The 72,089-nt window shown below is 38.0% G+C and overlaps 2 protein-coding genes and 3 long non-coding RNA genes across 11 annotated transcripts in view; 2 read left to right on the top strand and 3 right to left on the bottom strand.

The window, feature by feature from the left end:
* Nucleotides 1-1,983, top strand: part of LOC146449080 (putative skeletal organic matrix protein 5) — a 3,544-nt gene extending 1,561 nt beyond the window's left edge. For both annotated transcript variants that reach the window (XM_085102029.1, XM_085102030.1), the window contains 3 exons: nt 844-880; nt 1,079-1,205; nt 1,294-1,983. In XM_085102029.1, coding sequence (XP_084958155.1) covers nt 844-880; nt 1,079-1,205; nt 1,294-1,827 — 698 coding nt within the window. In that variant the 3' untranslated portion in view covers nt 1,828-1,983. The remainder of the gene's footprint in view (nt 1-843; nt 881-1,078; nt 1,206-1,293) is intronic.
* Nucleotides 1,984-18,074: 16,091 nt separating this feature from the next.
* Nucleotides 18,075-32,614, top strand: LOC146449079 (uncharacterized). 6 transcript variants are annotated; one of them, XR_014860780.1, is made up of 9 exons: nt 18,075-18,539; nt 19,903-19,981; nt 21,027-21,243; nt 21,424-21,497; nt 26,432-26,498; nt 28,437-28,525; nt 29,344-29,413; nt 29,714-29,795; nt 30,059-32,614. It is a non-coding gene; the product is annotated as an uncharacterized LOC146449079 (long non-coding RNA). The 6 variants fall into 6 exon arrangements; XR_014860779.1 differs by having other exon boundaries at nt 28,437-28,675; XR_014860776.1 differs by lacking the exon at nt 28,437-28,525.
* Nucleotides 32,615-35,131: 2,517 nt separating this feature from the next.
* On the bottom strand, nt 35,132-62,708 carry LOC146449077 (uncharacterized). The gene is made up of 6 exons (XR_014860775.1): nt 59,985-62,708; nt 59,107-59,170; nt 42,860-43,042; nt 42,442-42,516; nt 41,734-41,830; nt 35,132-38,437 (listed from the first exon to the last, which is right to left on the bottom strand). It is a non-coding gene; the product is annotated as an uncharacterized LOC146449077 (long non-coding RNA).
* Nucleotides 56,180-56,904, bottom strand: LOC146449078 (uncharacterized). Its single transcript, XR_014860773.1, has 2 exons — nt 56,660-56,904; nt 56,180-56,332 (listed from the first exon to the last, which is right to left on the bottom strand). It is a non-coding gene; the product is annotated as an uncharacterized LOC146449078 (long non-coding RNA).
* A 145-nt stretch (nt 62,709-62,853) lies between the features above and the next one.
* On the bottom strand, nt 62,854-64,140 carry LOC146449076 (putative skeletal organic matrix protein 5). The gene is made up of 2 exons (XM_085102026.1): nt 63,622-64,140; nt 62,854-63,543 (listed from the first exon to the last, which is right to left on the bottom strand). Exons 1-2 carry the CDS (start codon nt 63,685-63,687, stop codon nt 63,010-63,012), a joined length of 600 nt encoding a protein of 199 aa, XP_084958152.1. The 5' UTR covers nt 63,688-64,140; the 3' UTR covers nt 62,854-63,009.
* Between the last annotated feature and the right edge of the window lie 7,949 nt (nt 64,141-72,089).

Genomic DNA, 72,089 nt, shown 5'->3' with positions numbered 1-72,089 from the left:
ATTATGCATTTTAAAACCTTTTTAAAACTAGTGTTTCGGCAAAAAGTGGGAATCATCATTCCACTTATACTACCAAGTAACACCTGTACAGTTGTAGCAAATTATTAATATAGCCCATGAAAGTAATTTGATGTGTGATTTTCTTCCTACTGCATATTCTTTCATTAGCCATAGAAACGTTGAGACCACGCTGAAAAGCCTCAACTCTATCTAGAGATGAACGGGGAGGGGGACTGATTGTGCCCGCGGCGAATTTGAACCTGAATAACATTTTAAATATTTGAGCAAACGGCCTGAAGCTTCAGGACTTTTTCAGAAATTTATCTGGGAAAATTTTAAAGTAGTCGGTTAGTGATGATTGCCTTGAGTTCAGAAAATAACTTTTGAAGCAAAGTCACTTTTTCCCAAAACGTTGATGTTTTCAGCTCATATTAGTGTTCCTTTATTGGTTTTGGTTACTTGTCGTTCAATTTTGGCGCTTTCCTGAAGTTTTGGGAAAATCCAGAAATCCAAGATGACGGATCCAAGATGGCCGCCATTTGGCAATCATGACCGAATAACCACCTTAAATGACGTCATCACTTCACGATGCGGACGTACTATCTATCCTCTAAGTGTCATTGACATAAATTTTATACTTCTAAAGTTATGGAGGGGGTCATAATCCCCCCTTTTCCCCGGCCCCGTGCAGAAGACCGAAAAAAGCCCGATCTAGATAGTTTTAAGGCGGAAACGGCAGAATTTGGCCAGGTAAACAGAATTCATCTCGATACTTTTTCCTATAAATTGAATTTTGTAATATCTCTGAATTTCAAACTGGCACTAACACAACTTTTTTTTCAGATCCCTCTTCTTGCAACGAACTGTACGAGAGATATCCGTAAGTTGACAAGCACAGCTGACGTAGTTAATTTGAGCTAAAACAAGTAACAATTATTGGCGTGATTTCGGAGGTAATCGTTGTAGGCAGTCAGATAGCGAACGAAAGCAACACACTCAGTAGAAAACAGGGTTGGCCTAGTTTGGATCCGGATCCACAATGAAGCAGTTATAGATTCTTTCGTGTTTGTATTTACAGGTCACTTCCGAGTGGCGTGTACGACCTGAGGGTTGGCTCGGAAGTGGTTGCTGTTTACTGTGAAATGGGAAACTCTGAGTGTGGGAGTGGAGCATGGACGCTGGCCATGAAGATTGATGGTGCAAAGGTTCATTTCTTTCTAGATTCTGCCACATTTTTGCTTCTTCATTTTCTTCTTGCTAATAAGAGGAGATTTTTTCTGTCTTTAATTTCAGAACACCTTCATTTACGCTTCCCCTCGTTGGAGTACCAAAGAAAGCTATAACCCTCAAGGAGGACAGACTGGGCTTGACAATACCGAAACCAAGCTGCCGACCTACTGGAACACGCCTTTTACCAAGCTCTGTCTTGGGATGATGGTCGACAACAAGATCAACTTTGCTGTTATCAACCAGCAGGCCAGCTCCCTGTACTCACTGATTGCTGACGGTCAATACAGAGCCACCACGCTGGGCCGTGACACGTGGAAGTCACTGATTGGTCCTGCAGCTTCTCTACAGACCGGATGTTCCAGGGAGGGGTTCAACGTCAAGCAGGTTGGCAATAACGAACAGGTCCTTGCCAGAGCAAGAATCGGTTACATTGCTGACAACAACATCGACTGCGTTACACCAGACTCCAGAATTGGGTTTGGTACCGGAGGAAATCATGATACGTCCAACTCGTGTGGAAACGATGCTCCTGCCGGGTTTTTTCCAGATAATGGCGAAGTGCATATCAAAGCAATGGGGTATATTTTGGTGCAGTGAGCCAGCTGGAACCTGCAGCAATAAAGTCACGATGGCAACAGCAATGGCCTTAAAAAACGCAACAACGGTTAATTAGTGTTATAAGGGGCTTAAAACAGTGGGTTTAAGATATTTGTAAAACTGAGAATAAATAAAGACATGCGTGCAAAGTGAAAATGATGTTTTATCTCATTGATAATGTTTTTTGGTTATTGTTCTTTGTTTAATTCCGGCTTGGGTGAAGGCACTCCGTCTTGGATCAGAATCAGGCCCTTTGAGTTGTGTTCAAACACTCTCCAGCTTGAGTGTCAGAGCTGAGGGAATATTTCTAAAAAATTATTTTCGAAAAAATTAAGGCGTTAGCAGCATCACCAGAAAGTACTGGCAAGTGGCATTCATTCGAATGGTTAATACTCTTTGAAAATTAGCATGGTATCTGCTGATTGTAAAGTCTGTGCTACAGACCTGTATTAAACAGTAAACAATAGCACCAGAGAGAAACGCTGTTCAATAGCTTGAATAGTCAAAGCTTGTGGATTTGATCTAGACGGGCCGATTGAAAGGGTGGCTGAGTAGCAACACAGCCTGAAAGGACTGTTAAACAGATCTTTTGAATGGTCTAGCACTTCATCCACAGACTCAAAATATCGACCAACCTTGCAATTTAGAGCGTTAAAAAATATCCACAGGGATCAAGGGTACGGTTGAATAGAGACAAGAGACTCAAAAGCTACAATAGAACCACCTTGCACACCACATAATAAACTGTATCACAGGACATTACTGCTTATTAGGAGTAGCTTTCATCTGAATGGTCGCATTTTAGGATTACATCCACAGACTCAAAGTTAGAACCACCTTGTACAGCGTAATAAACAGCACTACAAGAAAGTACTACTCAGTAGCTTTCATTTGAATATGAATGCACACACTGTAGGATTTCATCCACATACTCAAAAGTTGGAACCACCTCGTACAGCATAATAAAAAGCACTACAGGAAAGTACTACTCAGTAGCTTTCATTTGAATGGTTACACTGTAGGATTTCATCTACAGACTCAAAAGTTACAACCACCCTGAACGGTATATAAATAAACAGCACTACAGGAAAGTACTACCCAGTAGCTTTCATTTGAATGGTCACACTGTAGGATTTCATCTACAGACTCAAAAGGTAGAACCACCTTGCACAGCATAATAAACAGCACCACAGGAAAGTACTGGTCAGTAGCTTTCATTTGAATGATCACACTTTGAGATTTCAGTCTCAAATGCTAGAACTACCTTGATGATGATGAGGATGATGATGATGATGATGATGATGATCACGATCATGACGACGGTGATGATAATAATGATAATGATTAATATTTAATAAATAAGAATAATAAATTATTGCTTCTATTGCCCAAATTTCGCAAAAATGTTATCAAATTTGTGTAACAAATTAAAAGGATAAATGAAACCTATGCGGTGATTTTGGACTTTGCAGTCTTTGGACTTCTCATCGTCTAAAACCTATGTTCAAACTTTGATAAAATGACGAAATTTAAACGGCATTGAAAATGAAAATAAATATCAAAGTTGACATGCGACTTGCATTAAAAATGTTTGAATAATCCCAATTTAGAAAATGATCAAAAAATTCAAAGGCCAGAACCACTCTGTATAACGAAATAAACTGGACCACTTGAAAGTACTTCGGCAGTAGGCTTTCATTTGTGTGGTTCCACTTCAGGCATGGATTCTTCCCGTCTCGCTCAAAAGTTAAAATCACATTCGAAAGCATAATAAAACAAAGAATACTAACCAAGAATTTTTCTCTGAAGGATTTAGAAAGCTATAACCGACGTTAATTAGCTGATTCATGATTCTGAAACTGGAGGTTCAAGGGAAAATTTAAGTCGCTGAGTATGAAAGGAGCTATGAGCTTAGTAGATATCAGGATAAACCACTATTCATAGAACATTTTAGTGGGATAACAGATAGCGTCCCTTGCTCCTTTTTGTCATGCTCTTTGACATTTCTGCACAACTTTTCAAAACTCGCTTTCCTTATTTTTCTGGTTCAATCCAGTGAACAATCGAAGCCCATATGATATAAACCTCAGGTTTTGGGGCCTTACCAGTTCCGCCAATAATGCAAGTAAGGCACCTTTACCCATTAGTAGAAAAGAAACAACAAACAAAACAGGGTGGAGTGAGCCTTTGCCACGATTTTGCCATGCCTTGATACTCAGGTCACCGTGGTGGTCGCGACTCTTCCGATACAAACAGTTCCGGTAGAAAAAAAGGTCTCAGCAAAGTTTCTGGTTCTGATGGCCATATGAAACAAAAATGGCAGTTCGGCTAAAAAGAAATTGATCAAGTGATTCAAACTAATCAAGAATTTCAAGAAAAACTCAGAGAGACAAAACGTGATAAAAATTGCTTATTTGTTGGAAATATAACGATATAACTGGACGAGAAAGAGAACGATGATCAGTGTAGACTGTGCCGCGGCTGGAGGTATCGTCCGCGCACGGTTATAAAGTTATGGCGGCAGAGCTGTCATGAGCGGTGTAAGCTGCGAGAAAATACTAGATTTCAAGTCGCCTTTTCCCTATTCCCCTCGCTGATTATTAGGATAATTACGCTTGATGACGTAGTCAGCCAGCGTCTTAAATTCGGGACCGCATTCCTTTCGTCGTCTTGGGAGTCAAAAATTGCCTTGTTTTTTTTACTTTCCCGTATCCCGTGCCCGTCCCGAAAGAATTGCGTGGTTTTTATTGGCTGCAACTTCGAATCACGTGCAAGTCAGGTTGGATTGCATCATATATGTTTATTTCACCACAAATTTGCATAATTTTGTTTACGACGTGACATGGCACTTTCCGCGGTAAAAGCGGTAAATCGAAAGAATAAGTTCCAAGAAGCACTCGACATTTAACACAGTGGAAATTGGAGAGTTCCTGGCGAAGGAATCATGCTTTGTTTGACATTTGTAGAACCACGATGAGACTAAGAAGAGGTCATTTATAAGCTTACGTTATCGTAAATCGTAATCACTAATGGATTTCCAGTACAAATACAAAGGAAACAACATGACGCGGTCATCGTGACTGAAACTATTCCATTAGCAAGGATAGTTTTATCAATCTGCGAAGCATACAATTGGAATAAATGAATCTGCATCACGCGTAAATGCCCGTATAGGCATCTTGTTTAGCAAGAGAAGGGGAACGTCAGTTGACAAGGGAGTGTGCATCAAGATTACTGATAAGATAATCGAAATAGACTTGCGTTCAGACTATTCCGCGCGCTCTCGCGTCCTCAAATGACGTTCCCGTTCTGTTGCTATATCTCCCTATTGTTCGTTATGAAGTGTTGACTGTTCATACAGGATTTACAATCCTCCAACAGGCTATACGGACAAGGGGTGACATGTACTATCTTCAATTGTCTATTGAAATTTTAATTGGAACCGTCACAAGTCACATTTCTACTGAAAGTTTTCCTAGTCAAGAGGTCGAACAATTTTTTTTAACATTACCTGATTACAGGAATTATTAATGCACGTTGACAACGCGAAGAAAATTTACGTTGCACTAAATTAACGCGAATATTTCAAAAGTTAGGTTTACATGCATTAAATTAACGCGAATTTTTCGATAAGCATCTTGCTTTATTTACTGCGATTTTCATAGTTCTGCAAACTCGCACTTTGCATTTCTGGATGCCTAACTGCGTTTTGGCTTCCGTCAATAAAACCTTCCACGGCAAGTGCACGGATGTTTCTAAGTTTTTTTTGAAGCCGCAAATTTGGTTTTGAAGCCTAAATAAACCCTATCAGTTCAAAAGATAGTGACTCTGAAGAGCCAATAGAGGAGTCATGTAATGAAATAAAGGTGCTTTAAAATAACAATGTTGTAAAATAGCGTGCATTATAGCAGATTTACATCGACATTAATTAAGATACATTAAATTAACGCGAATTTTGTAAAATCGCGTTTATAAAGTGCATTGTTAATTTCCTATAATAAGGTACGTTCCCTTGTCTTGAAGTCCCTTCTCAAAAAGGAATAAAACAAGGAAAATAAATACGTGGAAGAGGTTTGGAAATGTCAGTGATCTCGATTGTCATAAAATTTAAAAATTTAAAACTTTTACTTTGAATTTACCCAAGAATTATTGATGGTGTGAGTAGCTATATAAACCAGTCGAAAAAGTGCTTAATCCGATTTTCAAACACCCGTTCGTAGTTGGTTAAATACAAAAAAAAAAAAAAACAAAAACAAAAAAGGAAAACTCAGCTGCGCTAAGTTCAACAGTCCTGTTGCCACAGCTCGGATCGATTTTCTTTTCCGAGTATATTTGTGTCACTGACTGAAAAATACATCCACAATTTATTCACCAGTTAAAACAGAACATCACATTTCTTTCACACACTTCCTCGAGCATGAAATATTACTTCAAATTTGCAATGCTTTAAGCAAGTTATCCGCTTTAATTGAAGCCTAAAAAAAATTAACTTAGTGTGCAAGTTTTCGTTCAGACTTGCTGTCAAGAGAAGGCTACTTAATGTGGAAAAGAAATGCAAAGTTCTCTTACAATTTTATTACATCAAGTTTACAGGACTTTTATTAATTATAAAGCGCAAAATTCGTCTGTTTTTGCATTAGTCTGCCATGCTTGCTTTGCTGCGAAGAACCATGCCGACTTTTCTATATTTTGTTCCGTTGGTAAAGATTGTTTACTCAGTTCTCTGCTTACCGCACTGTTCTCATTTTTTCGTTTCGATAACCTATGCTGCTTGAAACGATTTGCAAATATGGAGACTGAAACCACGTCTAGCCTTGTTCCGATTGCTGAGCACAACGGAAACTTACGGCGGTATTTTGCAATGATTTTCAGTTCGCCCATGCTTGGCTCTTTGATGCGTAAATGATAGGCTTTACAATGCAATGACACCACATGACCCATTTGAGGCCAGTTTCCAGACCATGTGGAATGTATCCGACTTGAAGTCCGTCCAAAAGCATCGCAAAACACGCCGGAAAAACTTGAATCAAACTTGTCCCTATTACGATTTTCGACATTGATGCAGAACTCGCGTACACATTGATCACTAGCTTCTGCGTGTTGGAAAGAGCCATCGGGTAAACGCTCTGATTTTTTCGGCGAATAACCCTGCGGATTTAATAATAGCAGAACGATATGACAAACAATGACAGAAGTGCAAAAACAAGTATTGTAACAATGACCGTGAATAAGGCTAACCCTCCAAGAGGATGTAGGTAGTGCCGTCCGCAAACGTAGAATCCAGGAAACTAATCCACCTTCAGGTTATTGGTTAGTAAGGCTAGCCATGGAAACGCTTCAAGGAAGCTTACATCCCAAGCTGACAACAAAAAAATGCCCCAACAAAACAACTATTTAGACGGTCTCTCTTCCAGTATTATTTTGCTCAGTATCAATCACTGCCACACGACCTTGTAAAACTCTTTATGTACTGTCTCTCTTCTCCTCTATTTACAATTACTTTTCCTTTTCTTCTTCTTCTTTTTTTTTTTTCTATCTTAACAAATACTGTAACGTAATTTTAAAGGGTATACAATTAGCTAACTTTATCATGCCCTGCTTGGTCTCCACTCCTTTCACATGACGTCATAAAAACTGAAATTCATAACTAAACACAATTTTAGATTTTTATCTTCATCTCATGTAAGAAAATCTAAATTTCCATCAGCTTGCTTGTTTTCAGCGGGATAGCATTCTTTGTTTTGAAAATAGAGCAGTTTGAATTTTAGATTTTTGCGCAGTGCGTGACAGAAGGATTGCTGCTCTAAACATGTCACGTACATGAAAACATCGATCCGTCTCGTGTTTTTTTTAGGTCTGATAAGCTAACATGTAATAGAAGCGTTAATGTCAATGTGTGAAAGTTCAGAAGAAGAGAGAGAAGAAAGGCTTTGAAATAGCCAAGGTAAACTCCAGATGTTTTTGCTGGTTTCCCGCCGCCATGTTGGTGCCCATCAAACGGGGCACCAACATGGCGTCCCATACTAAACTCGAATAACATTTTCCCGAATAACTTGATTAGGAGATATCGCACAGCCCTGTGGCTTTCACACGTTGTTTATGTATCACTCTTCTACAACATATCAATTTCTTGACTTAATCTATTGAATGGTTGAGGATTTTATTTTTTCCCTTGCATGACGTTGTGTGAGGTGAAAACCACCTATTACCTGCTGTAATATGATCATGTGTAGTAAATAAAAAATACAAAATACAAATGCAAATCAAGCTTTTCAACACATTGTTTGTAAGATTTTTTATTCCTCTGACGAGGATATAATTATCTTGTAGATTTAAAAACCGAATATGACACCATCTGAAGCATTCATTGTAAGAGTTATTGTTTTTTCATATTTTTATTTAGCTAAGCTACGGAGGTAATTGTATATGTATGAATTTCCTTTGAAAGACTGATATGTAGCTATTAATACATAATGATTATCAACTGATTCCATGCCACGGTCCATCCTAATGCTTCAATTATCCACTGGAGAATTTGATTTAATATCAGTTGTTTTGGATTTTTATGAGCTTTCATTAACTGATCATTTTTATTAACAATATTTGACTTCTACTGGTAAAATACGCTGTATTGATTGCTATTATACCTTCATCTAGCTGTTTCTCAATATTTTATTTAATATTTCAAAAAATCTTGACAACAATTTGACGGGTTATCCAAACAATTCCAATTGATCGAAATATTGAATGTGAACGAATAACAGAACTGAACAAAACGAAAGTATATTGAACTTCTGAGCTCATAATTGAAAAGAGTGAAAAGGTTAAGATGTCGTAGCGCGAGATGATCATGAATAACTATGCTAAGGTAGACTGCTGCACAATCCAAACTTTAAGCTACTTTTGAGTCTACATGTGTAATGTCGGCTGGCTCATTAAACTTCGAGCCTCATCGGCATTCGTTTAATTCAACTGCGCTTTAATTATCACCTACACTCCGATATTATTTTGGACTCAACTCCCTAAACTGAGATGTACTGTTTGTACTGTGGGTATGTGAAAGGAGCCCCATTTTCTAAGGAAGGAATATGATAGAGTTATACCTTTACTGTCAAAAATGGTAAATAAAATGGTAAGTGCCTTGAGCTCAGGGCAGAGCCTCCCCGTACAAGGAGTTCGGTGAGCACCCTTTCCAGGTCCACCTGACTACCAACACTACTCATATTTCACAAACTCCACTCCCCACTCCTAGTATTCCACCCAAGCCAAATACCAGCTAACGAAAATATTAAAATCACACTGGAGACTTTGCTTTAAGACACGTTTCTTGCAAAATTACGACACTATTATGAAAATGCACTCATGCCTAAATCTCATCTAATGGAGACTGAATAAAACCACACAGGATGTTTGTTTTCAAAGACGTTTCCAGCAAAGCTGTAAGACTATTACCACGGCCTAATATAATGCCGTCATCTGAAACCACAAAACGTTTGATGATGTAAAAAAAAAAAAAAGTTTCTAACAAATTGCGGGAATATAATGAAAATGCACTCGCCCCTAAATCTTATTAACCTGCTTTATGCGGATCACTTCGACAATATTTTCTTAATTCAAATGGTGGCTTTTTACTAATCGATAAAGTCGAACTAAGAATAGTGTCAAAAGAATGTGTGAAAAAAGCCGTTGTTAATTAATTATGCGAATCACAAACTTTCTCGAATGTTCTCTCTAAATGCTGCGTGCATCATAGTGATCGCTAATTTGTAGTGAAAGCTTATACACAATCTAACGGATGAATTACAAAACAACAAGACGTTTGTTTGTCAGTGACCTTCCGCTTGTACGCCTCTGCTGCCGTTGATAGTGTCACTAACACTACTCTTTTTTGAGAGAACGACTCTCTCTGACTCACATGCCTTAGCTAAAAAGGCAAGCACTCTTCGAACTAATTTATTGTTTGTTTAGTTGTTTTTTTAGAAGTCGTGGTGTACTTTGATTCCTCCCCGCTCGGCGAGTCGAAATAGTAATAAACAGCGAGTAAAAATATACAGGGTTAGTATGCACTTTTGAACTCATCGTGCAAAGAGAACTCATGATCGTAGTCTCAGTCACAGACTAACTCAACATTTGAACTCATGATCACTCATAGACTATCCTTCTATTTTCCGATCTTAAAGCACTCCTTCTGTAACTGTTCGTAATAGGATTCTTAGCTCCGAGAGAAAACAATTAGTTCACGATTCCCGATCTTGACTTGCTTGCAAATTTAGCGACGTTCACTGATTCGAGCAGGTCAATGCAACTTACACAGTGATACACGGGAAAAAAATGTGTCTTCAAATTATTCCGGGCGGCTTGTCAGCAGGTACGCAGTTTCCAGTAAAAGCTCTGTTTTGTAAGAAGTTTGCAGAATAAAGTGTCTGTCTTGAAGAGTCGACTTTATGGTTGCAGGTTAAGGTATTTCGATGATCATTAAACTGACGTGGGGAAACTGAGAATGAAAATTAACGTTTATCGTTTTGCATTCAGAACATCAGTACGGTTATTGTGCCTTTCTTTGGAATGAAGGGTATGTGGCGAAAAACAAACTTAAAACAAAAGCCAGTGCTACTAATAAACATTGTTCACGATAAAAGGTTAGTTTGAGTTGGTGAGAAATGCTCAGGCTAAATAAACGGGAGAGCATTTACGTGATTCTTAATATCGTACACATGACTTCTTTAAAAGAGTATGTTGATCTGACATTTATTTTTACTCTGTTTTTGCAATCCATATTACGCCGGTCGAAGCCAGTTCTTCTGAATTTAACAGAAGACATTAAGTTTTTATCTAGCTAACGTTTTTACGTCTTGCGTCCTTTCAATTGATTAAAGTGAGCGTTTCCTGTCGGCACGTCTTAAGTATCCAGTGTAGAGAGCTTTGCTTGACAACAATTTGCCGCGATATCCAAACAATTCCGACTGAAATATTTATTGTGAACGGCAAACAGAACTGAACAAAACAAAAGTATATTGGACTTCTTTAACTCTGATTGACAAATATGTAACTAATACTCCTCGAGAAAAATTGTTTTGTTGTTTTGTAGACTTTAAGAAAGCTTTTGATTCTATTTGACATCCTGGCTTGCTAAAGCGTTTACTCGATTATGGAATAGGTGGAAAATTTTTCAACCTTATTGCTAACATGTATTCCAAGTCGGACTGCTGTGTCAAAGCTGATATTATGAGATCTGAATATTTTAATTATAACAGAGGGGTACGCCAAGGTTGTATCTAATCACCCCTTTTATTCAACCTCTATTTAAACAATATTCCTTCGAGATTAGAAAATACCCAGGGTTTAGACCCCATCACCTTGCCTAACGGCTCACGGCTAAATTTGCTTTTATATGCAGATGACTTAGTACTAATCTCTACTAGTGCCGTTGGTTTGCAAAGAAGCATTAGCTCCCAACATCAATTTTGTAAAGAATCCTTGATGTCTGTCAACACTCAAAAATCCAAAGTAATGATCTTTCAGAAAAAATGTAGAATGTCTATTTTAGAAAAAAACATTCTTTCTTCTTAGACGACTTACAAATTGACAATGTCCGTAGTTATTCGTATCTAGGATCTACGATATCTAGTAATGGTATAGCTTCATAATTGCTAAACAAAAATCTGTTGAAAACAAGACGTTCTATGTTTGCGACTAAGCGTTTTTTGGTTTATTGTAAGTTTCCGCTCAAGATTTGTAGCAAATTATTCGATAGCCTTCTTTTACCTATCTTACTTTATATTTCAGAAGTCTGGTGAGCCTATGATAATATGAATCTTCAAATATGGAAAAAAGATTCAGTTGAACGAGTCCATACACAATTTTTCAAATATTATCTTGGGCTTAACAAACGGGCACCCAATGTGGCGGCACGAAATGAAGTAGGAAGGTTATCTCTGAAATCGCGTATTTATCGTAATGTAGTACATTTTTGGTTACACCTTAAAGCCTGGCCCGATGACAATATAGCTACGCAATGCCTATATATCTCGGAAAATCTTCCCCTGTCAAACGATCAAAGCTTCATCAACTTAATAAATACGCTATTGATAAAATATAATCATACAACAAGTACTAGTTTTTCTATTACTAAAAAAAATCCCAACTCACTTAAACAATATGTATCCACTCTTTCTTCGAATATAGAGAAAGACTCTAAAGCGCATCAAATGAAACTTATTAAGATGAATACTAAACTTAATTTTTCATTCCAAATTTATAAATAATACCAACATTTCTGATTGCTATGATCTGGTCAAGAATATGAGACACAGCAGAATTCTTGCCAAATTTAGAGTTGGAAACCACAACCTTCAAATTGAAAAAGGTAAACATACAAAGCCTTTAACACCAAGAGAGCTAAGGAGCTGTGAATGCTGCCATTCAAAAAATATAGAAGATGAGTGTCATTTCTTTTTCGATTGCGTCTCATGTGCTGATTTACGGAACAACTTATTTTACGACATTAGAAAATATTGTGAAAGTTTTAAGAATTGATCAGACGAAGATTTAATTTCATTTTTCCTTCAATAGCGACCCCGTGATTTGTAAAAAATGAGCCATTTTATATTTGAAGCGTCCTTGAGGCGTGATGATTTGTTAATCCGTAACTTGTAATTATTATATTTATCATTGTTCTTGCAATACCATTAATGTTATATGGGAATGCCAATAAAATATGCTACTTGTTAAAAAAACACTCCTTTAAAGAAAGGGTTACTTATACTGTAAAAAAAACTAGTAAATACGTTAAGTGTCTGGAGATCAGGCATAGTGGAGCCTGCCCTTTAAAACTTTTGCCACTCCTAGTTTTCCACCCAAGCCAAATATCAGCTAACGAAAAATTAAAATCACACTGAAAACTTTGCTTGGAGACAAGTTTCTTGCAAAATTGCGACGCTATTATGAAAATGCACTCATGCCTAAATCTCATCTAATGGAAACTGAATAAAACCACACAAGATGTTTGTTTTCAAAGACGTTTCCAGCAAAGCTGCAAGACCATTATAAAAATGCATTCATGCCCAAATCTCATCTAATGGAAACTGAATAAAACCACACAGGATGTTTGTTTTCAAAGACGTTTCCAGATATGCTGTGAGAGTAAATATTATAAAAATGCACTCATGCCTAAATCTCACGGCCTAATGCTGTCATCTGAAACCACAAAACGTTTGATGATTATATGTAAAAAAAAAAAAGTTTTAAACAAATTGCGGGTCTATTATGGAAATGCACTCACGCCTAAATCTTAATTACCTGCTTAAAACAAACCACAAGAGGTTTGTTTTCATAAAAGTTTTTTCATCTTCCGCTTGAATTATAGTCTGCTGCTTATATTGTTTTCCCAAGCTACAAGGTCCTAACATAAAGTCTTTGTTCAAATGAATGTGAGAACTTTAATTGCTGCATGGTGGCAAATTGGTATTCGTTATTGACTGCGGTTTAATGATCTGACCGACGCTCCAATTTAATTTCGGACTAAATGTTTAAATTCATTTAAAGAGATGTAGTGTTTCTACTGTATGAGTGTGAAAGGGACACCATTTTCTACGGTATATGAAAGGTTCGCTTTCCTGTCAAAAATGGTAAATAAGTGATGGTACGTGTATGGAGCTTATAATGGCGGTGCCTTCTCGCAAGCTCATACTTTGAGATCTACGACAGAGATCTGGCGAAAGCGACTTCAATTTAAATTCAGATTCTTTTGAGGTGGGCGCAAAGGTTTATGGCAGGAATCTCCCACAGGGCCGGAGCCCTGCCGGCTACTATACTGAGCTGCGTAGCAGTCGTTTTCTTTCCTTCTCACCGTAAGCTTTCTTTCGCTTCGCGCGTTCACCTGCCGTCCGCCGGCACGCTCCTATCTAGAAATGGTGTCAAAAATATGCAAGCATCAGAGTAAGCGTACCGCCCAATGCTTGCATCTGGCTGCAGCTTTCATGCAATAACGCACAGGGCACACGAGTTCCGGTGACATAAGCTGTATATATCTCTTGTTCGGACGCTACCTGAAAAGGTACGCATGGTATCAAAAGCTTCTGATGGTATCGAATACTCTGATGTCAATATCTAGCTCACCAATTACACCGTACCGCGGCGCGAAAAAAAAAATCCAGTTCAAAATTTTCGCCGCTGATCAAGAAAATTATGCATTGTTTGACCGTCGTTGGGGACTCATGCAGAATGTTTTTCTGTGTTCCGCGCTCATGGTAATTTATATCTAACTGATAGTTGACTGCAGACGTTCAAGTTGCGTGGAGTAAAGTAAAAATGGCGCGCGCGACCAAACGAATTTTCCTGCAGCAACGCGAGCAAGATTTTTTTCTTCGTGTGCAACGTCTTTCTCTCTCCACGATATGAACAGATATGAACATCTGAGATTGGCCACCTGACTTCTTAATTGGGCCGAATTTAAGTGTGAATGGGATAAAATAAGGGGAAAAGAGACAAAACTTTAGATAATTGAAAAAGATGACGTGATTGTCGCCGTGACGCGTCACATCTTCCGTTGCCAAGGTTCCGCGCTCGTGCCGCGAAACAAACAAACACTTTCAACTGCAACTCATTTTGAAAAGCTCTTTTCGCACTTTTACTTCCATTACTTTACACTTAGTTCGAAAAACACCCACTCGACTGGTCTTGGTTTACAAATTTTGTGATTTAAGTATAGTTGTAATGAGAAAAATTTCTAATTTTCTCCAAGGAACTTTTTCAGTAGTTGAAATTCTTTTTCAGCGCGAATCCTCGAGTTTGCAAAATTCTGGCAGTATACATTTTAATCTTAAATATAGATCTCGCGAACTTATGAATATGACTCATTAAGTAAAATACACTAACCAACCTTCTGTGTAGCTTCTTTCCAATTCTTTCCACTTTGTCTTGCTTTTTCTTGGAAAATACTTGCGCACCGTTCGGACAGCACCACGTTGCGATGATGAGTTCTGTGAAGTAAATTTTCTTTTATGACGCAAGGATAACGTCAATTAGAATAATCTGCGCGCCCGTGGTGAGGCAGTCAGATTTTAATTTGTGATTTTTATTTTATTAGCTTCGCCTATTACATGACAGAAAAATAAAGGAATAAGTATAATAAATGCTAAATTAGACAGGGATACGACAACAGCAGTAAGCCAATCACAGTGGTCCCAGAGTTTAAAAACATTAAAAAAACAAACAAACAAACAAACAAACAAAGAAAACAGATGAAGGGGTATCGAATGGTCTCATTCAATTTAAAAGTGCTCGCAAAATATGGCCTCTGCTCGAATTGCTCGCAAAAATTACACGGGTGCTCGCTTGCTCGTGCTCGCAAAGTTTTTGCAACTGCTCGCATGCTCGCATACTCGTTAACATGTGCTCGATTGCTCGAAATTTCGTTAATCCTCCTTTGAAGTTATTTTTTATACATATATAAACGATAAATCAGTTATGATATGGTTAAAACAAAAAGATTGAAACATCCTTGCCTCTGGCTTCAGTCTTTCTTCAACTGAGTTCAGCCCGTAACTATTGTTCTGTTTTGGAGGTGTCAGCCTGATTATTAGCTATTACTTGGCGCAAAATTAACAACGTATACTATTCGCCAGCTGTATTTTTCTAAAGACGCTCGCCATCTGTATTTTCTAAAGTTCTCGTTGCTCGCAAGAAAAATTTGTCTACTGCTCGTGCTCGCAAAAACAAAAACCACACTGCTCGCATGCTCACAAATGTTCGCAACTACCATTCGATATCCCTAGATGAGGCTACATATGGCGACTAAACACAACAATGAAGATGGACAGACACATTATGTGAAATGTTACATGACGGACAGATAGTTTTCCGGGATCGTGGGTCCTCTGGGTCGTAGTTATGTTTTAAAGCGTCTACATAATACTTGTATAAGATGGATTTAAATTGACTGATCTGAAGGTTGCATGAAAGTAGGAGGTCATTCGCTAAGGTATTCCAGATTCTAATGGTTTAAGAAAAGGTCTCTGAAAAGTGACAGTATGACATTTCTTTGAAATAAAGTGAGTAACATTACCGTTGCTGCTACATCTGGTAGTGTGAGTGACTAAGACTTGAGGAAGAACAGAAGGAATAACTTTAACTTTGCCAATTACAACTTTGAAAAAGAAAATCATGTCTAAAAACTTGTGCCAATAAGAGATAGGTAATAACTTAAGTTTCGTTATCCTGTCCCTGTATGTTTGGTCACAAATAAATGGAAGATTTGATTAGAGTGCTCGTCTTACTGCTAGGAATGTGCTCTTATCCACTCATGGGCGAGTCTCCTGTAGCTCAGTGGTAGAGCATCCGAACTAGTAATCGGAAGGTCTTTGGTTCGACTCTTGATAGGAGCACTCGGATTTCTTTTTTCCGAGTATGCCTGTGTCACTTTCTAGAATAATACATCATTCTCTTTCTAGTTTGAATCTAGTTGAATATTCATGATTGAAATTCTCGCCCTCATTTTTCTTCTAAATTGTGATGCGCTCTCGTATTCAAAACTCACGCTATGTGACTCCTGGTGAATAACAACCACTATAGGGCGACCGAGAAACCTCTGTTAACGTTCCTGGGTTGGCATTGCTTGTTTTCCATCAAAGTTGAAGCAAAAGTAAGCTCGCATTCTAAGACAAAGTAAAAGTGCTCACACGGCCACACGTCCAGGGTTTAACCCGGAAGGAAGTAACTAGGACTCGCTATTGAATGGGATGCTGGTTAATCGCAGGGTTACCCCCAGTAGTGTGTCACTGGTACCCGTTTACATGCCTGGGTGAAGACAGACAATGGGGAGCGAAGTTTCTTGTCTACGAAACAAAATGACAATGAAGAAACCAACCTAGCCTCAAGGAAACTTGCACGCACGTGTTAGATAGATCGACTTTAATCACAATAATTAACACTCTAGTGTTTAGTAAATTGTTTTATTGCTCTTCCGTCTGGTCCAATGCAGCGGACACTAATTTCCTCAAACTCCAAGCGGTCCAGAACTTTGCAGCTCGGATTATCTGCGGTACCAGAAAATTTGACCACGTTACTTCGCTGCTAAAGGAACTGCGCTGGCTCCCTGTTAAATCACAGCTATATCACCATGACGTCGTGCTTGCTTTCAAGTGTATGACTGGCTCCGCTCCCACTTACATCTCATCGAAGTTTCTAACACGTGGTGAAGTAAGCAGTCGCACGACTAGAAGCTCTCAACTTTTGCAAATCCCCCTATTTAAATCTAGATCTGGACAAAGGATGCCCTATTACCATATAGTAAGTCTGTGGAACAGTTTGGACAATTCCTTTAAACTCTGCAACTCTGTTCTTATTTTTAAGCGTAAACTTCGAGCCAACTTATTCGCCGCTTTCCTTACTACTCTGTCTTAGCTTTTACATAAAGATTTTATCTTGTTATTTTTAGCGACCATTCTTTTGCTTAATTTTTACTCTTCTTGTATAAATCATTGCATCATTGTAACTTTTAGAATTACTATCGTTTTGACGTATAATGTTGTAAATTAATTATTGTTGTCACTGAAAAGCGCTTTTCAGGGAGTGTCATTAAAGTGTGTCTTTATATTTGTATTTGCAAGCTACTGATCCAATCTTCCGGCGCAAAGTCCATTCATAGACTGACGCGCCAACCACTCTTCAACCTCGTCTCTTTTGTCAACAACCTTTTGGCTAGTGACTCGTCCGCACAACAAATTCAAGTTTGGCATCACGAATTCGCAATTTATTATATCTCTCAGTTAGTACGCGCGGCGTGATTGGTCAATTTTGCGGGCAGTATTTCACTGTACGGCCCGCTAAATTTGAAAGTTTCCTTTCCCGCGCGCCCGATTAACTTCAGAGATATAATAAATATCTGTACTAACCACGTTTTCTCAGTCCGTACTGTAAGTTACGGATCCTATTTTTACCTGTTGATTTATGGCCCAAGCGCGCTTCAACAGGAAAAAGATGCGGTCCGTAACTTACAGTAACGACTGAGAAAACGAGGTTCGTAAGAGGTATTAATTTTATTATCAGACGCGTTTTGTTAGACTACGGTAACTTCATCAGGGATTTGTTTTACAAGTGATAGTTACATGCTTGTATAAATATACACAAAATGTAAACCATACAACACGTTTACGGATTTACGTTAGGAAACAAGTTACATGCTTTAGCAAGGAGTGACTAGGGCGTGAAGCATGTGCGTGACGTTTTAAATTTGGGGGACACAGATTTAGTACAAAAATCGCCATAGACTGTCGGCGACCACTGGGCTACTCTGTAATCTTGCCATTCTTTTCAACAACCTTTTGGCTAATAACCATTCAAGTTCCGCGAGGGAATTTTTCACGAAAACCGGACGACAAACCGGGAGGCTTGGGTCGAGGCTTGGTAACCACCAGCTGTCATGCGCATTAGACCAACGCGGGAAAGACCGCGGGAAACAAGGAGCACAAACGAAATTGACACATTTTTAATACGTTCTCTTTGTATAAGAGATTAATTCCGGATAGAATGAGTCAGAGGAAGAGGATTCCAAGGGCATTATCGCGAATTGGTTATCCCAAAGCGAATGAGTTTGAAAGGGAGAATTTCGAATGGTTATTCGACTGCGATCGCTCGTTCCTTTCTTGGAGTGGTTTTGCGCTGTATCCATGAAATGATGAAAGGAATGTTCTTTCACCGGAGGAGTTAAAGAGGTTGGTTCATTTATTCGTTAATATGGTCTTACCTTCATTCCAAGGAAAATTAATTTCAATAGGCCTAATTAAGTCTCAGGTAAGCTCTTATTTCTCAGTCGGTGGTCTGCGACAATGACAGCCGTTCTTTTTGTGGATCCAACTCATTTTTGTGCTCCTTAGACATAGTCAACTGTAGATTAACTGTTAATCATGTATTTATCGTCTTTTCCAGTGAGCTTATCAAACATTGATCGTTTTCAGCTAGCGTTCTCGCTTTTTGTGACCACGTCTTTGTTTTCAGATGATCTGGGGCTTCCTGTGCCACATGGTGTCACAGGCCTTCTCCTCTGACCACCCGAAAGTTTGAAACTGCGATGACAGTAGACAGAAAAAGGGTGAGACTGAGGTCTGCGTCAAACGTTTTTTTGCTTTGACCATGGTGTGACTGTAATGCGACTTGGTTTCATACATCGAATTAAATTCAGTTGAACTTAAAACAGAAAAAACTAACAAGTGGTTGTACAAATAAATCCAAGATACACAAGTAACCAAATTAACCAAGTTTTGTATTGTAGTTACACGGTATTCATAATTTATTTAAATTGAGTTTGGCATGACAGTAGCACAATGTTTGAAAGCAAGTCATAAGCACCACAGAGCTTGCCTTGCTTCACGCCAGGGTGTATCGTGTATATTCCATGCCAGGGATATGCCAAGAGTTTTGAAGTTCCATGCCAAGCGCCCACCAAAGCACCTACACCAGTGAAATGTCCAGGCTCCCTACTCTTTATGCTAATGCCTAGGAGGTAATCTTACTACCTTTGCCTTTAATACCACTTTATGTCAAAGACCAACTATCGTGTGTTAGTAAGTCAACCAATTTGGACACCCACACTGAAGATCTTTGTGTAACCTACAAAAAATGCAGCCTGGGCTACACGTGCGGCATTGACTTGATTTGGGTTCAAATGTCATGCTACTGCTAAATGCGATCAATTTTGTTTGGCAGAGCAGCAGCATAACGTTTGAAAAGGAGCTGTTATTTCTTTCCTTCCTAATGTATGACTCGACCTTGTTAATTTTTTGGTACAAGGTAGGTTTAAAGATCTGCTGGTTGATCAGGAGCGTACATTCTTGGTATAACTAGAGTTGATAAACAGTGATGAAGGGTTGCAAATAAGATAATTATTTTCCTGTTCAGTTTTAGCAGGGTGTTTTTCCAATTGACTTGACTTTCAGAAATTCAGAAATTTTTCCTGGGCTTGTTACACTGTAATCATTTGGGCTTTGAAATTTATACACGTTTGTCATACAAGTGTCTTTAAAAATCATTCAAACTCCCCATGTCAATAACTTCCTCACATTAATGCGATTTCTGTAGAATGATCAAGTTGTCAAGACGCTATATCAGTGTTGATGCAAGACGAGGAGCAGTTCTCCATGGCCAGTGAAACTTCAAGGTAAAAGTACACAAATAAAGACAAAGATGACATACATTTTCCCCCCATTTTTTTGTGAGAAACATCTGTAATTACCTAGTTCTAAAAGACTTTGTTATTGAAGAAGTGCATAAGTGTTACTTCCTGCCTTCTGTGGAAGGGGACAAGGGAAAGAGCCAGAGGGAGGGCAGGGTGGAGGCTTCATGTATAACACCAGAAAAAATGAATTAAGTTTTAGTTTTGTCTACTTACTTAAGTAAATTTTCTTCATTTTCTTGATAATGATGACAGGATGTCATCGAAACGTCGAAATCTCTCCGCGTTAGTTTTTCTGCTAAAGTCAAGGAAGGTCATGTTTTATATCATTGTTCTGAATTCAAACCTGCAGATTTACATTGTAAGATAGACTTTCAGCATTAGACTTCACATTCTTTTTGAAAGCACACTTAGTATATTTAAACAAAAAAAGAAATGTTATGGTGTGGCATTACGTGGTAACGACTCTTGATGGGCCCAAATTCAGATGTTTGCCAACGTCATAGCATGCATGACTACAAACAATGAACAAAGAATCTGAAATATTATGATGCTCTCACAATAAGCTAAGTGAGGATAGACAAAACCATCCTTCACTGAATACATGGACAAAACCATGTTATTGTTCTCAAACAAGTTCTTTCAGAAATGTGTACTATTGACCTCAGTCGGTGGGGGAATTGTCACAAGGACCTGCTTAGCTTATAAACTTGCAAGTCAACAGCTTTACTTTATAAAAAGGTAGTTTCCCCCGAAAAGGGGTCAGTCCTCTTTGTACTGCTGGGTGAACCATGAGAGTCTTTATTAAATCAGCCACAACAATTACGTGCGACTTTACAATCAATAATCAATCACATCCAGAGGCTGAGATCGGATGTCAGCCTATATACAAGGCACCTCTGGCTGCCACCTCAGTCCATATGTGATCTCACCCCACCCTCCCCAACACACACAGAGACCAGACCACAACACCGAGAACTACGTCCCCTACTCTTTACGAACAGTGAGTGGGTTCTTTAACGTCCCACAGAGTTATTACGAACAAGGGTTGTGAGACGGGACCTACGGTTTATTGTCCTTATCCGAGAAGACTAGAAAGTCTAACCGTTTGCAGATGTCATTACAAGGGCAGCACTTTCTCCTCGGTTATTTTAAGACCCTGAGTGGTGGTCCGGCCAGGGTTTGAACCCACGACCTCACGGGAGCTGGGACATGCATCCAATGAGAGGGACATGCATCCAATCCAGGTGGGAGTTATAGTAGCAGTACTCATAGTTGGGTTAAGCTCCAGTAATGTGCGCTAGCTGTAGCTTGTGTGCGACTATACCTCCCTTTTTACCATTTTCACTGAACAAATTTGGCACCTGATAAGGTACATGTAACTAACTCGGTGAATTAAAAAGAAGTATATTGTTCTGTTTTCGCAGATGAACTCTGCCTTAGAGAGTTTGGAAATTATGTTCTTTCTCTGACATGGTAGCATTGTATGCAGGACAAGGAGGTAGGTAAACAAACTAGGTAAGAACTTGTCTAAAAAAAATATAATATTCTTGAAAATACCCAGTTAGCGCCTGCATAATGCCTTTCTTCATCTTCATCTTGACCCCCCTATTCCTCCTTCCCTCCCCCCCCCCCCCCCCAACAAAAAAAGAAAAGAAGAAGAAGAAGAAGGAGAAGAAGAAAAATGCCTGCAGGAACGTCATTGTCTATTGAAGAAGACTGGGCAGAAATGTCTACCCCCCACCCTCAAATACCAACTAATATAACAAAAGCATGGAGGTATTCCTCACTTTTAAATTTTTTTTGCATTGCATTTTTATTTTGCCATATTACACACATTACAAATTACAATACAAAACACAAGTTTTTGAGTTAAAGGTAAACAAATGGTGAGCAAAATCTAAATGAAACCACAAAGCTTAATTTGCAGTTATTGCAAATTAACGACCCAAAGAAATACTTCCGTACTACATTTTCACCACTCACCAGAGTACCCCCCCCCCCCCCCCCCAGGAGTCACTTTAGGTAGATGTCATTAATGGTGAAAACCATAAGCAAGCGTCAGCTTGACAGGTCTTACATTTAAGTCATTGCCAACTGATTAGTTCAATAGTTATTGGTTGGGTACCAGACTTTGGAGCGGGATGCCTAAGGTTCAATAAAAATTTCCCAGCCCGGATCAACACTCAGTGTCTTAAAATAACCTTGTATCTCAAGTTTGTTCATTCACTTTATCCTGTTTCACAGTCATAAAAATGACTAATAACAGCAGCCATCTGCACCTACATAAGCTGACATCCAGTCCTATTTTCCCAGTAAAATAATGTAAAATGGACACCTCTGTTGCTCGAGGCCCTGCCAGGGGGGAGTCCCTTGTTGCTTGTCTGAATTTTAAAATGTCCCGTGTCGGTGTTTTGTCAGTGCTTCATGTCGCTGTCGGAAATTTAATGAAAATAGTTTGTCCTTGTCGAAATTTAAGGTTAGGAAAAACGGTGTGTGATGCGGAAAATAGATCGCGAGCCGAGGTTCTTTATCATCTCAGACCCACACACGCTTACATGTACCTTGTGAAAAGGTCTGCTAATAATGCAAAACAATGGTAAAAAAGTATATGTAATCACCGTTCTTTGTCATTAATTCTCGGCCTTATTTGTCACGGTTGGAGTTTTGTCGAGGAAAAGTTTTCTTTTGTCGTGAATTTATTTCATGCGCTGTTGCTACTTTTTGGGCCATGTCGCTTGTCAGAATTTACCCTGGCAGGGCCTCTTGCTTGCTCGTCCAGACCAGCATCATCATCATCAAGCAATACCTTGTTGTCCCCACACCAGGGCTGCAAATAACGGCCGGTAAACGGACAATGTCCGGTCAAAATCGGGTATTGACCGGACAAATCCTTGGATTGCCGGACATCTTGTCCGGTCCTTTACAGACTCGTTCAGAGAAATTTTCTATTTGATAATCACGAGGGACAACATTCATGTTTCCGAAAGAAAAAACAAACGAATATAAAACTAGACAAATTAGTGGTCGAGAAATTCTCGGTAGTCGCAAACTTCCACGATGTCATCAAGTCCTGTCGCGACCGCAGATCATCGTGTCTTTCGTTATTTTATTTACTTTAAGTGTTCCCAATTAGTATAGGGTTTTACCTTTGGTTATTTACCATGATTGACTCTTAAATAAAGTGATTGATTGAATGATCGGAAAGCGCCCTCAAGAAGAATAATATTGCTGCACCGAGAATACTCCACGTAGCATTTGCTGCAAAGTGCGAAAAGCGAACAAACCATACGTTACTTCCGGCACACCCTGCAAAACATGCTTGGTTACTAAGCTTTCTGATAATTTCATCGCTCGATGCAACTCAAAAATGGAGCGTATAACACAAAAAGTGGAAGAATAAGGTTGTCTTAAAGGGGTTCTAAATGGAAGAAAGTCAGCGAGCGCAACAACTGTAACTGGAATAAGAAGCCATGCATTTAATACAATTACATACAGTGCCGAATATCGAAACCTTTCGACGATATAAGTGTTTCTTGTTTATGTTTACATTTCAGTTAGCTTCTTTCTTCAAATTAATTAAGAGATCGATTGAACCCTTCAGCTTTCCGGTGAGGGTAAAAGACGGAATGAGTTTGTGGAATGGTATGTGGAATGGCGTGCGGAATGGCATAATTATGCGAAATATGATTTACGCGGGGAATAAATTAACTGAGAAGCGCATCCCGTTTTCGCGCCAAATAGCAGCAGCTTTTTTGATGCTGCGGACTCTTGCTAAATATTAACAACAATTCGAGGATTTGATCGTCTGATTGTTGATTTGGAAGAAGTGAGGGTAAAGAAAGCGATGAAAACTGTTTATAGTTTTCGCATTCAAGGAACTATGAGTAAATCCGTAGTAAATTGAATTTCATGTTCACTTTACTCCATGCGACTTCGGTTGACAAAAATAACGTGGCAGCGTGAAGTCTTCTCAGGACAAAGATTGATCCTTTACCGAGGGCAAATAATAAACATTTTTTTCTTTTTTCTTTTTAAACCCTCGGTAAAAGATCAATTCTCATACCCTGTATGCTCGATGATTCATTTATCATGAGCGGGAAAATGAACAACAATTTGACCAAAATGCATTTGTGATAAGAATAGTTTCACAACCTTTCACACAACCAGTGTCGATAATTAGACACCATACTTGTCATCTGCTTTTTTGCTCGAGGGATTTTTCGCTTTTAAATCTCATTTTAGGTTGGGACGTCTGGCACTGAAAGACCTTAATTAAAGACGGATATGTTTATTTTCGATAACGCGTAACTGAACTACAGCTACCTGAATCGCCGTATTGAATAGCTAGGTAGCAAGCTCAGCAGCTCAACAGTGACTTGTGTACTCGTCGCTCGACGAAAATGTAAGGTGAGAAAAAGTAGAACATATTTTTCCCATGAGTTGTACAAATTGTAACCGTCAAAGAGTCTGATAAAATGACCGAGTTTAAATTTAAAATTTCTCACATAATAGTTTTGGCCTTGGACTGATGTTATTTCTCCAGTCTGGTGTTGCTTTTTGTCTAGGCTACTCGCTGCCACGTTCTTTTTGTCAACTAGAAATTTAATTTATTCTTAGTTCCTTGAATGCGAAACTTCATCGATTTCTTCACTCTCACTTCCTAACCAGCGATCAGACGTGGTCTATCCCAGGCGTATATTTTCTAATCCTCGATCTGTTGTTTGGTTGTTTAGTAGTCCGCAACATCAAAAAACTGCTGCTCTTATAAAATTGGCGCGAAAACAGGATGCGTTCTTCAGTTAATTTATTCCCCGCGTAAATCGTATTTTGCATAATTATGCCATTCCGCACGCCATTCCACATACCATTCCGCAAACTCTTTCCGCCTTTTACCCTCACCGTCAGCTTTCATATATTCTTCACATGCATGCTGTTTGTTCTGGGTATCTCGGGATGGTCAAAGAAACTTGGGTTTCTTAAGGACGGTGCCTACTAAAACAATGATATTTTGCATGATTTAATATAATTACTTTGTACAGTATATCTTAGCAAGGGTTGTTTGCTTGTTTCAGGGATATTTAGCTTCAATTTGGAAAAGAATGCCATACATTGTTTCCTTAATCAGCCTTACACTATAACGCTGGTTAGAATAATAATAATAATAATAATAATAATAATAATAATAATAATAATAATAATAATAATAATAATAATAATAATAGGGGTTTGATTAGAAGTTAAAATCTGAGCCTGTGATGCCATGATTCGAAAATTTGAGCATGCAACACCATAATCTAGAGATCCGTGAATGAGACTTTCACAGCACTCTGCTCCTCATACTAGAAATTATTTCTTGATAAATTGGAACCGGTTGATTTACACTAAATTTTCGGTTGGCTTGCGAGACTACGAGACTCAAATTTCAAAATACGAGATTCCGAGACTTGCTTTATTTTTACGAGCTCAGAATAACAAGACTCTAGACAGTTTGAGACGCCCAGATTTTGAGACTCGCTAAAAATTTGCCAAGACCCATCATTTTTCAAGGACCATTCTATGCCCATACTGAGGTGCAGCATACTATACTTTCTAAGAATTCTTTTGTGATTGTGGCATGCAAAGTAGATAAACGTGTAGGTATTGGGGAGCTCAACCACATAACGTACCAAAAAAATCTGGATGTAAGCCCCTGTGAAAATGATACCCCACTCCTGCCAAAATTTGGTGCAAGCATCCTTCCAATTATAAACACTCCAAAACATAAGCCCATGAACGTTTAAAGTTAGCTGTTTTTGTAATGTTGTTGAGTCATAAATCAGACTGGATCATAAACACAATTCATTTAATTGAATGACACAAAAGTTCAGTGATTGAGAGCACATGGTGAACTTGCCTCACTGTGAGGGCTACTGGGATTTTATTGTAACACCAAAATCATTTAACAAAATTAGCTCCCCAAAAGCAAGCCATCTCAATAATAAGCCTCACCCTCCCCCATCCCGCTGCCCTCCCCCACCCCCCTCAAAAAAAATTTAGAATGAATTGATTTCTTCAATGTCACTTTCTTTTCATTCATTCATTCATTCATTCATTCATTCATTCATTCATTCATTCATTCATTCATTCATTCATTCATTCATTCATTCATTCATTCATTCATTCATTCATTCATTCATTCATTCATTCATTCATTCATTCATTCATTCATTCATTCATTCATTCATTCATTCATTCATTCATTCATTCATTCATTCATTCATTCATTCATTCATTCATTCATTCATTCATTCATTCATTTTTTGCCATTTACCAGAAATACAACAACAGAAATACATTAAAGATAATAAACAATATTCCTACTACATGTACTACAATATTTCAATATTCTTCAAATGAAAGATCTTTTGAATGAATTTTCTTTCTTCTTTTCAGGCTTGGAAATACAATAGTACAAGTACAGTTGGTGTGCACAGCAAACATGAAGGACACTTAAGTACTGGTAATCTCTTCTTAATATGCTTTCCTTTTGACTGAGTGGCATTATGACAGCATTTCGATAGAAATAACCTGCCTACAGATGTACACCTTTTTGATCACATATCCCACTCTTGACCAGGCTAGGCATGCTGAAGGCATAGAAGCAACATCACTAACAGTGTAATAGCATATGCAACAATGTTTTTCACATCCAAAACTCTTGGTATACATACAACTTGCAAGAGAGAAAATGTTTGATTGTGTTGTTCCTATTTGATATAAAATGCTCTCAGTCTTCTTTTGTCAATGCCAGCTAAATTGTATTTTTACAAAAGTAATGGGAAAGAAAAGTTTTTTTCTCACCCAAACTACATGCGCCTACTCTGAAGCTTTCGTTTGATTGTTTTTTTTTTGTCGAAAGTTTTTCGGTTGCTATTTTGGACGAAGTGTTAAATTATATATATTTAATTAATTCATTGAAGAGCTTGGTTAAACCAAGTTATGCTCCAATAACATGTCCCCCAACCTCAGAAAAATAAGCCCTGGGTTTATATTTGGAATTTGATATGGAGGTGATCTCTTGGAATATGCTACAAGAGGCAAGTTTCAAGGTCTGCTCCAAACACCCTGCTGATACTTATATTACCTCGTTCCTGTTATGACGCACTTCCCCTGTAAGTGGAATACAACCTTATGTTACCTCTTATTCGTTGTCATTAAGGACAGTGCCTACTTTTGTTACTGGCATATGCTCTGCGCATCTCGAGATCCTCGAGTTTCCGTATGGGTTGTGCCTACTAACACAGGGATATTTTTGGGCGGTTAAAACTATGCGGAGAAAGCAGAACTTACAAGTGCTCTTGGTATCCAAAAAGAAAATTGGGGGTAACCATGCATTTTTCAGAGATAATAATGCTTTAATTTGGAAAAATAAAACGTCATACATTGCTTTGTATTTTACTGCTCTTTAGAATAATTGTTACTTAATTATCTCTAAGAAATGCGTGGTTAACCCCAATTTTCTTTTTGGATTGCAGCAGCCCGTGGTAAGACCTGCTTTCCCCACATAGTCATAAACCGGGTAAAAATACTTCGGTATTAGTAGGTACCGTCCTTAAGAAAAACCTGTTGTGTGCCACTTTGTGTAACTAGCAATTGAAGAATCTCCAAAGACTCATAAGCAAGCTATATTTCAGATTTATTTGTAATATGAGTGTGGTACTCGAGGGAACCCATGTCATGATCCATGGACGTTTTTGCAATAACCTGTTTTTCACGTCATTTCACTAGCCCGTAAACTCCTTATAATATATTTGTTTCACCATCTTTCAATGTATCAGTGAAGTTCTACCTGATTCCCATTACTATCGATAGTAATTCCTAAGAATTACACACCCTCTGAATGTTGCTTTCTCACCCCCAACCCCCCCCCCCCCCCCCCCGTTAAAAAAGTGATAACTGCTCCTTTACTAAAAGATTTGTTTTTCAAATATCTTTATCCCGTTTCTTTATACCTTTATCCATTATTTCATTTCCCGAACATTTTCCGGTTATCAAATTTCATTTTCTTATTATATCTCTCAGTTAGTACGCGTGGTGTGATTGGCCAATTTTGCGGGCCGTATTTAAATAGTGCACGGCCCGCTAAATTTGAAAGTTTCCTTTCCCGCGCCCGATTAACCTCAGAGATATAATAAATATCTTACTAACCTCGTTTTCTCGGTCCGTAAGTTACAGATCCTCGTTTTTTCCTCGTTTTTTTCTTTTTTTCGGTTCGGTTCGTAACTTGTAGGACGGACTTCGAACTCGGTTAGTTGGAGGTAATATTAATTTTGTGCCCAGTCAACGCCAGTGTCGGCCGATTTTATCCGAAAAGAATCGAAATCGAGGTTTTTTAATTGCATTTGAATTGCAGATTATTACTAAATTATTCGTCTTTTTTTTTCACACCTATCACCAGCACGAGGAACGTGAAACCAAGATGTCCAACAGCAAAACCTAACTCCGTCCTTATACTAACTAGTTTCCTGGACAAGATAACTCAAAACGGTAATTTCATGGAGTTCCGTCCATATCGCCACGACAGACTTCTCTTCATTGCCGTTTTAAGCTCTAACGTGTCTTGAACCGATGGTCGGAAACCTACGGCTTGCGAAGATATTCAACATGGAAGTCCAGTATTCGCGATTCGAACTTGAGGTATTTACTCTAGATCACTTGTTTCATCTTGTTTTCCTCGCAAAGCACTTTGTTAATTATAAGTATTTAGTGTTTTATCTCCTGAAACGTGACGTGGAGTAGGTACAGTGTAGATAGTGTTGTTCCTAAGAGTTGGTGGTTTTAGACAGTGACGCTTCTATCAAGTACTGAGCACTGAGGCAACGGCAAAGAGTATTGCTATTTCCCCTGGGTTAGTAGCTATTGCGTCTCAGTGTTAAGTCAGTAGCATATTTGATTCAATGAATTGCCGAACAAATCAATAGGTGATTTAAGAAACCACGACGGCAACCCCAACGAAAACTTCGCTTGAAAATATAAGTTCTCGTTACTTGTACTACTTAGCGATTATTCTGATTCGTTCAACTTGTACAATGTGGCCGAACTATCCGGTAACAGAACAGGTGGGAGCGGCGTTTTAGTTAAGACAGAGAATGAAATATTTACCGTCATTTGCTCACGTTCTCCACAAAACCTTTGGGCATTTCGCGTTGTTGATTGGCCAAGAACGGAGAAGAAATATGGATGAATCGGTGCTTCTTTTCAGACTTAACTATTTCAATACCCATACAGATACCTTTAATTGAGCGTGTTCACAAGCGCAATATGTTGCTTACTTAAGAAATAAAGAATTATTATTTTTTATTTAGATACAGGAGTTGTTGTGATTGACCGGCGGACACATGCATTTCCAGGGAGACAGAATTCCTTTGATCTCGGGTGAGTAGTTTTCTTTGTTATCTTCAGAAACATTTTGTGTGCGCGTTAGAAACTGGCAGATTTTCTTGAAAAACGATATATTAATTACTTTTCAATAATGGTTTAATTTACAAAATAAACAGCGGAACTCTAGAAAAAATAAAATAAATAAATAGAACTCCTCCCACACCACCCCTCCTCGCCCAATCACATCACAGAATCAAACTGAATGGAAATGAATAAGAGGAAGAGTGATTTGCAGGGGGGAGGGAGTGGGGGAGTAAACATTTCTTCACGCTACTATTATTTCCTTGTATGCAGATACCATACACAGAATGACTCCATTTGGACCTTTGTAAGGCTAAACAGAGACGCAACTTCGGAATAAAGGTCTTTTTAAAAGGTGAGATATTATTATTAGCTTCTCGCTTGCAGTGTGCTCAGAGTAATAAGTTCTCCGTAGATTACTTTTATATTATCAACTGTTTGAAGTTTTAGTCAGTGTTATACGCGTATTCGAACAAAACTGAAACTTTTAATACCAGACGAATTTTTCACAATGCCAATGTTTCTTTCAAATTGCAATCCGGTTTTTATTTGTTTTTCGAAAACATATATTGCTTAATTTCATTTTATTAATAGATTTTTTTCTATCTTGGATTTTAGTTACAAGTTTCATTTACAAGTCAAGAGCCAGCAACTAACATCAGTGAACAGATTGGATTGGACTGCAACCTACGGACGGTGGACTGCACGAATCAGTTGGCCATAAGGTTCAATTATTGAAAACGTTAGCTTAATTACGTACTTAAAATTCTTGGTTCAATTGTCAAAACCCAGATTAAAAGTTAATCCAGGTTATGGCTTTGGTTTCACTTGCCAAAAACGGTTACAAGAAGCTTTTCAAAATAATAATTAAAAAAAAAGCGTTGTACAATTCCCATTTGTGTATCAATTTAAGGTAAACAAATCGATCTAAAAATGAAATACAAGAAAAAGGTAATGTTGAATTCAAAATTGGAACTTGTTCTGGATTAACATGATCGCGGTTTGAACGCTTGAGCCATTGTTGTCATAGTTTCATTTATAAGAAGGTCTGACTGAGAGTGCTTGTTCTCAATTCTCGGATAAATCAGGTACAATTCAACTCATTTGTCAGCCTAAAGTTTATCTCTTCACTCCGGGAGAAAACAAAGAGAAGTGCTACTCCACAGATTCCATTTGAATGGTTGCACTTTAGGGTTTCATTTGCATTCCATAGAAACATTAATTTTTCCACCAATTCAGACTTCATGTTTAGAACCAACTTGTACCGCATAACAAACAGTACCAAAGGAAAGTACTGCTCAGTAGCTTTCATCTGAATGGTCACACTTTAGGATTTCATCTACAGACTCAAAAGTAAGAACCGTCTTGTTCAGCATAATACGCATTGCCACTGGAAAGTACTTCTCAGTAGCTTTCATTTGGGTGGTCTTACCTTAGGATATTATCCACAGACTGAAAACGTAGAACCATCCTGCACAGCAAAATAAACAGCACCACCGGAAATTATTGCTTAGTAGCTTTAATTTAGATGGTCACACTTTAGGGTTTCATCCACAGGCGCAAACGTTAGAAAGTACTGCTCAGTAGCTTTCATTTGAATGGTCACATTCGAGGACTTCATTCACACACGCAAAAGTTAGAACCACCTTGTACGGCATAATAAACAGCACCACAGGAAAGTACTGCTCAGTAGCATTCATTTTTTAGCATTCAAGGACGTACACTTGGAGAGTTCATTCTCAGACTCAAAGGTTGAATTGCATGGCATGGCCTGTAGGTTCACTCTGGGAGTGAAACGGTAACGGAACATTCAGGCAAAATTCGCGAGACTAGTTCTATCATTGGAACAGGAAAAATATTCTTAGCTACATGTTTAAGGGAAAGAACGAGAACCAAATCTCAGATAATACTCAGACCTTTTTATAAGAAGATATTTTGCGATAGCTGTAATGCTATTCATAGTCACCTTGGTGCCTTTGATTTTCGCGGTGATTTAATTTTCCCTCATTTTGCGATGAATAAGAAATTTTGCGATAAGCAGAACTATCCAAACAAATTATCACTGATGGCAGCCAAACAGCAGAAAAGAGGAAAGGCATAGGGTCGGGGGAGGGGGGAATGGCAAAGCAAACGACGAGAAAATGATGTTGCAGACAAAATCGAGCCAGGCTAACTATAAACAATACAAACAAGAGTGTGGAATAAAACCTCGGAACAAATAGGACGGGAAAAAGACAGTAGACAAAACGGTGACATGAAGAAAACGAAATCTATAGAGAAACGATATAAAGACAAAGATGGAAAGACGATCGTAGAGATATGAGATAATCGAGAAAACGTTCAGTGAACTAAAATACAAAGAAATTTGACATTTAAGAGGAAAACTGTAACGTTCTAAGAGCAACATTTGCGGATAAAAACGAAAGTGCCCGTCCGTGAAAAACTGTAAAGAAAACGAGAAAGAAAACAAAATCCATAGCCTTTAGAGAAACTGAAAAAAAAGAACAAATATGGAGCAACAAAGAAACGGTATCACCGTATGGCAAAGAATTGCAGAGGAGATCACTAAACAAACAAAGCCTTCGAAAGATTGACAGGAAAGGACAGATGCAGAAAAACCTTAGGCCAAAAGTATAGCGTAACGGGACAAATCGTGACAGGAAATCCTTCGATTAAAGCTATAGAGTGACAAGAACGAAAAAGACGGAAAAACAAGAACGAATGTATAGGGAAAGAAGAGGACTACGAAGGGTGACAAAGCTAAAATATGCTGAAAACGAAACATGACAGAAACGAGAACAAAACCGGACAAAAGAATTAGAACAAAACTGTAAAGAAATAAGAAAGTTGACTGAAAAGGAGAAACTATAGAGAGACAATAGCAGAACATGACAAGAAGGGAATGAAAAACCTCTAGAGAGACGACAGAAAAACGAAAAGAAAGCTAGCGAGAAAGAAGCACAAACGATGACAGAACATACAACATTTTACCGGCTAAGGATGGCAAGGGAAAGGACAGGAGAATTATTGCAAAAAAGAAAAAGTGAAAAAAAAAAAAAAACAACTCGGAAGAAAAATGAGAACAAAACTTTGCAGAAGAAAGATGATACTTGAAAAAAAAAAAAAAAAAAAAAAAGAAAACTTAAGAAAAACGAGAAACAGAGCAGAAACAAACTGGAAAAGGAAAGCAATATTTTCAACACGTTAGAAAAATGATAGTAAAACTGACAAAACAAAATGAAAACTGTAGAGAAGCGAGAAACAGAACAGAAACAAACAAAAGGAATGCAACATTTTGAAATGGAAGCAATTATTTTCAACACGTTAGGAAAATACATAATTCCATCCGTAAACTGACGATGGCACAGGAGCTGCCGAAACATGTCTTTCAAATGTAAAAGTCTTGTTCTCTTCATTAAGATTATTACAAAACTGCTGCTTTTACGTCCTTATAGTAAAACTAACGGAACAAAAGGAAACCAAAAGAGAAACAAGGCAAACATAACAGAAACAAACAAAAGGAATGCAATATTTTCAACACGTTAGGAAAATACATAGCAAAACCGACAATGAGGTAGGAAAGAGGAGAGACAAAAAGCGATGACGGAAAAAACGATAACACGTGTAAAAAGAAATGAGAACAGTAATTAGAGCAACACAACTAAGAACAAAACATGACAGAAGATTGGTAACAACTTCAGAGAACCAATAGCAAAACATGACAGAAGTAAGAATGTAAACCGCTGGAGAAACGTCCGAAAAAAAGAAAGAAGAAGAAGTAGAAGAAGCAAAATGTGGCACACACACAAAAATCTTATCAGAAAGGTGCAGTTGACGATAGAGAGATTAAGAATCGCGAATTCACGTGAGATTCGCGTTTATGTTTTCTTGAAATGAAGAGTACAAAGATAAGAATAGTGCAAACTAATTCTGGCCTTTGTTGTTAACGCAAAACTACTCGATTTGACAGAGAAACTGAAAACAGCAAGCGGCAAATATAGGATAAACATGGTCACGTGGTCGTATCCCACGTTTGCCGTAAACGTCATTCTTAACCTCTCTAATGGCAAAGAAAACGACAGTAGAACAACAGAAAAAACAACAAAAACGGTGAAAACAACAACAAAAAAAAAAACAACAACAACAACAGAAAAGCAAAACTGTTGAGAAGAAAAAGCAAAAGACGCTTTGAAAGAACAAGGGGAAAGCTATTGTTCGTATGCATGTGACGTCATAATTTTCTAAAATCCAAAACTAAAGAGCCTCCAAAGTTTTTATCCTCGTCAGGCATAAGAGGCCGTATATTTATATCTGTTTACAATTTTACAGCTCCATAGCGCCCTTCGTTTGGAAATCAGAGCAGTTTGAATTTCACGATTATGGAATTGCGTGACAAAGAGCTACGATCGCCTTTGTTGAAAAATATATGCTTATCTCATTATTTTCAGCCTTTTAGAAGTAAGAACATTAGAGAAAGTGCTTATGTAAGTGGTTTTGGTGTTCAGTACTGCTAATCAGTTGCTAGATAGCCAAAGTAAGTTCAAGATGTTAAGACTATTTTTCGGCCGCCATATTGGTGTTCCGCGGAGATACACCAAGATGGCGGATCCATACTGGGCTCTGTTAATTTCTGCAAAACATTACGACGGATATCTGACGTTTGGGGAGACGTACAGGTCTAAAATTTGGAGAATTGTCTCCTTTAGTCATCCTCTATAATATCACAACTTCACAACTTTTTCCACTGGATGGTTTTTGATTAATTTTTTCACTGCGTGACAGTGCATACCAGCAATAGAGAAACGAGGCAAATGTGACAAACAAACATTAATGACGTGGCAAGCATTCATGACAGACATCAAAACTATTGGGCCGCTAGGCAAACATTAGGGCATAATGGCCCGAAATCCCCAAAGCTTTGACAGAAGAAAACTTTAACCGTTTGCAAAAAGAGTCAAGATGCCCGTAAGTAGATGTTTCGGTATTTCCTCCAACCTTTCAGATTTGGTAAAAGGGAGGGTCAGCATCGAAGTGAAATGTTTATTTTTTGACGAGAGAATGTTTTGTCTAGCAAAGCTTCTGATTTTGGTAGGTTTGTCGACCATTTTGTAACTGGTTGTAGCAAAACTACTGGAAACGTAACAGATACAAAACAAAACATGACAGAATCGAATACGAAGAGCAAATTTACTAACGGTGGCTGAGAAAAGATGCAAATATGATGATTAACCGCCAGAGTAAAACATCGCTCGACAGTTCTAGAGCTTGAAATGTTAAAGTATAGCGGTTTGCTAGCCATGCAAATAAAAGGTTAGGATTCTACCGCAGTACATTCAGTAATAGCATACATTCACACAGTTCCCTTTAGGCTTAATTAATGATCCGTCTTTGGCGTGCTTGATTTTATGCGCGAGGCATAATTCTCGTTAAACCAGATTGTGACCACTGCGAAAAAAAAAAGGCATCAGGGTTATTTAATGTGGAATTGAAGTCTTAAAAAGCTTATGAGACAAGACCCGTGGTGGTGTGGGTAGTTGTAATACATTCTAATTATTTTTATCTAAATTAAAAAAAAAAAAAAAAAAAAAAAAAAAAAAAAAAAAACGCTTACTTTCGGTGTCGGTTGATGTTTACTTTTCAATGAAGTGGGGGAGGATGGGGGGGGGGGGGGGCAGGGGAGGGTGGTTTAGATTATTAAATGGAGGGTGCTCCATCGAAAGTTACAATACAGTTTTGATATGAAAGGCTATATCATTCACCTCGCGGTCTTGTCTCCTGGGCTTAAAGCTTTGATCCGACATCACGAATTATATCAGGGAACTTAAGCAACGACGGCAATGGCAACGCCACAAATCAATAGATCTAATCAAAATGGTAGGTCCTTCCGTCTGCTAAACTGAACAACATAAAATGAACAAATTCAAGGTTCTATATAGAATGTGAGCACATGACGGTGACTCGTTCTTCTTATATGCCGTTCCTAACAATTCTGTTCCTTTAAGAGATTGGAATAATCACGAATAAGTAACGTACATTTATATTTCCGTTGATGTCGTCGTGGTTGCTTAAGATCCCCAATAAGTATGGGGCCCAATTAACTGAAAGCCGATTAACATTTATCCAGGATTGAATTTAAACAATTTGGCAAGGTTTTATTTCTCTCGAATGTTGCAAAACGTCTCACTGTTATTTATTTATCAATTTTTTTTTGGTGGCAAATTAGCATAACCCAAAAGTTTATAACATATATTTTTGTAGATTTTTCGATTTTAACTTGGCTTTAATTCCTGGATAAGCTTAATCGTGCTTTGTTGACTGAGCTCTTTAGGTGGCTAGCAACGGTTTGCTGCACATTCCACTACTTATTCTTTAACGGATCAATACTATCACTCTTTATCAGTTCATACAACAATGATGGTATCAAAAAAATGACGAATCATTGGTGAATAAGCTACAGTTGCCTTCTCGACATAATAGGTTACCATAGCAACAATATAACCTTTTAAAATCACCCCTAATTTTAGCTTTAAGTGGTTACAACTCAAAAAATAGCTTGGTGATCCCGTTGTTTTATTGATGATGATGATGATGATGATGATGATGATGATGATGACGATGATGATTATGGAACTATGATTAGCATGTTCTACAACTTTTTGCAGAGTTTAAAAAAAATGTTGGACGAGGTTATGAGCCATCGCAAATGTTTCGAAAATTTTAATGTGGCTCTTAACTCCATCCTTCAATATTCTCAAACTTTGCAAAACGTTGAACGTACATTTGTTAGTTACGGTTACAAATTATAAAAAATTGGGGTCACCGAGCTCGTTTTTGAGTTGTAACTTCTTAAAGTTAAAATTAAGGGTGGTTTTAAGAGGGTATACTGTTACTATCATAACCTATCATGTCAAGAAAACGACCATAACTTGATCACCAATGATTCAACATTTGTTTGATTATTATCAATCGGCTAGTATTGATCCTTTAAAGTATTAGTGCTTAAACGTGCTGGAAACCGGCATCAGCCACCTTAAATATTTTCAACCCAGCTCCAAAAAAGCGCGTTTTTAAGAGTTTTCAATTTTTGGAAAAATTAAATACTTTTAGACAAAAAATTGATTGTGCAGATTGAAATAAAAATATATATTCAAAAATATTTAATACTTTTGGCTGGAAATGTAGTGATCAAGTTTTCAGAATCAGCAAATAGACGAGTCAAAAATATTTAAGTCTTTTGGCGGGAAAAAAACGCGCTTTTAATGGGGGCTTGGCAACTAGTTAAAATAAGGTTATTTACTTTTACACATTTTTGCCTTTGCTAAGAAAAAAAGCGCTGTGCTTTTGATGGGGGTGTTCTAGCATGGAGTCGAAAAAAATTCTAAGTCTTTTGGCGGGAAAAATCCGTGCAGGTTAAAGACGGATTTAGCCCTTCAAAAGGCTATATTTTTTTTTGATTTTGTGCTAGACCCATGTTAAAAGCGCAGGACTTTTTTTCTTTTCGGCAACCTCTCCTAGGCAAAAAAAAGTAAAAGAGATAGCCTACAAAATGACTAGTTACCAGGCCCCCATTAAAAGCGCGAGTTTTTTTTCATTTATTATTATAATGAATACAAGACAAATAAAGTTGAACAATAAAAATAGTTTTAATTCTTTATTGACCAATTGATGTAAAGTGCAAGTAATTGTTGCAACTAATTAACTATGTAAGTTAATTGCTACTTAAAATCATTTAATAATATACAAAGTTGTAAAAAATACACACTAGATGATGAAAGTACATGTAAATAAACTACTTTGGTTGACAAAAATATTGTGAAACGAATTACTGAAGTCAAAAACAAAGAATATATAACTTCAACTATCTTTTTTTTGTTCGAAATGTGAGTGGAAATAAGTTATTTTGGCTAAATACTAAGTTTTGGTCGACAAGGAGTGTTCGAAATTTCTTAGAGTCGAATCACTGTTCAGGCATGTTTGAAATTGATCGAAAACATGGCGTGAAATACAGTATTTGTAAGGAAATCGAATGTTCACAAAAACTTTTAGAATTTGCCAATTGCCTACTGTCGGCTTCCAATACAAACACTGAATTTCGCGATATGTTTCAGCTAGTTTCAAAACTACTACAAAATACCCTGCTAGCAGAGGTTTCTTTCTGGCAAACCTTTTAGTATGTGCAAAGTCGTTCGCGTAGTTGAATTGTTTACTTCGCCGAGAGAAGTTTCTCTCGGGGAAGTAAACAAGCCGACCACGCGAAATACTAGAGCCGCGAACGACTTCGCACATGCTAAAAGACTTGCCAAAAAGAAACCTCAGCTAGCAGGGTAACTACAAAAAGCCTGAGCTAGTAAACCCGAACAGAAATTTGAAAATATGAGTGCACGTTACAAGGCACGATAAAATCCACAGAGAGATAAATCAGGCTGGCCCGGGTTGTTCAAAGAGTAAATACGTCGCTATCCAGAAGATAAAGACGTCGGCTCTTTGTACAACCGTGGCCTTCGCCGTGAGATTTTAAACAGTTTACGTTCTCGAAAAGAACGTTTTTGAAATTTCGCATCGTTCACTCATAAAGGAAAAGTTCATGTTTCTTTCAAATAAAGATCACAAGTTCCATTACAAAAAGCATCTCACATTCTAGAATTCAAAGACTTTTTCAGTTCCAATTGTCATGAAAATTAATGTTTCTAATCAGCAAAATTATGTCGAAGATTGTTTTTGGTAGACACTTGCTGAAATCTTATATTTTTGTTTGAATGTTTGTTCCATTTTTGTTATAGATTATAGACACTTGTTTGTTTTTTTTTTAACTTGAGGTAGTTCAAGCAACTCTTACAACGGAACTTTCTGTTTAGTACAAGAGCTCGCTAAAAATGTTCATTTTCTACCTTAAAATGTGCCAAAAATCTTTCGCGATGTTCAGTCTTTCTCTTGTCCTACTTGATTGCATATTCTTTCCAGCTTGCGGAGGTGATTTGTCCAACGTGGGATTCACAGCTAAAAGAAAAGAAACTTGACATTCATTTCATGTAACGCCACAAACAGCATCTATAATTAACTTTTGATAATTGTTTGTTTAATTTTTGAAAAAGCATCTAACATGCATACCAAGTTTACTCGCTTTCTGAAATCGAAAAATTTTGATTGCGAAAATACTCTCATTTTTCCATTTCGTAGCGCCAAATAAATGATAGATTTGCTGCTTTGTCGACCGTGTGGAAAATTATAGATTGTTTATTATAAAATCAAATTCGTACACAGTAGTTGCGTTTGAGAGCAAGTACAGTTTGCGGAAATTTTTAATTTCTCTGTTATTTTACACTCACTGTAACCCAAACAAGGACAAGTGATTCTCCAGTTTTATTTCAAAGTATTACATGTAGCTTTAATCTCTGACTATTCTCCAATGATGAAACTGCGATATTTCGCTGAATGTTTGTCGTAAAAATACCCTTCAATGAATTTTTGTCCAGAGTATTGTTTTCACACTTGTAAACTTGTTTGTCTTCTTGCATAATTTGCACGCGCGCACGACCTATGTTGTCACTAGTTACGAAGCAAAGGCGATACGATCTCATTAATAAAACATGACCCTCACAACCTATTTCTAGTCAATTTTGACCATCCTTTATCAAGCAATTCCTAGGTGGTCTTGTGGTAAAGCTTACGCCTTGAATTAATAAACGACGGCCTTATCTTTGCCGTCGTTTCATTTAAGTAGCTTCGGAAGGGCTTGGTTCAAGCCCCGATACAGTCAGTCAATTTTACTTTTTTTTTTCCAGCAACTTTCTGAGCCAAACTTTTACGTGGTGGTTAAAGGTGGTTTTTCAAACATCCGCGACAAAACTGACTTGGAATACAAAAATAACATAAATCAACTTGTGATTTGGTGGAAATGGCCTCTAAATGTTTTCAAATATGCCTGTAGTATTGCCAAATAATATAATTTGACGCACTGTGGTTTACTGTTGTGCGGATTTCAACTATATTTAGAGAAAACAGGCTTCCTTGAAATTGAGTCTCACGTGATTTCGCTTCTATGGTAAATTGTTTTGCTTGAAAATAAAACGAAACAAAATTTCGTCCAAATTATCATTTTGACCGTATTGAGCTCCAACCAAGGCTATTGAAGGAGTGAAGGTTTGCACACACAACTCTTTCAATCAAAAGTTGTATTTTGAATGAATTACTTTCTACTAAATTTTGTTTTAGCCCTAAAGATCCATTAATTAATTTCTAGGTAAATCTGTAATGGTATTCGAGAAAATACAAAAAGTTTGTTTGAAAACTACCAAAATAAACCACACATTAGCCAAACACCTCACGGAAGATTTAAAAATCTTAAGAGAAATTTCCGGTGTTAGATAAGAAGGTCGAGGCTAGGTGAAAAAAAAAAAAAGTTGCGAGCCTCCTTAAAGTCCTTGTATTATTACTATATTCTAAATAACGGACAACAGTTACATTCTTTGGGTCAAAACCTCGATTGTCGTACAACTGACCTACCGAATATTGAAAGCTAACCTGACAATAAGTTTTGATTTTTTGCGGCAAATTTGATTGGTGAAAATCCACGTGACCTGGATCTCTGCATGTTAAGACTGTGAGATTTTAACATAACGATGCTGGTTTGTTATAATCTTTTGTCTAAATAGAAATTTAGGCTATCAACTCCAAGGCAAAGACCAAAACAAACTTCACTCCATTTGCGTCCCCCAAGGCTAGGCTAACCGTATGATCAATTTGACACAGCCAGTAGATTTTCTATTTTTTTTTGTTTTGATTTTCGATTGTCTCGAAATCTGGTCAGAAACTTAACAACGAAACTTTCAGGAGTTAAACTACCCGATTTAGACAACTCGCAGGCGAAATTAGATCCACTCCAAGACCGGAAAAATTGTTGCGAGCCTCCTTAAATGTTTTCAAATATGTATGTTATTGTCATTGAATACAGTTCGAAGCACTGCAGTTTACTTCTGTGTGGGTTTCCGAGAAAACAGGCTACCTTGAAATTGAGGGTCACGTGATTTCGTTTCTATGGTAAATTGTTTTGCTTTGAAATCAAACAAACAAAAAAATTTGGTCCAAATTGTCATTTTCATCGAATTGAGATCCAATCGGTACAAACTTACTGAAGGAGTGAAGGTGTGCACGCACAACTCTTTAAAACAATGGTTTGCATTTTGAATGAATCACTTTCTGGTAAATTTTGTTTTAGCCCTGAAGATCTATTTATCAATTTCTAGGTACTGGTATTCGAGTAAGTACAAAATTGTGTTTGGACAAAAAACACTTGATGTGGAGATCGATTTATGATAATGCTGCCAAATTCTTTATTGAAAAGCTTTTCCAGATTACTGATAAGAGATCTTTTGTTTGGTGTGTTCTAGTCTTTGAAAATCCTTATCTCAATATCGTAAATAGGCCAAATTTTCTGTGAGGCTTTTAAGGTGTGGAGATATTCTCCTACGCCAAAGTAATTGATACGTCCTTTTGCTTTTTTATTGGTTTCTTGTTAAGACGTTTGGCTGACCTACGGGGGAAATATTGATCTTTTGAAAAATGACAAGCTAAGATTTCCTTCATACTACACAACCTCTTCAACTTACGGTCAAAGTTTATATTTTCATTGATTTCAAAGAACTACCCTCATGTCAGAAAAATAAAACTCCATCATTGCTTTATTCTAATTCACAGTATCAATTCTCGTACAACTGACTTATTGACTAACGAAAGCGCCAGATTTGATTGGTGGAAAAATCCACGTGACCTTGATCCCTACTTGTTATTAATAAGACTGTGAGATTTTTTAATACAATGCTGGATTGTTACAATGTTTGTTCAAATAGAAATTTAGGCTATCAACTCCAAAGACAGGATCGAAACAAACTTCGTTCCATTTACGGCCAAGGCTAGGTTAACCGATACGATCAATTTGACACAGACAGAATCCGCTTGTTTCGACGCTTTCACTATGGTCATTATTTTGCTTCAAGGTAAAAATAAAAGAAAAAAGAAGCAGACGGAAACTGGCGCGAAATTGTTAAAGAAATACCTTAAAATATGAAATGGTTTGAATTACAATCTTGGATAAAACTACACGATAAAAAATGGCTGGTATGATTCGGATCATTCGAATAAAAGACTACCTATCGCCGATATCCGTTTAATTTGTTTAATAATCAATCTATAGTTCATTCAACTGAACCGTACTTTGTTGAAATAATAAAGATATTCAGTCATCCATTATTTTTTAAATAAATTTATCATCTGATACATCATTTTAAAGATCTTACCTTTAGAACACGTCCGTTCTTTTCCCGGGTTCCAGCTTCTCTTGCATTCCATCCTTTCGTTTCCGTTCCATTCTCAGTAATTTGATAAATGCCTCTTCTGGAATTAAAAATAAACAAATAATTTCAGTAACGATTTGGCACAAAGACTTTGTATGCTATTGGGGGTGTAAACCGGCCAAAATCTCAATCTTAACGAAGGGTGGGTTCGATTGACCCCATTCCGGAAAGATTATTGGAGTTTGATACTGGAGTAAAAAATGGCTCTTAAATTATCGTGTTTCATGGAAAGTTTGTTGGCAAGTTTTCCCAAATTTACCAAAAGAAGAGAAATGTAACAGCATTTCCGTTTATTCACCTGACCCGACGGTGACGTTGAAATTAAGATCAACTTTAATGTGAATCTGTAACGGATGACATCACTGCAAAGACCTTGGGCCCAGTTAAAAGGCTTTTGTGTTTAGAACACAAACAAACAAGAAATAACAAGAAAATCGAATAATATGACCACTTGAATTCAGCATGCTGGTTATGAGAATGAATTGGGTGATCACAAAATAAAAAAAAACAAGGTCTTCACTTTCAAACAAATTCTCCCAAGTACTGCTAGAAGGAAGATAAGGTCAACAGTGAGGAGAATGTTTATGTTGATGCCGGACCTTAATGTAATCACCGCGGTTATAAATCATTGCTTGATGATAAAGTTCTTACTTTTGCAGTAATTCCAGCCTGTTCTTTCAGTTTCCGTCTCTTGATTTTCCCTTGTAATTTACTGAATAAGCGTTCCTGAGAATGCAAATTATCATGTTAGTAATTGTGCAGCACAAGCTTAATTTATGCGCCACACCAGACAAATTATGAAAATGACCAGTTTTCAGTAACGAATTTATTCGGCAGAGGACAACACAATTTAACGTATCACGGAACAGTATGTATGTTCTTTAAACTCTTGAAGTAATATTAACAGTACTACTAAGAACGAGGCCAAGTTTTAATCCGTTTTAGCACAGTCGAAGAGCTTCAATCGACGCTTACAACGAGGAGCAAGCCAACGCACGTGTTAAGTCATCAACATAGCTTCTGCTCGGTTCACACAAAATTCAAGTAATTTTTGCAAAATAGGGCTTACCTTTAGCGTATAATTCTTCCTATGTTTTAAGCCTTCGCATTTCATATTTTTTCTTCGTTAAAGAGGGCCGTCAAACCACCATTTCCCACGGATTTTTTTCAAGTCCGCAAACTACGTGTGAGGTTTGTTATGAATATGGATTAGCAACTGAAACCAATCGCTGACAATGACATTTGCTCGCTCCTGAAAGAAAAAAAAAGAAAAAAAAAATGAAAATTTATTCTCAAAGGGAATAAATGAATTTAGTTAGTAGGCGCGGTGTGATTGGTCAATTTTGCGGGCCGTATTTCACTGTACGGCCCGCTAAATTTGAAAGGTTTCCCTTTCCCGCGCGCCCGATTAACTTCAGAGATATAATAAAAATATCTTACTAATATAACCTCGTTTTCTCGGTCCATAGTTCGCGCTTGGGCCAATGAAATCAACGGGAAAAAACGACGATCCGTAACTTACACTACGGACCTCGAACTCGGTTAGTAAGAGGTATTTATGCAACTTGCTTCCCTGGTTAACGTTTTACTAGCGAAAATCATATTATATGTGGGACTTCTTTGTAAGGCATTCTTAAGAGAGAGCAGGCCGGGTAAGACAAGCGTTTTTTTCTCCAGCTTGTGACAGTAAAGTCTTTTCTCCACTGCGCCCCTCCCATAATGGTTAGACAGACTGAGGAGACAAATGAGGCCAGTTTCTTCGAGGCCGTTTTGTCCTCACCTTTGCTGGAAGTAGATAAGGGTGTTTCAAGAATTTACGTATTTTGATTCAGTTCTTTTCTAATAAACGGCCATGCACTCGCGTGGCCAAACTATGGCATAATAACGGTTTCATTCTCATTGGTGTTCCAGCAAACAGAGATCAGCCCTGGCAGTGTACATAATTGGAGACGCCAACGAAAACGGAACTTTAAAAAATACATTTGCGTTTTCTGAATAAATCCGCGACAATTTCTACGCGTTTAGTTTGTGTAATGTCGCCGAACTATCCAGGAGCAGTAAACGTCGAAGGGGCGACTTTAAAGTTCAGAATGAGAAAGCAAAATAATCATGCGTTAAGTTCACGTTCTCCATAAAACCTTGAATGTGGTCATTTCACGTTAGAGAGCCACGGACTGCAACCGGAAATTGAATGTTTCCTTTTTTGGAGCGTTTTTACGCCATCGCGTTTGTAACGTCAAGCCACAGTCAACAGCAAGAGCTTTTCCTGTCCGTGGTAGGGAGCAAAAGCACGCCAAAAAAGGAAACATTCGTCTTCCGGTTGCCGTCCGCGGCTCACGAACGTCTGTGCTTAATTAAGCTTGTTATTTTGCGGAGGACGGCAAAGACATGTACTCAAGTGTATAATGCACGTGCAGAGCCAGTGATTTGCTAATTAATACTATTGTCTTCTTACGTTCTCGTTGGCGACCGAGAAGCATCAAAAACAATAGTTGGCTTCACACTACAAACTAAGTTAGTTTCAAGTAAGCACTTGATTCAAGTGCACTTGAAAATCTCAAGTCGCACTTTAGAAAACTTGGCTTCACACCCGGGTGACAAAGTATACACTTGAAGCACAAGCTGTCAATCATCTTTCGCGGTAAAATCAGAAATGCGATTGCTCGCCGGAAAATCATGGAGCCTTTGCAACGGAAAAACGTTTTAGCGGAGCTCCGCACGCCGGAGGCGTGCGTGCGGAGCCCCATAGCTAAGAGAATTTGGTAACCCGCGAATGCAAAAAATTTTGGTTTGGTTATGACGTCACTTTTGTCCATCCGTACGCCCGTACGTACGCCCGTACGCAGCCACAGGAAAACTTAGATGTGTGAAGCCGTGCTGCTACCCGCGTTTGTTTGGCGGGAAGTTGCATCGCCAACTGCTTTAATTAAGAAAACAAAAAGATCTTTTGAAGAGAACAAAATACAAAGTCAATTTATGTGACCGACAGCGGGAGAAACAGCAAGACGTCTAGCGGCGGGAGAAACAAATCGACTGGCAGAATCTTGAAGTGAAACCAGTTTACTCCGATCCTGCGTGACGAAACTTGGATTTTTGCTCTTTACGTGAAACGTTTCGCTCACTTGACGTTGTAAAACAAACGAAAAAAGTTAGCTATGGAATAAATAGGACTTGTTATTGTCCGGAGAGGCGAGCATATTCATGTAATTTTGTTGACAAAACTTTGCTGGTTTGCTCTCCTGATTTCTTGCAGTGTTAACACGCCGTTTAATTTAAGCTGAAGCTGCTAAATACCGCTAACTTCAGAGGAGTCTTTGGAGATCTTTTTTTTCAGTCCATGTTGATTATTTCCCTGGCAGTTTTATTTTCTAATGGGGTGATTTTCCGTCTTTCCTTGCTTTAGAATTTGGGGTGATTTTCCGCCATTCCCAATTTCGCCGTTCCACCCTTCCAGCTTTTAGCGTCACCGGCAGCCGAACATTCTTACTCCGATCTGGCGCGCCGAAACGTTGGATTTTTCCTCTTGAAGTGGAGCGTTTCGGTCACTTAACGTTGTAAAACAAACGAAAAAATCAGCAATGGAATAGAAGCACTGGTTATTCTCAGAAGAGGCGAGTATATTCGTGTGATTTTGTTGACAAAACTTTGCTGGTTTGCTGTTTTGCAAGATATTGATTTCTTGCAGTGTTGACACGTAGTTTATAAGCTTATAAACTATAAAATAAGTTACTGCTAACTCCAGCGTAGTCTTTTGAGGTAATTTTATTGGTCCATGTTCATTATTTCCCTTGGAGTTATATTCTAATCTCGTCCAATTTTGCCTTCCATCAGTGGGAAAAAGAGCAAGGCGACTAGCGGCGGAAACGCCACATCATGAAGAGCGGCCGAAGAGAAATCATTTTATACTCTGTTCCGACACGACCAACTGTTGGATTTTTCCTCTTGAAGTGAAACTTTTCGCTCACTTAACGTTTTAAAACGAACGAAAAAATCAGCAATGGAACAAAAGGACTGTTTATTCTCCAAAGAGGCGAGTATATTTATATCTATTTATGTAACGGTATATTTTTGTTGACAAAACTTTGCCGTTTTGCAAGGGATGTGTCGAAAACGAAGACCCAAAAACGAAGACCGAAGACCGAAGACCCTGTGGTCTAAAACGAAGACCCTGTGGTCTAAAACGAAGACCCACTGGTCTAAAACGAAGACCCACTGGTCTAAAACGAAGACCCACTGGTGAGCCTCTCTATGGGTACCCACCGTCTTCGTTTTCTTCGCGATTTTTTCGCAAATCTTCGTTTTTTTAGGAAGATCTTCGTTTTTTCGGATTGAAATGGTTTAAACGTTTATTCAGTCACATTTGATAAATATATCACTTCAATAGAAAATTGCATAACTCACTCAGGGTTTAAATTCACGAAAAGCAATATAAACAGTTGTTGAAACCATAAAGGATTGTTGGATTCTTTGGCGACGTTTTTACCCCCATTTTAACATGCTAGCAACTAATGAGATTCCAAGAAATCGAAACTGAGTCTGGCATGAGAAACAACATTAGACACTCGCCAGAAGAAATTTCACTAGCATCCTAGAGACTCACAAGAGAGTTGTCTGTCTTAGCTTTAAATATCTGCTGCGGATGCGAGCTAAGCCACAAAATAATGGAGGTACATGTCAGCTCTAAGAACACAAGAGCTGTTTTTCAGATAAGAAGCAACTCGGAGAGCTAAAAACAGCGCAACAAGCTATAGCTCCCGAAAGCAAGAGACAACAATGATAAGCTTTGTAAAGACGAGGATCTGTTCGACACTCATATCCGTGCAAGCAGCGAGATACAATAGCAGAAGCCTTAATTCACGAGTTAAGAAATCCACAAATCCTGTATCTCTACAGATAACATTTATTTAGCCTTTTAGCGCTACCTAAAATCTTGAAGTCAATCCAAGCCGATAAGCCTTAACAAATGCCACAGAGCTAGCATACACAATATCAAAACCTAAATCTTACGGCTCTTAGTGATCAGTAAGAAACCCTCCATTCAGTATATTTGAGAATTCCCCCTCACGATCAAGACAAACACCATTAAGAGCGGTCGCATCACATTTTGATCTAAACTAAAAGGAAGATTCTCTTATACAAAAGTAAAACCAAAACTGAAAAGGCTTTTATCAACACAATGGACACACAGTGGAAGTCGTGCAGGTCTGTCAACCCCACTGATTTTTACACACAGAAATGTGATTAAATGCCAAAATTCAGAAATAACAGATATTTTCTGTAGTGTTTACGAGTTTTGACAGTTTTATATCTGAGTGTTCAATTTGATCACGAAAAATTTTGGTCAAATTTCAGATCTTCGCTTCAATCTTGAGATCTTCGTTTTTTCCGCGGTGATCTTCGCGTCTTCGATTTCTTCGGAAATACCCATAGAGAGGCTCACTGGTCTAAAACGAAGACCCTGTGGTCTAAAACGAAGACCCACTGGTCTAAAACGAAGACCCTGTGGTCTAAAACGAAGACCCACTGGTCTAAAACGAAGACCGTGTGGTCTATTTTTGCATAAATTAAAATGTCATCTGAGAGCGTGACAAACTTGACAGTCGGTACAACACGTGTCAAATTGTGTAACGCAATAGGACTGTAACTGTCACAGGTGCGCTTGATTCGTTTCAAAGGCCGGGCTCAAAGGTGAACTGTGTGTGACTTGCAAAGTTCTACAATCAAATACAGCACGTTGAATGTCTTCGGGAAAATTTGTAATTGATATATAAGTGTTAAAACGAACAACATTATAGAACTGTTGCGGTTTTGATCATATGTCGAAAGTGTCACACAACAGATTTGAAAAACGATATTTTAGACTCATCCCACAAGCCAAAAAATCTTATTGCTTTGACTTTTTACAAAATAGGCTTCTCATTTTGTATAAGATCACGTTTACATTTCAAAGGCTTGTGCCGTTATGGCTGTACGAGAAAGCTCTCACATAGGTCAAAAGATGACTTATCTTTAAATTTTTGTTAAATGAACAGTCCTTGCATTAGAGTTGTTGTTCATTTCAATGTGTCAGAGTTTGAGTAATAATTTTTGTTCTGATGGCACAGCTCAGATGGTTCTGCTACTTTAATTAATAGGATCATACTGGTGCACTAGGGACGCCTGCATGACCTTTCACTACAACAACAACAACAACAATCAGGAGCCCATGGGCTCCTGCAACAATCAGTTATTGGTAGTTCCATATATAGATCGCAAAACTAGCATAATAACAAAACTACAAAACTTAAACTACTGTGGTAAGCAATTTGAATCAAGTTATAAAAACAAACTAATCAATCAATTAAAAGATTCTTAAATGTCATCCGAGGTACAGAATCGCTCATATTCAAGACCCGGTTCTATGTGAATATATCTGTTGAAACTGCAACCTTTCTGTTAACGCTCGAAATTTGTGTCCATTTATCATGTTTATAAATGTCTTTTGAATACGCATGATTCGCATATGGGGCGATTCGCACCCGGCCAAAGTTTTCAATTTCTCGTATTTTATGGTTATATTAAAAGGTGCAACCTGGCACATAAAGCGTGAAAACTCACAAGTCATTACAGATCAAAAAATCGCAAAATAAAGTTCTCGACTGAAACAAACAGTAGAAACAGTAACAGTCTGTGATAGTAATCATAATCGGAGAACATGAACTCTGCAAAAACGAAAAAAAAATTGTTTGTTTTTGAAGCCCTAGTTAAGTTACTTTCAACTGCCCAATAGAAGCTCTAAAAGACCCTTTACCACTACCACTCAAGCGTTCCCTAATAAACGACAAATTTCTTGATGGCACTAGATGAACAGGAGAAATGCAATAATGTTCGTCAATCATCACAAAATCGCAAGTTCGCAACTGAAACTGTAACAAATAACTATAATCATTATAACGAAGACGTGAACCTCTACAAGTCCAATGAAATGATTGCTTCTTTTCTGAAGCCTTAAGTCACAACTTTTAACTTCTTAATAGGCCGCTTTAAACTACTGTATAGGAGGGTAGGGGTGAATAGGTTCGGGCATCGACGGATTTGGCCTGTTTTTAAAAGTGAACAGATTGCGTACGTTTACAATAAAAAGATAAGATTAGTGGATTTCACAAATAAGGCGGATCGCCGAACTGCCGGGAATTTAGTGGTTCCTACGGATCTTTGGTCCACCTTAGTTGGTATGTTAATTAACGCTTAATTTGCCGTCTTTGTCGATTTTTGCGCTCCTTTAATTGATCGCCATTAAATAAATGTTTTGTGTTATGCTGCAAATTTTACCTCTGAGTAAGATCAGCCTCAACAAATCAAACATCCATAGTCCATTGCGGTGACTGTTAAGTAACTGTCAAGTTTGTCGCGCTCTCAGATGACATTTTAATTTATGCAAAAATAGACCACACGGTCTTCGTTTTAGACCAGTGGGTCTTCGTTTTAGACCACAGGGTCTTCGTTTTAGACCACAGGGTCTTCGTTTTAGACCAGTGGGTCTTCGTTTTAGACCATAGGGTCTTTGTTTTAGACCAGTGGGTCTTCGTTTTAGACCACAGGGTCTTCGTTTTAGACCAGTGGGTCTTCGTTTTAGACCACAGGGTCTTCGTTTTAGACCAGTGGGTCTTCGTTTTAGACCAGTGGGTCTTCGTTTTAGACCAGTGGGTCTTCGTTTTAGACCACAGGGTCTTCGTTTTAGACCAGTGGGTCTTCGTTTTAGACCATAGGGTCTTCGGTCTTCGGTCTTCGTTTTTGGGTCTTCGTTTTCGACACACCCGTTTTGCAAGATATTGTTTTTCTTGTAGTGTTGACCATGCAACTCGTTTAACTTTTAGCTACTGCTAACTTTACAGCAGTCTTTTGAACTCGTTTTTTCGGTCCATGTTTGTTATTTTCCTTGGAGTTTTATTTTCTAATCTCATCCCATTTTGCTTCATTTAAGAAATTTTATTCTCAGGTAAAATAGTCAGTCAAACAAACGTCTCGCTACACAGTGTCGTTGACATAAACTTACAGTTTATATAAACTGACAAGTTTTTCTGGCATAAGCTTATATATTTCTAATTTTAGCATTTATTTGTGACAATCTTTACAGAGAACAAACACAAATACTTAAAATAATAGGGTATAACGGCAAAGATTTAGACGTGGGAGTATTTTTGACTGAGCTGAAATTAAGTCTTTTAATTTAAACAATGTTAAAATCGAGTGTAAAGCTAGTGTGATTTCATTTTCATCAAAAACATGTTCCTTTGCTTCTTGTAGGTGACTGGTAATTAGCCCATTCTTTTCATTTTTCAACTTTTTCTCAGTGTGTGGAAGGGAGTGTTTTTTCAAGTAACTCAACTTAAGTGTCAAGTTCAAAAAACACAAAGAGATTTTAAAACTCCAGATAGAAGTAAGGTCTAGTAACTCTAATGCCACTAATATATTGGGTCTCGGTTTCGTCGCTTCTCGACGGTTGCTTGATTTCGCAAATCTAATTGGAGAAATGGAGATGTTTTAAATTGTCTAGGTATATTTTAACTGGCTCCTCAGAAACCACAAAGGTACACTGTTGAAGAAAAGTTTGTAATTTTTTTTCACTGTGTTCAGCTTTCCTTCATTGAAGGATTTTTTTTTGCGCTCTAGGCATTAGGTCATCAACTGGTTGTGCTGTTCCATCTAAAGAAGTAGCCGGAGATTCAAAAACACTTTAATTTGTACGCCTACCTTAATTTTTCTTTATCCGAGACAGGGCATGGAATTCTGCCCATTGTGGAGCCAGCCAACCATTTTTACATGAGGCGCATTGCTGCTCTTTCTTAACCTCTCAGGTGTCTTTGTCAAATTCCAGTTATAACTCTCCGACATAATAGTGATAGTCACAAATTTTAGCAAAATAATTATAGCCGGGGACATGTTTTTCTAAACTTTTGGATGCTTTCATGTAATCATGATTAGCTGCAGGGTCCTGTTAACAAAAGAAGAAAAAAATAATGGCTACTCCTCCCCCTCTGTTGCAAATTCCCTTTAAAATGTAATCTGACAGAACAGGTGCATCGTCAGTGCGCAACGCTTTGTCATGAGCAACCGACATTGTTGTTGTGACTCCACCATATAAATTTCTTGTTTCTAACTCATTGTAAAACCTAGCATTGTGCTTGAACAAATTATGATTCAAAGCATTGCTGATCTTTTTTTCAATATGTGCTTGACGGAGTGTGGTTTTTATCGTCTTCAGCCGACACTAGATTGCATTAATTTCTTGTCTTAATCCCATATATGGGATTAGCATGGACACCAGGTGATCGGCATGATATATTTGTAATGTAGTGATCATGGGTACATCTGCCATATAATTTTCCACATGTATGACATAACTATAGTTATCATTCATATTATATCCGTATAACTGTTATATACATTGTATCTCAAAATGAAAGATAATGTGGTTATTACATGGGGAATCAGTCAACCATGTTATTCCCACATTATTGATGTCTTTAATTTTGTGTCCATATAAACACCATACTTGGAGTAAGTTGAAAGTACATGCTTGTTATAAAACCCATATTTTGATTTAATATACCCAATTACTTTCCATATATGGGCCATATATATGGCTCTCATTTTCCCCATATTATTACCATATCATAATGGTTTGGTAAGGGCCTCTGGACATGCATTGCTCTCCATTCTTTATGTTTGTGATTTCATAGTCAGCTAGTCACAGTTATCTTCTAAATTCCTTTGTCTGTTTTTTCATGGAATCTTAGAACATATAAATTCCCATTTTATAGAATTGCCATAGATAATGGCATCTCCAACTGTAGAATTAGTCCTTTCAGCTTCCCCCTGGCCACTGTCTTTGTGTGCTCGATGAATCCTGATGCAGTAATTAGAGTTCCAAATTCTGGACAATTTGGTATCTCTGAACCTGACTTGACAACAGCATTATCTCAAAAAATTAGTAATTACTGCATCATAAATACTGTCCATGCATGCAGTATTTATGATAAAGACCACATTAAAAAATGTTCGTTATTGGATTTCATCTCCAAAAGAATTGAATTCTAAAAAGAATCTATTGATATCTTGTTACAATCAAATTTGTATGATGTGAGGTTATATGGGGCTAGATTGATGTAAGTATTTGCATGAAGGAATATTAGAATGATTCCTTGGCAAAGCAAACAGCTATTTCTTGATATTATGTGGTTTACAACATAACACCACTGCATTCTCTAGAGTCATGCAGTGAATATCAGCCTTATCCTTTTAATTTTTAGTAAAGGATTTTTGAAAGTGAAATTTATTAGTTAATTATAAGTTCGCAAATGTAATAAAATTTTAATACTCCAGAGATGCTTGTATCAGCCATTTTAGAGGAGGTTTTAAAGTTAAAAAGGGTGATAGAGGGAGTGGGCAAGGTATTTTACAATGGCTTACAGGATATCATATGAGGGGGTGCCAGAAAAAAAAATATTTAGAACATCATCAGGTTGGGGAGGGGGAGGGGGGCCTTTCAAAACATGAAAGGGAAAAAATAACAATCATCATAGGCCCTCATCTGCATAAATTATGTACCCTCCCTCTGGATTGTTTTAGAATCTGCCACTGCCTTGGCACAAAAGCCACACACAGCGGGTGTAACCTTTTCTGGTAGAGTTTATAATAAATTATTAAGACCTGTTGTTTAAATTGTAACAAAAAAGAAATTGATGTAAGCTTTTTATTTACCATCACAGATCCATACCTGTAGATGTGATGAAAACACTGTACGCCTCAAGAATCACTTTGTTAATGGACGTTCTTGTTGAAGCAGTTCATAAACTTGTAAATTATGCATTCTTGTGTGAACGTTTCTGTGCACTTTCCCAATCGATAGATCCAGTTGTGTGTTAAATTTCTTACCTTTTCGAAAATGTTTATGATGGCAGAAGCCAAATAGAATGGGCATCTCATTATTACTCAAAAGAAAATTCACTGAGTAAAGATTTGATTAGTTGGCCAGGTAGGGCTATTGCTCTAGCATGGTCAGAGTACAACAGAGATTGGCTACAGGATGCATGGGCCTAGCTGTGTTTATAAGCAACAGAGCGCTGTACTCAATTATTCTTATAGCTATTCAATTGAGAGGAGAGGAGGTGGCTGATATTCAGGCCATGTTTAATGCCACCAAACCCTGGCTTCTGTTGATAACTGTGATTAAAGATAAAACATCAAACTTCCTATCAGCCATCTCTTTTAATTAAAAGAAAACTTTAAAACTTGGTAGTGAGTAATGAATTATGAAATATATGTACAGGTATTAATTTTTATAGTGCAATCTCAGTTATTTGAAACTCCCAATTCTTTGAACAAATATAGTTGTTTTAAATTCTCTTGGATTGCTTCAGTCAGATTTTTACCTCCTATTTTTGGAGCAAAATTATGTTTCCCTTTGAGGTTAAAAACAACTATTGGTATTCCACTGTAGTGATTTACATATCATTATAACAAATGTTATACCCCAAGTCAATTGTTTTCTTTTACTTACTTTTGATCACCCTATAATAACTGTTTATTTTTCATGGGTTTCGTAACGTCAGTAACCAGTGCTACAGTTTTCTACACCTCATAACATAGTCTGGTTTACCTTTTTCAGAAACAATTAAGGAAAAACACTAATATTATTTTCCTTTTCGATTCCATTCTGTACACTGGGTTTATGCAAACTCTTCTCTATTTGTATAAGAACAGTTTAAACCACTGATTGTTTTGAAGAATGAAGTAATAAAATGCTTTTAATTTGCAATATTTCAAGCAAAGTAATAGTTGTTCATCACTTTGTGAATTCAGAAGACGACTGTTGTATGCACACTCAACTCTCTACCTACATTCTCTTCTACCTACCATTTTTTTTTTTCTCCGAAAAACCAGAGGATGAAAAGTAAAGTAAGGAATATTTTTACAGAATGCTTATTAAATGATGCATGGTAGGTATCTTGCTGTGTAAAAATGAATGGGACTTCTCAGATGAGGTGCTATCCATAACCTGGATTGAGTGATGAGGCTGCAGCAGTGTAGTGTTTAATGACTTCTTCAATTGGGATTTTGCTTTTAAGGACAGCAACGTCTGTACCTAAATTGAGAAACCAGAAAATAAAATCTGCGGTGTAAATTTTGTGCTGATGGAAACCGTTAAATTTTCTTCTCAGTATTACCTCAGTAAGGAAATGTGGTCCATGCAAGTTAAAGAAAAACTCTTTGATCTTGGCAGGATTCATACCCCAGGATTTTGATCACTGATTGACCAAATGTACTCACTAGGGCAATGCAAAATTTATTAAGTGGTTTCCTTCACACACAGAAATTTACACTCCAGATATAATTCTCTGATTCCCCAGTTGGATCAGCACTGCACAGCACAAAATTTCATTATCCCTTAATTGTTGTGTTTTTTTTTTTTTTTACTTTACTCCAAGTGAATTCTCATGTAGCAATGTGTAAAAAAACTGCTGGGGATAACTGACCCCTTAACTGCATGATGGATTTTTTTGGTAAAGATCTTGACAGGGGCAGTTGAGGATTTAATTACCCAAGTGTTATTGTGCAGTTCCAGAAAAAATCCATACCCACCCCACAGAAGGTCATCGGAAATTCCTATGGGGAGGGGGGTCTTAAAAGTCAAAATTTTAGAAGCAAAGTATGGAGCTAAACTGGAATTTCCTAAGGGGAGCAGGGGTGCAAAACAAAAGACCTTCCGTGGGGGGAGTATGGATATTTTCTGGAACTGCACATTTGATTTTATGTCAAACAATTTACTAACTTTAAAAACCAGCTACAGATGGCTAGGGACTGCAAAAACATGTTTTTTCTGTTGAATAAATTAAAGACTTACGACATTTATTGCATTCAACAATTACATCAAAAGAACGCACTCCTGACACAGATTGGAGTCAACCTTGATTGCCATGAATGAAAGGATCTTGGGACATGTATATGGCACCCCCTGCAGATTTTGCAGGGGCAGATGATATCATCACCAACTTAGCAAAGGAGAGAGAACCTTTTAAAGGATTGAGGTCAACAAATGTACTCTCTAATCCAGTTTTGATCATTACTAGTTTTCATATACAGCTATTTCAATTAACGTTGTCGGATCAAAATAAAAAAGCTAAAAGACAAGACCGCAATGTTTTGTGGGATTATTTTTTATGAATAATTTCATCAAAATCATCCCTGCACGTGCAGGTCATTGTACTGCTAATTACAACCTATTGTTTTCTCCAGGCATGACTGATTTTGATGAATTATTTATTCATAAAGATTCCAACGTAAACTTTCGGTCTTGTCTTTTAGCTTTATGCTTTGAACCGACAACGTTAGTTGAAATGACTGTTTATAAAGTAGCAAAAGGCACAAGTGATTGTCATGTTGACTTTGCAATAATTATCAAGAATAAGAGCCAGACAATTATGCACAAGTCAACGAAAACCCTGACCCCCCACCCACCCCCCACCCCAGAACAAGGTGGGGATTACAAGGGAATAGTAGGGGATTTGATACAAAATCATGCCCGAGATGGTGGGGCATTGGAAGCATTTAGTAGATTTAGCTGCCCCGAGGGGGTGGGGATTTGTGAACAGACTGCAATGTCAAAGAGTTTTTTAGATAAAACTAGTGAGCAGCATGTCTGCGAACTCTTACAGTTGTAAAACGACTTATTTTGTCCTACACGTTTCGTGTGACAAACCGCACTTCGTCAGGGAGTTTTACAATACAACATAAGTGACCTGTATATATACCTACATAAAAGACTAAAATAAATTTTACATTACATAAAACCGCACCTACGCTAGCGGATTTACATGTAGGAAACAGGTAAAAAGGTGTGTAAGGTGTTACATATTTTGTGCTTGACATAATTTTGGGGCCCACAGTTTTAGCTAAAACTCCAGGGGTGGGATATTAGGTAATGCTTTGAGTTTATGAAGGATCCCGAGGGGTGGGGATATTATTCAAGATTTGAGCAAGGTTTTTTCCAGATCCCCACCTTGTCCCGGGGTGGGGTGGGGGGGGGGGGGGTTCGTTGACTCATGCATTACTGCTGTGGTTTCCCTGAACAAAACAGTATTACTTTGCACTCTCAAAGCAAAAGGATTAATGTGATTGACAGGAAGTTATGAAAGGTTCATGTTTTTCCTATCCCTTCCAAAACAAATGGGAAAATGATACTGCATTCTTAGATTAAGAGTTGAGAGCAAGAAAGACATCTCGACTCTCTTAAATCAATATCAAAGGCATGGAACTGAGCACCTAATTCGAGTTTACACATACAAAAAAAAAAAAAAAACAACCACTTCATGTGTACAGGAATAGCTATCAACCTGGGAAAAACAAATTTTAAAAAAAATGAGCTTTTTAATCTAATTTATTGAATTAATCAGCTACAAGTACAGTATTAGAAAATAGAAAAATGACCCAAAGCTAACTTGACTTGAAATATTTCTCCTGTATTCAAACATCTCCAATGTGCATCTCCCTCAAATAGAACCTGAACATCAAAAAAAAAAAAAAAATCACTCAATTTGAGTAGAAAACGATGAAATCTAAAATATTTTGTAAATCCCCATTAATGACTCGATTTTCAATTGGCCCGCAGTTTGAAACGATCTCTTAGTATTGTGCATATTATGTTACCGACCACATCAATTCATATAACAACACTGGCCTACTATTGTCCGTATTAGCTTGCCATTTTAACATTATCTTGATTAAAGATCAAAGATTTTTTTAGCAAATTGCTCTTCCTTCAGAAAAAAAAAAACATCAAACAGTACAAAGATGTGCATCCATCCATAAAGATTTGAAGTTATCTTACCTCCTTGATTGACAGAGCCGTCGGACCTTTCGCCTTCCACCGACACAGCAAAACCCCATCTACTTTTGACATTTATCAAACTAAAAATTTTCCTTCAGCTCAACAAATTTGCTGTAGAAAGGAACATTTTTCACACAGTCACGCAGGAAAAATAACATGAGGCGTAGGAAAACTTCGATCGCTTCCAAACTAGAAAACTTCTTCTTCGTCAACTTAGCAAAGAGCCAAAGACAACTAAATTCGCCCCTTCCGCCGCCATTTTTGACGCGCTGGGGCTCTGGGGACGAGACTGGGGCACAAGCGCAAAGATCACCTCCTCCTTACCGCGGTGAAAGGAAAATTAAGGAAAAAATGCATTCTGTTACAACAAATCAGCATTGAATAATTTTGCTTTCTGTCAGACATTATTATTGTTATTGTCGATGGGAAGTTTGCTTCATATGCACTAAAAATATATATAACTGCAGAAAGAATGAGGAACTGGTAAGGTTACTACGCTCATACGAAAAGCAGATTTCTATAAATGCTATGAAAAAAATTGGAGCTCCGCTTTTAGGCTTGGCTAAATATATATATTATGTTGTTTACTCTTTATTTTGTCTTTAATTTTAACTCAGAGAGTTTTAACATTACAGGAAATGCATCGGCACTTCATTGTTTACGATTACTTGGCGACAAAACAAAAGAACAGGCGACATCTTCTGAACTGAAAATCGATGGTTCAGGCTGTTTGTAAAGATGAAATTCAAATAAGATCGTAAGTTTAACTATTTGTATCGGCTTTTCCTTCTTTTTTATGTTTACTTACATAAAAGACTGTTCCATGGAGCCCTCAAACTGCGAGGCGTATCTCCAGCCATCCATTCTGATTTTTTTTTTTTATTAATTTTAGTTCACGGCAAAATGTTTATCTGTCCTAGCACCGCAGCACGTGGCTTTCAGTTGGTTTCCCTTTTCCTATTGGTCAAGTACGTTCTCAAGTGTGGTGTTGGCCATACTTGGTGGCGTACTTCGGCTTCTTTGAACTACGAACGTTTCTATGGTCACTAAGTTAAGTTCAAGTTGGTAGGTTTTACCCCTTCACACTCAAGTAGGTTTCAAGTGCACTTAGATTATACTTACAAGCTCTAGTGTGAAGCCAACAAATACTGCACGTTTTGGCAAAGTGCGCATGCGAAATAGAAAAAGATTTTTAGCCATAAAAAGATTAGCACCTTTTGATTTCTGTCAGAGGTAGTGCAAAGTATCCCGTCCCAATGTAACCGTTTTCTTTTTTAAAGCCGATGAAAACGGAAGTTAGTGTTAATGACACAGATCTTGAAAGGGTATACAAATTTAAATATCTGGGCGTGTTTCTGGATCCTTGCCTAAATTGGAACGAACACATTGATCATATCAAATCAAATCTCGTCCCGCTTTGGAATGCTTCGTAGAGCCCGGAAAGACATCCCAAAAGAAGCTTGCATTACTCTGTTTAATGCTATGGTTCTACCGTTATTCGATTACTGTTGCGTTGTGTGGGATGGTTGCGGTCAGGGAAACAAGATCTACCTTGACCGTCTTCTTAAGCGAACTGCGGGAATAATTGCGGGTCGCAAGGCTACTGATACCAATACACAGCAAACATTGAAGTGGCCATCCCTTCCATGCCGCAGAGAATACCAAATGTGCATACAGGTCTATAAGTGTATCAATGGCTTGGCCTCAGCTTATCTGCTAGATGACTTCCACTCCTCGGAGCAGATCCATAACTACAACACTAGGAACAAAGACCTTATTCGCCTGCCTCTTGCCAAGACTACTAAATTTCAAACATCTTTTAAGTACAATGCCGCCAAACCCTGGAATACTCTTCCTCGTAACTTACGTCATGATCAGTCTCTAACTAGTTTTAAACTGAGAGTCAAGAAACATCTAAATCACCTTAGTTAATTTCTCACCTTCATGAACTCTTTGAATGACTTTTGCTTTCATTTCTATATTTGATTATTTATTCTTATTATTTCATACAGATCTCCATTTAAACCAGCTACGCTGAACTGGAATTTCTGTTTAAATAATGTATATAAATAAATAAATAAATAAATAAATAAATAAATAAATTACAGCGGCCTGCGAACACTGCGATGCGAAAATTGCGAAAGCTACGAAAAATTCTTAAATTGGAATTTTCGCAAGTCTTTGTAGAATTCGAAGTTCTTGTCCACCCCTGTCCGAAATTAAAAAAAAACTCAAGGTAAGTTGTGAGCTGAGAGAACTGAAACTATTGAGAACTGAAACTTGACGAAACTTACAAAAAGTCGAAAAAAACTGCGTCAGATAGGGGTGAAAGAGAATTGCAAAGATTACAACATTCTATCTGATGGAAAAAAGCATAAAATGAAAATGCACAAGATTCCATTCACACACTCAATAGACTGAAAAGTTTATAGTTTTGAGGCACTTACTTCGTTTATTCTTCATACTTTCACTTCATGTCCACTGATGATATGAAGGGGAACAGAATGGCAACTGTGATAAGAGAGAAAGAAGGGAAATGATATTGGAACAAAGAAAAAACCACAGGTTAGCTATATTTTGGTAAAGGGGGCACAGGTCACCCAAGGGATGGAGATTTTTCTCGTTCATGATATGGCTACAAAGAAGTATTTCTACCCCCCCCCCCCCCCTCCTCCCTCCCCCTTCCTGGATGGCACGCTTATCCGTATCACCGGATTACCTCCACAATTTATAACGTTAAATTAGCACTGAAGGGTTGTCCAGTCCAGTAACTGGCCTTAGGAAAAACCGCCCTACACGCGCGTAAAATGCGTGCAATATGGCACACGCGCGTCACGCGTTTAGATCCCGGTATTGACCCATTTATACACCTGAGTGCAGAGGGACAATATCAAGCTGATAACGCCTTTGTCAAAGGAAATACAGCTGTGACACAACCATGAAGAGAACCCTGTTTCTCAAAACTGACGAAGAGTTTTACGCCCCAGAAGTGTTTTTCAAATCAGTTTTCTATTGATAAACGGTAATATTTCGCGCAAAGAAGCCCAGCGTGTTCCTTAATCTTGTTACAGCTGTAATTCAGCTTTCAATGTAACGTTTTACCTTTCAAAGTCATTAAACAACGAACAATGTCCACTCGAATAGTTTTTTTCGTAGTTTTGAGAAACACAGCCCTGGATTGAACCTCTAGTTTGGAAAGAAATAATCCAAAAATCTGGCACCCTAACTACAGAAAACAATGCCTCCGCAACGGAAGGCTCCATGAAGGTAATGCGAAGTAACGTCAACTTCCGAATAGAACTAACTTTTCGTTAATAATAATCACCTCGATCTATCCAAGGCGTTTGACAAGGTGTCCCACGACCTCTTATTGACTAAACTCCACCGCCATGGTATTTCAGGCACCGCCCTCCGATGGTTTGCGAGCTATCTGTCAAATAGACAACAGCGGGTCGTTATTGAGGGTGCCTTCTCTGATTGGCTACCTGTAACATCTGGGGTACCACAGGGCTCCATATTGGGCCCTCTGTTGTTCTTGGTTTTTGCAAATGAAATGCCGTCCTACGTACAGCATGGATCAAGTCTTGCCCTTTTTGCGGATGACAGCAAACTTTACCGGCCTATAGACTCTGTAAGCTCTCCTACCTTCTTGCAGTCTGACCTTGATGGTTTACACTCATGGAGTAGCGATCATATGATGGCATTTAACACTACTAAATGTAAAGTTTTGCGTATGTCCAAGCAAAGATCTCGTAGAAAGCCCCTCAACACATATCATCTTGTCGAGGAAGTATTATCGCACTCCGACTTGGGTGTATCTGTCTCTTGGAATACTCATATCGAGCAGACGTGTGCGAAGGCGAATAGGGTACTTGGTCTAGTGAAGAGACTGTGTGGCGGGGACATTTGTGACTTCCAGACGAGAAAGTTGTTATACGCGGCGCTTGTCAGGCCGCTACTAGAATATTCAGCAAGTGTGTGGTCACCCTACTTAGTAAAACATCGCAGACTGATAAAGAACATTCAGAGGCGTGTCACTAAATTCATATTGAAGTATCCTCCTAGAGAAGTCAGTTATGTTAATAGATTAGACCAGCTTAACCTACTACCTCTTGATTTTCGTAGACAAATGCATGATTTAGTTCTCCTGTTTAAGCATAAAACCGGAACTGTTACCAGTAACTTCGGACGTTTCATTCAAACTGCCACTTGGCAGTATAGAACCCGTAATTTTCATCAAGCCAACTTTGACCTACTTTCTAGGCACAATCAGGAATACTATTGTAACAGCTACTTTCCTAGGACTGTTAAGTTGTGGAACAGCTTACCTAATATACTTAAGTCCAGCCAGGATCTCTTGTGGTTTAGAGTCTATCTTAACGATCACTTAATTAGAAGACTACTACGAAGTTATAGTCGACCATGATTTGTCAATTATTTCATATATCAGGCAGTCTATTTAATTCTATGATGAATTTTCTTTTCTTTTTTTTTTTTTTTTTTGGTGTTTGGGGATACGTTACAATTGGGGCTCTGCCCTGTTCGTCTCTCTGGTCACGCCACAGCATCGTTATTCTTTAATTCTTCTTTTTCTATTGTCGTATGTTAATTTATGTATTTATTTCCTTGTGATGAATTACAATAAAATGAACTAACTAATGTCGGTAGTATCTTTCTTAATCCTTCAGAGAAACATTCTTCGTTAGTATTCTTTCTTTAATCATGCTTTCGAATGTGATTTAAACTTGTGAGTGAGACGAGAAGAATCCTGAAGTGCAACCATACAAATGAAAGCCTACTGCCGAAGTACTTTCCAGTGGTGCAGTTTATTTCGTTATACAAAGTAGTTCTAACCCTTAAGACTTTTGATCATTTTCTAAATTGGGATCATTCAAATATTTTTATTGCGGGTCGCATGTCAACTTTTATGTTTATTTTCATTTTCGATGCCGTTTAAATTTCGTCATTTTATCAAAGTTTGAACATAGCTTTTAGCTTTTTTTTAGCCATTCTATACTTGTATTCTTAACAAAATCACAGCATAGTTTTCTGTTATCCTTTTAATTTGTTTCACAACTTTGATAACATTTCCGCGAAATTTGGGCAATAGAAGCGATAATTTATTATTTTTAATTATTAAATATTAATCATTATCATTATTATTATTATCATCATCGTCGTCATCATCGTTATCATCATCATCATCATCATCATCATCATCATCAAGGTAGTTCTAGCATTTGAGACTGAAATACTAAAGTGTGATCATTCATATGAAAGCTACTTAGCGGTACTTTCTGCGGTGTTGTTCATTATGCTGTACAAGGTGGTTCTAACTTCTGAGTCTGTAGATGAAATCCTAAAGTGTGACCATTGAAATGAAAGCTACTGAGCAATACTTTCGTGTGGTGCTGTTCATTATGCTGTACAAGGTGGTTCTAACTTTTGAGTCCGTAGATGAAATCCTAAAGTGTAACCATTCAAATGAAAGTTACTGAGCAGTACTTTCGTGTAGTGCTTTTTATTACGCTGTACAAGGTGGTTCTAACTTTTGAGTCTGTGGATGTAATCCTAAAATGCGACCATTCAGATGAAAGCTACTTCTAATAAGCAGTCATGTCCTGTGATACAGTTTATTATGTGGTGTGCAAGGTGGTTCTATTGTAGCTTTTGAGTCTCTTGTCTCTATTCAACGGTACCGTTGATCCCTGTGGATATTTTTTAACGCTCTAAATGGCAAAGTTGGTCGATATTTTGAGACTGTGGATGAAGTGCTGGACCATTCAAAAGATCTGTTTAACAGTCCTTTCAGGCTGTGTTGCTACTCAGCTAACCTTTCAATCGGCCCGTCTAGATCAAATCCACAAGCTATGAATATTCAAGCTTTCGAACAGCGTTTCTCTCTGGTGCTATTGTTTACGGTTTAATATAAGTCTGTAGCACAGACGTAAGAATCAGCAGATACCATCCTTATTTTCAAAGAGTATGAACAATTCCAATGAATGCAACTGGCCAGTACTTTCTGGTGATGCTGCTCACGCCTGAATCTTTTCGAAAATAATTTTTGAGAAATATTCCCTGAGCTCTGACACTCTAGCTGGGGGGGTGTTTGAACACAACTCAAAGGGCCTGATTCTGATCCAAGACGGAGTGCTTTCACCCAAGCCAGAATTAAACAAAGGGATGAAACATCATTTTCACTTTGCACGCATGTCTTTATTTATTCTCAGTCTTACAAATCTCTTAAACCCACTGTTTTAAGCCCCTTATAACACTAATTAACCGTTGTTGCGTTTTTGAAGGCCACTGTTGTTGCCATCGTGACTTTATTGCTGCAGGTTCCAGCCGGCTCACTGCACCAAGATATACCCCATTGCTCTGATGTGCACCTCGCCATTATCTGGAGACCATTTTGCAGGAGCGTCGTTTCCACACGAGTTGGACGAATCATGATGTCCTCCAGTACCAAACCCAATCCTGGAGTCTGGTGTAACGCAGTCGCTGTCGTTGTCAGCAATTATACCGATTCTTGCTCTGGCAAGGAAATTGTAGTAACCATTAGGCTTGACGTTGAACCCCTCCTTGGAACATCCGGTCTGTAGAGAAGCTGTCCTACGACCAATCAGCTTCTTCCACATGTCACGGCCCAGTGTGGTGGCTCTGTATTGACCGTCAGCGATCAGTGAGTACAGCGAGCTGGCCTGCTTGTTGATGGTAACAAACGTGATGTACTGGCCGGGATCCATCGAAAGACAGATCTTGGTAAAGGAGGTGTTCCAGTAGGTCGGCAGCTTGGTTTCACTTTGGTCAAGCCCAGTCTGTCCTCCATCAAGGTTGTAGCTTTCTCTGTTAGTCCACAAGTTGGAGCTGTAAATGAAGGTTTGCTGAAATTAAAGAGAGAAAAAAAATCCATTTTCATAACCAAGAATGAAATGAGAAATAAAATCTAGAAGGAATTGTACCTTTGCACCATCAATTTTCATGACCGTCGTCCATCCTCCACCACCACATCCACTATGCAAGTGCATGTGGCAGAAAACAGGAACCACTTCCGAGCCAACCCTCAGTTTGTACACGCCATCCGGGAGTCGTATCCTGTAAATACAAACACGAAAGAATCTATAACTGTTTTGGATCCGAATCCAAACAAGGCCAACCCTGTTTTCTACTGAGTGTTTTGCTTTCCTTCGCTATGTGACTGCTCAAAACGGTTACCTCCGAAATCTCAACAGGTGATTCAGTTGGCGCTGCGATTTTTAATAATAAATAATCCATTTATAAAATGCGTTTTAGCATAACAATGATCAAATGTGCTGGCTGTTTACAACAACAAGTCAACTTAAGTTAAAAATAAAATAATGTGCCACACATGCCTAAGATAATACTACTCCACACGAAAAAGCTTTACTAACTATAAAAGTCTTAAGCTGTTTCTTATAACAGGCCAGTTTGTTGTGGCTGGTGGCAATCAAAGTTCTTTCACCAAGGGTAGGGAGAAACCTGGTGTTAGACACTACGCAATTTGTTTTTCTTTTTTCTTTTTTTTTTTTTTTATCTTAATGAGATAAAGAAATATACATGAGAAAGCCACCGTAAAAAGCCTTAAAGGGGAAGTATGACGCGATTTTGATGTCATTTCAAAACCGGAACATGTTTGTCTGTCACCAGAAACAGAAACATCATTGCATGGTTTTGTTACAAATCATCACACCAGTGCAATAAAACTGTCGAGAGTTCCTCTGGCCAGACGCAGAGTAGGTCGAAATGGATTGAATGTTAGGCTAAAGGTTTTTCAAGTTCTCGCACTAGAACAGATCACAAGTTGTTCCGATCCTTTCAAGAAGTGAGTTGATGTCTTTCCTCTCGTTGTTGTAGAATTATTTTGTAGCTATGTAAAGGCGCACATATACGCTGGTCTCGTCGTATAAATTTTTTTTGACATCACCGTTTATAGGCCGACCATTCAGTGGCGTTATGATATCCCAGTATAAAATTGACGCACTTGGCGCTGGTTACATGCATTCGCCTTGACTTGTGATTGGCTTATTGTGCTATTTACACAACTTGATGTGATCGGCCGGATTATGTGGTCTTGGTTTAAAAACAGACAAATAACTAAGAAAGGGATGAAGAGGTAATGAATAGGAGCAGCCACAAATTACACGAACTATCATTTATCGGTTAACGTTAACTGTCCGGAACATTGCACACTGTTCGGACAGATAACAATATTTTTCGACTAAATAACTTATAAGGAATCTAGAATCGTTGTAATTTTTTGAAGGCCCGCCAAACTGTTTCTCAATTACGTTTTGAATGTTTAATTTTTTTTGCCTAAAACTAGAAAAGGTGAAACGAAATGAATGTAAAAGATTTCGATGTCCTTCAGATTCGATGTCAGATTCGATGTCCTTCCGAAGAAGAGATGTAAACACGCCAATAATTGTTACTTGTTTTAGCTCAAATTAATTACGTCAGCTGTGCTTGTCAACTTACGGATCATATTCTCGTACAGTTCGTTACAAGAAGAGGGATCTGAAAAAACAACAACAAAAAAAATTGTGTGAGTTTGAAATCCAGAGATGTTACAAAATTCAAACTGCAAGAAAAATTATTGAGATGAGTTCTGTTTACCGTGCCAAATACTGCCGTTTTCCCCTTAACTCTATCTTTTTTGATCTTCTGGGGCCGGGAGGGCGGAAGGGGGAATTATAACCCCTCCATAACTTCAGAAGTATAAAAGCTATGACAGTGACACTTAGAGGATAGATAGTACGTCCGCATCGTGAAGTGGTGACGTCATTTAAGGCTGTAATTCGGTCATGATTGCCAAATGGCGGCCATCTTGGATGCGCCATCTTTAATTTCTGGATTTTCCCAAAACTTCTGGCCCCAGTTGTTCAAAGAGCGGATAGTTTTATCCACTGGATAGGTCACTATCCGGCAGATGAAATGTGTGCAAGATTTTCCCAATAGCCCTATAATTTGTGGATAGAGTAGAAGCATATGTCAAATTTAAGTATGGGATTGTGTGGAAAACTTGCCAAAGGTTTTAGTTGTAGTACATTTGCGCCGCTGGATAGTGACTTATCCAGTGGATAAAGTTATCCACTCTTTGAACAACGGGGGCCTGGAAAGCGCCAAAATTGAACGACAAGTAACCAAAACCAATAAAGGAACACTAATATGAGCTAAAAACATAAACTTTATGGGAAAAAGTGATTTAACCTCATTTTTAAAAGTTATTTTCTGAAGTCAAGTTAATCGTCATTAACCGACCACATTAAATTTTTCCCAGATAAATCTCTGAAAAAGTCCTGAAGCTTCAGGCCGTTTGCTCAAATATTAAAAATGTTATACAGGTCCAAAGTCGCCGCGGGCATAATTAGCCCCCCTCCCCGTTTCTGTCTAGATAGTCTGTTTGTCTAGCATGTTTTAATGGCTAATGGAAGAATATGCAGTAGGGAGAAAATCATACACATCAAATTGCTTTCATGAGCTTTATTAATAATTTGCTACACCCGTACACGTGCTTCTTGGTAGTATAAGCAGAATGATGATTCCCACTTTTTGCCGAAAGAATAGTTCTAAAAAGTTTTAAAATGCATAACAATATATGTCACGGACATTGCGTGGTTGTGTGGTTTTCTTTTTGGATTTCAATAACACTTGTTAAGATTTTCTTTTCCTCGCAGAGTCACTGAAAGCGCGCAAAAACCCTTGAATTAGTAAGCACCGTACATAAAAAATAAGACCCAAGTTGTTTAAAGAGCAGATAACCCTATCCAGTGGATAAATAGCTATAAAGTGGATTAAATGTAACTTCAACCAATACAATTTATCAACAGGATAGCAAATTATCCGCTGGATAAAGCTATCTGCTCTTTGAACAACTAGAGCCAGAGACCATTCCGAGATGCGAAGAACGTATGCACAGTAACAAAAGAAGGCAGCGTCCTTAGCTGGTGCGAAAAATTTCAGACCTCCAAAAGTTCCATGCACCGACCAGTTTTGCACGATTTTTGCGCATTCTCGTCAAATGACCTGCAAATAATTAAAAGCATTATGGTATCACTTACAGGAGTCTTGGAAATCCTGTGACGTCACACTTATCACAAGCGACAGAACAACAAACACAGTCTTCATGGTGAATGGCGAAAAAACAGGTCTGGATACTGAAAAGAAAGATGAAATAATTGCAGAAACAGATGAACCCTACTAACCTACTTTTCTGAAATTGAACAAACGAATGAATGATTTATTGCTTACTTGCTTCCAAGATAAAATCATGAACGAACGAACGACTGAACGACTGAATGAATGAATGAATGAATGAATGAATGAATGAATGAATGAGTAAATGCATGAATGAATGAATGAATGAATGAATAAATGAATGAATGAATAAATAAATGAATGAACCAATATCAATGAATGAATGAAAGAATGAAAGAATGAATGAATGAATGAATGAATGAATGAATAAATGAATGAATGAATTAAATGAATGAATGAATGAATGAATGAATGAATGAATGAATGAATGAATGAATGAATGAATGAATGAATGAATGAATGAATGAATGAATGAATGAATGAATGAATCAATGAATGAATGAATGAATGGGGGATGGAGGGAGAGAGAAGGAGGGAGCAAGAGAGAGGGAGGAAGGGAGGGAGGGAGTGAGTGAATGAATGAATGAATGAATGAATGGGAGGGAGAGAGGGAGGGAGGGAGAGAGAGGGAGTGAGTCAGTGAGTGAGTGAATGAATGAATGGGAGGGAGAGAGGGAGAGGGAAGGAGGAGAGAGAGAGAGAGAGAGAGAGAGAGAGAGAGAGAGAGAGAGAGAGAGAGAGAGAGAGAGAGAGAGAGAGAGAGAGAGAGAAAGAGAGAGAGAGAGAGTGAGAGAGAATGAGAGAGAGAGAGAGAGAGAGAAAGAGAGAGAGAGAGAGAGAGAGAGAGAGAGAGAGAGAGAGAGAGAGAGAGAGAGAGAGAGAGAGAGAGAGAGAGAGAGAAGAGAGAGAGAGAGAGTGAGAGAGAATGAGAGAGAGAGAGAGAGAGAGAGAGAGAGAGAGAGAGAGAGAGAGAGAGAGAGAGAGAGAGAAAGAGAGAGAGAGAGAGTGAGAGAGAAAGAGAGAGAGAGCCAGAGGCACGGGCACTTTTGTAACGAAAAAAGGGCACTTTTTTAACGTGATAGGGAACTTTTCTCACGAAGCTAGGGAACTTTTGTAACCCAGGGCACTTTTGTAACGTCACTGGGGCACTTTTGTAACGTTCGATAGGGCACTTTTGTAACAATAGGGCACTTTTCTAACAAACTGGCACTTTTGTAACTGGCACTTTTGTATCAAGTTGTACAAACTCCAACTGTTGTTGTTCCCATTATTTAGAAAACAGGTTATGCACATGATTAAACGCGATAACCTAAAGTACCGTATTTATTGGAATGAACGCCGCGGCTTTAAATAAATTTTTGGCACTTAAAGGGGAAGTATCACGCAAATTTGCTGTCATTTCAAAACCCAAAAATGTTTTGTCTGTCAACAGAAACAACGAAATGATTGTCAAGTTTGTTAAAAATTATCATCCCAGTGCAATAAAACTGTCGATTAGTACCTCTGGCCAGTGACAGGGTTGGCCGGTTTGGATTGAAACTTGAAAAATATTAGGCTAATGTTTTTCAAGTTCTCGCATTTTTGTTTCCAAAATGCGCTAGAACAGATCACAAGTTGTTTCTTTCAAGAATTGAGTTGATTTCGTTCCTCTCGTCATTCTAGAAATATTGGCAGCTGATTGAAGGTCTTATTTCATCATTTTTAACAAAAGATATCAAAAAACCCATGATACTTCCCCTTTAAGATGCGGCATTTATTTGAGGGCGGCATTTATTCGAGGGCAGCGTTTATTGCAAACCTTGTAACAACAATTGTGAATTTATTGTGTCATTTAAACGTCTGTCAAGCTTATTGAATAACTTCCTACGCGCCAACACTGAGAACAACTTATTTGCAAAAGTCACTGGCAAAAGAAAGAGAGAAATCAGACTAGTTGTACCGGCAAGATTCTCGGCTGATACCACGGAATTGCGCATCGCAGAAGTTTTAGAGAGACTGAGCTAAGCAGCCAAGCTACGAAGTATAGCCACTTTGAACTGAATAACATTACAATCGAGAAAAATAAATTTCCACGACTGGTTTAGATTGAATGTTGTCTTTTGTTTTTAAAGATAAGTAGTTGAATTGCTTATATTGGTGATAAATAGATGCTTCGAATAAACGCCGCAATGTCGAGAAAGATCGCGGCGTTTATTTGATTTTTGCTTGTCCCTGCGGCGTTTATTCGAGGGCAGCGTTTGTTCGAGGGAGGCGTTTATTCGAATAGTTACGGTACACTTATTTCACTTTATGACCAAGACGCTGCAGCACACATTTCAACTTTCTGTGTATTTTAAGTATTGCTTGTGTTACTTCACTATTTTCAAAAGAACAAGATGCAATTTAGTTACTTTTGTTAACTTAACTGGAACTAACATATTCCTTTATTTCATGGGAAAATCAATTACAACAGAGTTAATAGCTTATTGATGCTGACGGGATATGATAAACGTGCGGGGGCGTTTGATTGGCCATATCCTGTGCTATGTTTAAAAAGAAAATGACTTCCTGAAAATTTTTTAAGTGGAGCACATTGGCTATAATTAACGAGCTTGCCGAATACAAGTTACAGGTGAAATCTACAATCTAGCTTTATTGTAATAAATGAAATTGTGTTTTCTTAATTCAAATTGTTAGCAAAGCATACAGTGAAAAAAGTAGCAATAAACGCAACATACATGAACTATCATACATTTTCAGGTATTCCCTAAAGCCGCGGCTACATTATTTTTTCTTCTTCTTTTTTTCCTTGTAAAGGTAATATGATTTTTGGAAATATTGTGCCACTAGCACGTGGTAAGAATGGTACGTACAACAACCCTAACAGAGCTGAAGAAACAGCTTAACAACTAACCTAAATGTCGAGTGTCTTTACATCATCCGAGTGCAATTTCCGCTACAAGAATATTCCAAACATTGCGTTAACCACGCAAACAAAAGAACAAATCGTGTGGCTGCGGCTTTCTGGGTATTTTTCGACAACTGCAACGCTTTGCTAAAACAATGAACAATCTCGCGTGCACTTGGATCAAGTGTCTTAATCATGGGCAATAGAGCGGTTTTCAGGTCAACATCAACAGTTATTGTTGCTCCTTTGGGTTGATATGGTCTGAAATTGAACGGAAACACCGCGCGCTAATTTATTTTTTTACTGGCCAAAGTGCTAAACTTTGTGCTAAAAAGTATTGAAAACCACTCCATTACCTAATGTCTTTATCATGCTTAACATTAACTCAACCGAACGAGAACAAGATAAACTTATTGCAAATACTTGCCATAGAAGAATTTTACAACAATCCGAGGTACAGCCAGTCCGCGAGAGGTGTAATCCTCGGAAAATCCTGAATGCCTTGTTAATTGGGCCTATTCAGATTGTGATTGGCAATTTTTTGCAACTTTTCGGGGAATGTGAGAAACTTTGTAGCAAAGAAGCAAATTCGTACAACATTTCCTCCGCATAGCAAATACTTGCCATAGAAGAATTCTGCAACAATCCGAGGCACAGCCAGTCCGCGAGAGGTGTAATCCTTGGAAAACCCTGAATGCCTTGTTAACTGGGCCTATTCAGATCGTGATTGGCTTTTTTTTTTTGCAACTTTTCGGGGAATGTGAGAAACTTTGTAGCAAAGAAGTAAATTCGTGCAACATTTCCTCCGCATAGAAACATTTAATTTTGAAAGCAACTTTCAAGATTTGTCAGAAATGCATTTTGTACGTATTCCAATTATCTTTTTATAAGCGATCTTTTGGAGCAAGTTTGACACAATCTTGAAAGACCTACTCTAAACCAAGAATGTTGAACCCACTCGCCTTTGGGCCCTTTCAGTTATGTGCTTGTTAGCAGGCGTAGGTTGCACATAAGGCCAAAATATCGCTTTTACACGTCAAAGTTTAAAAATAGTGTTAAACAACCCTAAATGTTTTTAGGTTTGCCCATCTTGGAAGCCCTACTTTGACGCCTTTCATATTTTAACTGGTTGACGACCGTGTCCAATGAAACTTTCTTTAACATTTCCACACCCCAGTCTTCCTTTTCGAGGGTCTCCTAAATTTGCGGCTTTGAAATCGTGGTCATCGACCAAAGCCACGTACGTCCTTTGTGTATGAGGGCCTGAGGTGTAATGTTGTCCGAATAAAGGGGCGCATTGTAACGATGTTCAGTTCGTGGCGATAAATAATGCCAACCCTTTTCCCCTATGAAATGATCTTGAGGTTATCTTTGAAAGCTGCTTTCCTCTCAGTAAAATGAATTGAACGGTTTGTTCAACAGTGTTTCGAGTTTCGGTCAACCCTCTGCCAATACATCTACCGAGAGCCTCTCGGTAAAAGTGGATATATAGCTGATGTGCAACCAGGTTCTTCATTAACAGCAAAGGAAAGTGTCTTTGTTTATTTTTCTTTTTAAGAATACATAAGTTAAAAGATTACTAAAAGTGATTCAAATTAATTTGCGTAATGTAATGTACAAGTGCGAGCGTGCGTTCGAGCTGAACAACCGCGTATTTTGATGTTCTCCAAAAATTCAAAAACAACGTACCGGGAAAGATAAAATGAAGTCGCCTAAAACTAACAGCGCTAAAACTATGAGAAAAGGGAATAGTTTCTTGGTATGGCCGTTAATAAATAATACGTATAAATTATGGCGTAAATTAAACTGCATAAGTTACATCTCAGACGGCATCTTGTGTGTGTTCCTTTAAAATAAATGAAACACACCCTTCGTTCAAAGTTTCACGCCGATGATGACTGTTTGGATGTGTTCACACTTGTAAATTTTAATTTTATGATCTTGGGTCGCTTTGTTCGCGGCTTCACTGTCAATAGATTGCGCAAGCAAATAACTCATCTGATACCCATTCTGGAGTTTTTTTTAGAAGAAAAAAGGGGTGGGGTCGTTTGCATTTCGTCAGCCACCGCCTCCTTGTTTTAAGCAAAGCCTAACTGGAAATTCGTCCGTAGACAACTAGATGTATTGAAATTCTGAAAAATCCTCTCAAAAAGAAAAAAAGGAATAAAAACAAAGATATAATGGCAACTGCAGTAATAGAAAAACGCGAGATATACGCAAAAGGCAATTATAAGTAGTTTAGAACAACAAAGATTTACAGGCCTGGTGCATCGTGCGTTACTTATCGCAGTGCCTTCTGATATCCATCATTGTCTTTAATGAATCAATTGAGTCCATAGTATCACTGCCACTTTATATTTTCTTGATTGAATTTGAACCTCACTGAGGTTTGCCCTGGAGCCTTTAGGGTGTTTTCTTGACACCGAC

Source organism: Pavona decussata, unplaced genomic scaffold (genome assembly GCF_977016875.1).
Source record: "Pavona decussata unplaced genomic scaffold, jaPavDecu1.1 SCAFFOLD_657, whole genome shotgun sequence".
Lineage (NCBI taxonomy): Eukaryota > Metazoa > Cnidaria > Anthozoa > Scleractinia > Agariciidae > Pavona > Pavona decussata.
Note: the sequence above shows the minus strand (reverse complement) of the source record. Positions and strands in the feature narration are given on the sequence as shown.

Excerpts from the sequence above, each read along its gene's own strand:
- LOC146449076 (XM_085102026.1), bottom strand. The coding sequence starts at position 63,687 with ATGCACTTGCATAGTGGATGTGGTGGTGGAGGATGGACGACGGTCATG. Across the intron at positions 63,544-63,621 it reads TGAAAATTGATGGTGCAAAG|CAAACCTTCATTTACAGCTC; the intron begins GTACAATTCCTT and ends CTTTAATTTCAG.